The sequence below is a fragment of the Coffea arabica genome, chromosome 3e (genome assembly GCF_036785885.1).
Source record: "Coffea arabica cultivar ET-39 chromosome 3e, Coffea Arabica ET-39 HiFi, whole genome shotgun sequence".
In the NCBI taxonomy this organism is placed as follows: Eukaryota; Viridiplantae; Streptophyta; class Magnoliopsida; order Gentianales; family Rubiaceae; genus Coffea; species Coffea arabica.
In genome coordinates, this window is record NC_092315.1 from 18,573,904 (window position 1) to 18,645,251 (window position 71,348).

Here is a 71,348-nt window from a genome sequence, read left to right on the forward strand (position 1 = left end):
CCACCAAAATTTTTTTTTTTTTTCTTTCATCTTCAGTTCTGAATCTGTGCGAAAGAGTGAGAGAGAGCAAGTGGAAGTCGTGTGAGCTGCTGATCATCATCACCTTCGTCAACTCCAGCCATAAAAACCGCAACTCCACTCCACAACTCCATTGGGTTTCGGACCAAGAACAAACGAGAGAGAGAGACTTACCTCGTGAGTATCGAAGAGGAAAGAAAAGAGGAGAAACCGCGAGCTGCAAAAAATTTCCTGTTCTGTCCGCGAGCTGAGGGAAGAAACCAGGAGACCACCGCGTGAGAACAACCGATCCTACACCCTTCCCTCTCCTAGCTGTGGTCATTTTCAACCTCAACCAAGCTGCACTTTACCATTTCCAGCCGCAACTCATCAAACCAGGCGGCAGGTTAGGCGACGGGCAAAACGAAAGCTAGAGGGAGAAGAGCAGAGGAGCGGCTGGAAAAGGTTGGAGCTTGCCGGAATCTACTGCCATCACCGACGAACTGTCACCGAGAGGATAAGGTAAGCTATCCCTTTCCTTCAAATTTCATGCTCAGACTCTTAAAACTCAAAGCAGATTTGTTACCATAATTTTCCAGCTTTGCCGAGAAGCTGAAATGGAAATGCAATTTTAATTTCGTTCCCCTGAGGCAGGCTGAGCTTATAAATGTGATTAACTAGCTAAGAAGTAGGTGATTAAGCTTTGCATGAAGTTCATTAGTTCGGCTAAGCAAGGAAAAAATATGAAACAGAAAACTGCTACATGCAAGTTCATCCGAGGGTGGTGAACAGAATTTCTGGAATTGTGGATGATTATAGTTGCTGACCGAACTTGATTTGAACTAGTTATGATAGTAATTTCATTAAGTAGCCTTGCATGTTAGTTTTGGGTACTTAGCACAATGATTCAACCAAGGTAAATTCGGATTTAAGACCAACTAAGTGCTGGAAAATTTATGTGATTTGCCGGGGGAGTGAAACTGGAATTTGCAGTTGTTTTTTTGGAATTTTTCCCTGGAAAATAATGCTTGGAAATGCATGAAAAGTTAGAAAATGGCTGTCTTTTGCTTGCTTGGTGCTGAGTTTTGTGTGTTTGGGTTTAAAAGACATTTGAATCATGCCCAAGTACCTGCTGGAGAATGCATATTCATTTTGCTGCACCAGAAATTTACGGTTGTGTCTTGCTATTTTCTTCCATTGTGGTTCCAAGCTTTGCTGTTTTTGTTAGATAGTAATTCCAGCCTTAGTTTGCAAGCATGATAAGCTTAATAGGAATTTGAGTTTGGGTTTGTGGTTTGAGATGTTTGAGTGCATCTTGTCATGCAAAATGCTGAAGTTCAAGAACACTGCTTGTTGAAGTTTAAAAGTTTCCTGTATGCTTGAATAAAGTTGTCAAGTCTTTTTGTTTGTTTGGTCTGAATGAAGTTTATTGGAGTTGAAAACATCTAATCAAAGCTGTTTTTGAATCGAAAATCTAAGTTGAAAGCAAAGTGCAGCAGTTTTTATTTTCGGTTGTTGAAGCTTAATTAAATCAGTCACATAAGCTGCTTGTTTTCGTTCATTGCATGAAACTTAGCATGAAAATCCTCCAAGAGTCCCATGGTTCATAGGTGTTTAGCCATGTTGGATTGGAGTAATTTCAAGGCTGTTGTACGCATTTGCTTTGCTGAAATGCAGAACTTTGCACATGAAAATTTGCAGCAGAAAAAAAAAGTTGTCGCATTCTCTTTGCTGTTTCCTTACCTGCATTGGCTCACTAAAGTGTCGGCCATTCAGTTTGTTAGTTAACCTTGTTTGCAAAAAGAAGATTTGGAAGACTGGTTTGGGTTTACATGTTTGGGTTTTGGAACATTTGAACCATGACCAGACAATTGCTAAAAAGGAATGAACTAGAATTCTGCCAAGCCATCTTCTAACATTTTGAACAATTTCCCTGCTATGTTTTTGCTTTGCTTGGATGTTGAAATCATGTTGCATGTTGCTGGGATAAGGGTTTTGGATGTCTTGGTTGAAATGTTTTGATCAAACTTGTGCTGAAGTTGGAGTTTGCTTGCAAAAAGTGTAACCTGCGGTAATATTTCTTGATTGCAGAAACACTTCTTCATTGCAGAACCTGTTTCACGTTCTTGCATGTTTTGCATGAAAAAGCTTTTCAAAATTTGCACTTTGGCCCCCCAAGTCTCCCTTTGTTGCATTGTGGCCCAATTATGTGCTGATTTCTTGCAATTAGATCCTTGGATAATTGCAATTGTACCATTTCCCAACCTTTCCTTTGCCCCTAGACCTTTGAAGTTCCTAAAAATATTTAATTAAGCTTGAGTGCTTGGTTAATGTTCGCAATTGGGTCCTTGGCAGCTTTATTTTTTTTAATTTAATTTCATTGTTTGTTTGCTTCAATTAACCTCCATGCTTTGTTTAAATTGCACTTCATGCATGAATTTAAGAGCTTTATGACCGAATGAGCTCGTGTTTGCCTATTTTCTTTAATTTCCCTAAATAAATTGGTTGTTTGACCTTTTCTTGGCTTTTGGAACCGTTAGAGTGCTTAAATGTTTCAATTGAATTCGAATGGTTGACTAAGGTTTGTAATTGGGTCTTTAGTTGGTAATTGGGTCTTTGGTGGATCCCTTTATTGAGAACTTATGCATTATTTGATTCCATTTAAATTGTAATTAGGAGAGATTTGGTGACTTTAGTATACTTTACTATTTGAGGTACCTTGACCTTTTTATTGTTTTGAAGCCATTTTTCTTTCATTTGGACACCATTCAAAGGGGCGGTATAATTTCTTTTATCCCTTTTTGTGTCTCTCCTGTGTGAACCAACGTGCTACGTGAAAAATACATGTCTACTTTGTTTTTTTTTTAGCCTTTCCTTAATTTCTTTTATTTATGTCATTTACTTTTGTTTTTTTTTATCTAAGTTATTTTTTTAATGGGGTATGTGTACACCTCTTGGCTTGTAATAGATAGGGCTGTGGCGAGCAATTTGGTCCCTTTTCCCTTCCCCATTTGTTTTAGTTAGCCAATGTAATAGGCTCATTAGCTTGGTAGCTTGTGTTTGTTGCTATGTGTTAAATTGCTTTATTAGGTCCTTGCATTTAGTCGAGCATGCTAAGTGTTATGTGCTACGTGTTTATAAGTGATTTGCATGTCTATTTGCTTTCTATAGTTATAAATGAATATGATGGATGAATGCACGTCACCACACTAGTCCAACGCTAGTTGTGGCTCATTATTTCGTATTCCACTAGTCCAACGCTAGTAGGAATTCCTAGATATGGGTTAGTCCAACGCTAGACCCTTAGGGACTTCCCCTCGTTAGTACATGCTTGCATGTTCATTACATGTCATGCATTTTTTTTAGTTTTATCATTTTGCATGCCCCTCGAACCCCTTTGCCCTCCATTTTAGGATTTTTGCATTTCATGCTAGTTATAGGGTTCATTTGCTTGAGAGTCCCCTTAAATATGGGATATAGACGAGTGTGGCTTTTTCTAAGCCTTAGCACGCTTGTATTCCCTCTATAAAAGGGCAAATTGAGTCACGATTTAGGTCTCCCCGTACCCAATATGCATGAATTCCCTAGGCTCATGCATTTTCAAATCCACTTTACCATTTTATACCCTCATCACACTTTCATTTTTCCTCCCATTTTGCACACGTGCACCTTTATGTTTCTTCACTTGCACACGAACACTTTTATCATCACTTGCACACATGCACTTCATATTATCATTTCACATACCATACCTTGCCCGCTCACGTGCACATTTTCATTTACATGTTTATTGTTTTTTATTACTTTTTCAAACTCATGTCCTCACATTGCATACATGCATTTCATTCATTTGCATCCCACTCGCATTATTCGTGACCTCTCCAAAGGGTCATTATTGGGCTTCACAATTAATGTGATTGGCACCATTCAACCTTTGAAGAGAAATTTCCCCCAATATCCCTAGGTCTAGGGTTTGCATTCATATAGTACATCCAAATGTAATAAATTTTTTGGTTAAAACAAGAAAATATTTGATTAAATCACGCAACTAGCCTTGGCTAGGTCGAAGGGGTGCCTTGGATTTTTATCCTTGCCTTCCCCTTCGTCAAATGTGACTCCCGAACCTTTTTCGTTGGTTTACGTGGACTAGGAGTCGTTTAAAAGGGGTTTTTTAATATTTTTTCCTATTTTTCTTTAAAAATTCATTTTAGGTGACTTGTTACACCTTAACTCATTACCAAGTGGCGACTCCGATTTTTATTTCAAAAACCCTTTTTAAACTATAATTTTGGGTCAAATCGTCGCATTCTTAAACCCCCATTTAGACCCATTTTTCTTTTAAATAACAATTCATTTTCCAATCACAAATTGAATCAAAAAATACATTTTTTAAATCATTTATTTATTTTTTCTTATCAAAAATGGGGCGCGACACTTAGTAGTTTTAATTTTTGCAATTCATTGCTTGTTTGTTTCAATTGACTACCATGCTTCGTTTCAATTGCACTTAATTCATGATTTTAGGGGCTTTATGACCAAGTGAGCTTGTGATTGCTTATTTCCTTTAATTTTTCCCAAATAAATTGGTACCTTGACCCTCTTATTATTTTGGAGGGTACATTAGTAACTCTACTACGTTAGAGCTCCAACTCAAGGGAGGTACCACTTCTTTTATCCCTTTTTGTCTCTCCTTTGTGACCTTATGTGTTATGTGAATATGCCTGTCTACTTCGCTTTCCTTACCTCCTTGCATGCATTTACTTACTTTTTACTTTTATTTAAGTTTTATGGGGTATGTGTACACCTCTTGGCTTGTAATAGATAGGGCTCGGAGAGCATCTGGTCCATTTCCCCTTCCCCTTTATGCTTTTATGGGGTATGTGTACACCTCTTGGCTTGTAATAGATAGGGCTCGGAGAGCATCTGGTCCACTTCCCCTTCCCTTGGTGGCTTGCTTTTGTTGCTACATGTTTAATTGCTTTATTAGGCTCTTGCATCTAGTCGAGCATGCTAAGTGTTACGTGTTACGTGTTTACGAGTGTTTTGGCATGTCTACTTGCTTTCATAACCATGAATGAATGGAATGGATGAATGTACGTCACCACACTAGTCCAATGCTAGTCGTGGCTCATTATTTCATTAGGAATTCATAGAAAGGGCTAGCCCAACGCTAGACCCAATAGGATTTTTCCTTTGTTTTTCATTAATGCATTATTTGCCTGTTCACTACATATCATGCATCTTCCCTTAGTTTTATCATCTGGCATGCTCCTCGAACCTCTTTTCCCCTCATTTTAGGATTTTTTGCATCTCATACTAGTTATAGGGTTCATTTGCTTGAAAGTCCCCTTAAATATGGGATATAGACGAGTGTGGCTTTTCCTAAAGCCTTAGCACGCTTGTATCCTCTCTATAAAAGGGCAAATTGAGTCACGATTTAGGTCTCCCCGTACCCAATATGCATGAATTCCCTAGGCTCATGCATTCTCAATCCACTCTATCATCACACTTTCACTTTTGTCTCATTTGCACACATGCACCCTTTTATCACTTTCACTTGCACACGAACACTTTTATCTTCACTTGCACACGAACACTTTTATCCTCACTCGCACACGAGTACTTTCATCTTCATTTGCACACCGACACTTTCACACTTTTCTCTAAATTGCATACATGCATTTTGCCCACTAGCACTTGGAGTATATTTTATACATTCAAGGACATTTTCTTTGCACACTTCCCCTCACACTATTGTTTTTATTACTTTTTCACACAAACGCACATTTTTCATGGCATGCATTCATCCACTCATTTTTCACGTCATTTAGGTTTAGGTGTGACCTCTCCAAAAGGATCATTGTTGGGCTTCACAATTAATGTGATTGGCATCACTCAACCTTTGAAGAGAAATTTCCCCCATGTCCCCCTAGGTCTAGGTTTTTGCATTCATATAGACATATCCAATACGCGATACATACCTTGGGTAGAAAAATTAGGAAAAATTGGTTTAAGTCACGCAACTAGCCTTGGCTAGGTCGAAGGGGTGCCTTGGATTTTTATCCTTGCCTTCCCCTTCGTCAAATGTGACCCCCGATCCCTCTTTTGGTTACGTAGACCCAAAAGTTCTCTAAAAGGGTTTATTTACTTTTTTCAGTCAAAAACAAAAAATCATTTTTGGGTGACTTGGTACACCCTAACTCGATACCAAGTGGCGACTCCATTTTCATTAAAAAAACCCTTTTTGAACTTCACTTGGCCAAATCGTCGCATTCTTAAGTCCCATGGCCTTTTACTTTTCATTTTGCACACGTTCACACACACACTACACACTCACATCTCACACCACTACCAACACAACACATCACAACACACACTATCAAAAAGTGGGGCGCGACACGGGTAATACATTGCTTTTATTTATTGCTATTAAATGACCAATGTCATCTTTGTGTCAAGCTACGAGTGCACAACTTTTTCTCGAGGCCATTACAATAGCATGGGCCTAGTTCTTTTATTCTTCTTAGCCATTTGATGGTTTTGACAGTAGCTGTAAAAGGAATAGAAATTATTTGTGGATGTTGGAAATGATTGTCCACAAAGTCCTTTGGGTTGGAAAGGGCTGTTCTTTATGTTCTTTTACTCCTGGAGGAGATTTTGTCAACATAAATCCAGAAGTAATGGATTGTCAATTGACATGTAGTGTTGTTCTTTTAAACTAGACTTAGAAGAAGTACATGCACTATATACTAGTTCATATGGATAAATATAATTACTCAATTATGTATTTACATATTGTGACGCTCTGCAACTCTTGTAATTCGCTCTTCATGCGTTGCCACTCTAGCTTTGTTTCCAAGTATTTTAAACTTTGGAAAAAATTACAAAGATATTCTGATTGCTTCAGTTATTGTTCGATTAACCTCATCTTAACAGGGGGTCTTGATCAACCTATAAGACGACCTTATGTTGAGCTAAATTGACGATTTTGGGCACTCTGAAATGGAGGGGCTCCAGGATCCTTTGTGCAGCTTATCACGATCTATTCTCCAACCCTTCTACAACATAAGGAAAGCAAAATAGTGGTGAATTGGAGCCACTGAACTTGGAAAGTTTACAGAGGCCTAGAGTTGTTTCCTCCCGCATCTATTCTCCAAGATACGTCACCATTTGAATTGTTAAGTTGGGAGCATTCTAAACTAAAGCTATAATTCCAGCTTAAGTACTATATTGAACTAGTTATGCAAATGCAACTTGTGATAGAAATACTGCTTAAGCATAAGTGTAAATAGATTATTTTACAAGCTTGGCACTATTTTGATATAATTACTACTTTTATGATGTTTAATGTTGATTCTTATAAAATATAATCCTAGTGCTAAATGTAAGTAAAAGTTTTCCTAAATAGCTGGAGGTGAAACGCCGTGTAGTAAATTCATAGAAGTGAAAAATATACTAAGAACATGGCATCATCAACTTCAAATCCAACTGCAAGCACGACCCTACTTGTAGTTGTAGTTCTACCAATCATTCTTGGTGCTTTAATGCCATGCATTAATGCCTACCCAAATTCCCAAGAATTTGATAAGATATTAAAGCTCCCTAGTCAATCCAGAAGTCCACCAATCTCCAGTGCTCTGGCTATATTACTATCAATCAAGCTCATGGGAGGGCTCTTTTCTATTGGTTTTTTGAAGCTCAATCCGAAACAACAAAAAAGCCCCTTCTCCTCTGGCTTAATGGAGGCACCTTCATAGATTACTATGTCTACTTATTAATTGGTCTGATAATATCTTTACCGTACTTAACACTATCAATTAGTAATAAATCACTCTTCTTTAATAATTCTTGATAGATATACTGTGAAAAATCCTTTCTCGTCACCGTACTCTCCAATTGCAAACTTATCCTTGTTCAATGGCATTTTCACAATTAGGTGTTAACAAGTTGGTGAATGTAAATACTCAGTAAACCGTGGGACACCAGGCAAGTACATAGACCACTTTTAAATAATTTTTTTTGTGCATGCAAACTAATGGATTATTAGATGCTTTGCAATGATCTTATTGTTCAATTATTCATTCACTAGTTTGTTTCTAACCAAAAAGAATAATAATAATTTATTGTTTGGTTTCATGCAAGGCCTGGATGTTCATCAATTGGACATGGTGCAATTACAAAGCTAGGTCTTCTCAGAATCACCACAAATGGAGATGGTCTAGACTTCAACAAGTACTCCTGGAATAAAGGTTTTCTTTCTGCATTTTTTCTTTTATTCATGCCATCCTTTCTAAACAAACTATGTAACATACACTTTAGCCCCCATTATTACCGCTAAAACGTAAAAAATCTGAAGTCTTTTCAAAAGATTAAAAGGTGATCAAGGTAATCTCTCTTTTTCTTGATTATTTTTTATTCTTGAAAATAGTAATTATATTAATTGGTTAGGCATCTATTGTACAGATATCAATTGTGGATAGTTGACAAGTAAAGCAAATTGTTTACTTTTAGAGTAGAGGAATTAAAAGTAAAGCAGTTTGTTTACCTTTTGCCAAATGTAATCTGATCCATACTCTAATTCATATGACACTTTTTTTTATAATTTCAGTACTATGGTGTTAATGATCATGAAGAGATGAAAAGAAGATCAGGTTTTGGTCCTGAACACGATCTAGATGGCTTTTGTTTGAAGGCATAGTTACTTTTGCCCATGCTTTTGTATAGAAAACTATGTAGTCTTTATTTTGGATGGGTTAGCTATAATTATGGGTAGTTGACAAATTTGTACTTCAACTGATGTTGATGACTTAAATATTTTAGATAATGTTTGTTTTAATGAATTTAAAAATATGTCTATGGCTATATATGTTTTAACTATTGATTGTGTGTTGAATATCATTGACTTTTATATTAGTCAAAGCTATGAGGCTGTTATGGTTGTTTGTAATTATGCAGGAAATGGTTAGCTCATAGTAATATATGTGATTAGCCTGTTAAATAAAGTTCCTTGACAATAGAATGTTGTCACTATCCAAAAGTTCACTAAGCGACAACAGTTGTTAGTCATTAAATGAATAGGAAATCACTGATGACTCAAAGTCGTCACTGATAACTAAATTTTGTGATGATATCTATAGTAACTATGACAAAAAAAAAAAGGTCAAGGAGTGCCAACATTAGTCAACACAGAATGTAATCTTGTTAGTGATGATTTTGAAGTCTTCATTACAATATGATATTCTGTGATGACCTTCTAAAGTCGTCACATGGACACAATTTGTGACATAGAACTAGTGACAACTCTATGACAACAAGAAAAGTAGTCACTAATTTATTCTATGACAATTTATGATTTTTCAGTGACAAGATTCTTTTATCAATAAAGACTCATTTTCTTGTAGAACTTTAAGATTTTTCTCAAATGGGAAATCCTAAAACCAATGATTACTATGATTATAAAGGACTACTAGAGTATACTTGGAGCTATGCAATAAAATCAGATCAGAGTATGGAAAAGCCAAAAAAGTATGTTACTTTAAGTTCCATGATTGGATGCCGAAGTGTAACAAAGTAGTAAGTGAAGTGTTCGAGAGATAAAATAAGATTAACATCTACAACATTTACGCTCCTGCTTGTCTACTCAACAGTATCTCTTCTTTTGCTGATGCTATTAGCCGTGACTATGAGCTTTTCTCTTTCTCAAGTGATTGCATATTTTCTATCAATTAACTACATTTTCATAACCTCATACATATGATACATCTAAATGCACATAGTACTTCAAGTTTTTGGGATATATTATTGTCAGGGATTGAGTATGAGAAGGATAAGATTTGTCCTAGGGAGTTATGACCAATGTTATGAAACTCAGATCGTTAATTGAACCGGTGAGATTTTTGGGTCAAGGTTCAACTGGTTGGACCGGTTTAACCCTGACTCAGTAAATTTTTTAAAAAATAATTTATATAAATATATATGTACTTTTTTTTTAATAACTTATGATTTTATTGTATTAACCGAAAGAAACATAAGATAACCCACAACTCTCAACAACCCTCAACTCAAGAGTCTCCTACGAAAATTCGGGAAACCTAACTGCTCCATCTGGATCTTACCCCGGACCCGCGCAGGCAATTCGCGATGACTCCCATAAATCATCTCCAGCTCCGTGTCAGCTCCTAGGTTCGCCAAATAATCAGCCGGCTTGTTTGCCTCTCTATAACAATACGTGATTTCCGGGAAATGACGCTTATATCTAAGCAAGCCCTCCAACTCCCGTTGTAGTCTCCATGGGCATCCCCGTTTCCCTTGTATAATCTCCACCAAAATTGGCGAATCAGCCTCGATGTGGAGGCCATGCAAGCCACGGGTTACACATAATTGGACTCCAAATGCCATAGCTTTGAGCTCCGCATGTAAACTCGTCAAGGAGCCAAAGAAGCAAGAATATTCGACAATGACCAGCCCTTCTGAGTCCCTCACCACGCCTCTACCCCTACTAATTCCCGAGTTCCCCCTAGCACAACCATCTGAATTCAACTTATACCCTACCGTGGGAGCCACCCAACGCACTGGGAGTATCGACATCCTCCGTCTCAAAGCCAACAAAGAAGAGTGGAACCCCTCCCAAGAGCCCGACGAAAATGTTATCTCCGGAAAATGACCATGAAATAAGTCCCTTAATTGGTGAAAAACCTGCCGTACCACCTCAGTACCCACCATCCTCCTCCCTTCAAAGACCCCCTTGTTCCGTGCTTTCCACAGTTCCCAGCAGGAGAGCATAGGGAGCAGCCGATAGACGAATTTGAGGTACACATTTTGCCCGCGGCGCAACCACCACTGTAGCACCCTGTGCCGCAAATTGGACACCCTGCCCATTTCCCCTGGGTCCTCGAAACTACTCCAAACCTCCCTTGCTACATCCCTTGTGCAAAAAATGTGGTCAAACCCCTTCTTGTCTGGAACTGCGCAACAGTGACACCTAGATGGGCCGTGAATCCCAAATTTACGTAGAACATCCGTCGTGGGAAGGCTTGAGAGTTTGGATAGGCAATGGCGGGCACAATGGCTTTTGGCAAGAGTTTGTGCCAGAGAACTTACCCACTTACTGCTCTCATTGTTTTCGACAAGGTCACATGGAGAAGGGTTGTCACGTCTTGTACCCGGAGTTGAGAGGAGGGAAACAAGAGGACGGCAAGGTGGAGGCTAGGCAGCCTTTCAAGCAAGTGTTTAGGTCGAAAAAGGCCGAGTCCAAAGCACATGTGAGCACGGAGACAGCGTTGGTCGCCGACCTACAGTAGGTTCCTGTCATGGAACCAAGGGACAAGCAGCTCTCCACGCCATTGGTGAAGGAGTTGGCTACTCCCCAATCACAAGGTGCAATGGCACATACCCAAGAGGATGAGGCAGCAGCAGTGCGTGGGGGCATACCGCCTCCCCAGCGCCAGCCCGCGGTTGACCGACAACCTCATGGCGGCGTGCAGGTTTCGGGTGGGCAGAAAGAATCCCAGGCGCATAATGGAGATGTGCTGGGTACGGCTGCATGCACAGACATCTCGTCCGACTTACATGCTTTGCAAGGAGAGGGACGCTTGGTGATTGAGCTATCAACAATCCATGAGGGAGCAGCGACATCGTGCGTAACAGGTGTTCCTTCGGAAGGTCTGAGCACAGAGGGAGTGGAAGGGGAGGATGAGTTACGAGAGGTGCAGGGACTGGTGGGCAATTTGTCGCTGAGGGGTGAATCTCAGAGGCTGCGGGTAGGGGAGGATAGTTCTCATTTGGCGACTTTGAATCTGGAGCAGGGCCTGATGTCATCGACTCACCAGGAGGGGCCCACGGTGGTAACCCAGGCGAAGAAGAAAGGTACTAAGGTCCATGTCCCGTCTGATCGAACACTACGGTCTTGGGTAACATCATCAACGAATGCTTTTTCCGCTTTGTCTGATGATTAGATTTCTATTTTGGAACATTCGGGGTGTCTTACGGGCCCCTAATCTTAAAAGATTTTGTAAACTTGTTAAGTTGCATTTTGTTTCACTGGTAGCTATTTGCGAGCCTAAGACAGCTCCTATTAACATGGATATGGTTAGGGTGAAAATCTCATGCCAACAGTGGAGGAGGGAAATCCACAGTGAAATGGGGAGTCTACCGGTAAATTATTATTAAAACATTTGTCTTTAGGTTTCCAATAACTGTATTAAGTTCACTATTAATTGTCTTTACATGTTCACTCACAGAAATAATAACCAATTGACTAATGATACCTAATCATGTTTTCATTTCTATGACTCTGTGTCAGTGATTCTGTATTCAGGACATACAAAGATAGTTCCCTTCTATCCTACCCGTATATAGGAAACTCATAAAAGGCAACCTCAAAATTTGGATTTATAGGTACCTAGTCCTGCCTTTTATTTACTTGTGTTCTTAGGTTTTATGGTATCCATAATTTGCCAGTTATTACTCCAATGCAGCTACATCAAAGAAAGAACTAGGGTTTTCAGATAAGCCCATGTAACAACTATGTATAAAGCAATTAGCATTCATATAGGTATAGTCAAGGTTCAGAATAAGTTTCTCATATAGGTATAGAATATCTAACCAATTTGGCTAAACATGGTGCATTTTTTCTCTTGAAATCAATTTGATGAAATAATTACATTTTGCAAAGTTTACTAATATAGCAAGCTACTCATATAAGATGGTTGTCAACATTATAATTTTGTACATAATTAGAGCAATGGTATACAAATTTAGAAGCACCCACAGTCTGTGACGACCCCACCTCCCCCTAGCGCATATCCAAGGATTTGGCGGACCGCCTACCCAGCTCTCGCTAGGACTCACTACATTCACTACAATCAATTCTCAAAATAACCGTTCAAACCTCCATATGAGCACTAGAGTTCTACAATTCAACCTATAATTCAAGCTTAATTGCAAACCAAAAGTGAAACATAGGGTATATTACCAAAATATCAAAATAAAATCTATCTGCCAAAATACATGTATAAGAGAGTCATTACATTCAAGTTCAAACTTATCCACTCCAGGTCTCCACTCCTGCAAGTAAAACAAATCTAGGGGGGAAGGGATGAGTTAAAGCTCAGTGAGGTTTTATTTTCTAAAAAAAAAAAAATAAGTATCCAACAAGCAATCCAAATAGTTAAATCATGAGAACATCTCATTTAACGATTCAAGGCAGTCAAGGAGTAAATGTTCAAACATTTAAAGATTTGAAATCGTTCAAACCATTTCAAGAGTAATAAACATTCAAGCGCTCACTTGGAGCCATTCATTCAGTCATTCAGTCTCTGCCATTCAGTCATTCATTGCATTCCATCCACTGACCAATTCACTAGCCAGTTTTCCACCTGACTTCATAGCCATACTCGAATATACCAAAACAGTGACCCAGGGTTACCAACCTACTCGCTCGAGTCCACTTCTAGCTCGAATAGACTAGCGACGAAGGGCAAGGGCCCAACTCAGCCAATGGTTTACATTCATGCACAAGTAACATGTACAAGTAACATTCAGTCATTTGTTCATTGAAAATTTCACATTCAGTTAGATCAAGTGCGATAAAGTACACACTTGCCTATCAATCGTAAAACAATCTTTGAAAATACATTTTGAAATAATCTTTGAAAATACATTTAACAGTCAAATAAGCCAATAACAGCACAATAAAAGCATTTAATTCACAAACACAAGGAACACTCTTCACTTGACCTCACCAATTGGTCACCCTGGTTCTTCCTCTAGAACATTCTCGAGTCCTGTGATCATATAATCCATCAAAAGTCTAGCCAATTAAAGCCAAGATGATGAGAAAACATGAGATTCAAAATTTCACTTAGCAACCATAGAAACTATAAGTTTAACCCTAATATTAGAATACCAAAAGGGCCATGGTTTCTTGTTTAAATCAAGTTATTATCAAGTTCAAATTAAGTGAAATATTTCATGCATGCTAAGGTTAACACATCACTAAGTATTTCAAATCAAAATATGCAGGATTTAACCAAAGAAAGTTAGGTTTAAAATCTAGAAAAGTTTTCCAAAGCTTTCCAAGTTCCACTCAATCCATTTGATAAATTTCTTAGCTTTGGTGACATTCTTTGAAAAGGTATAACTTGAGTTTCGTAGGTCAAAAAATCACAAATCTTACACCATTAGAAAATAGACTCGAAGCACTAACAGGCTTTAGAAGATATCTTCATGAAATTCAGCTCATAGATTAGTCAAATTTCAGTTTAAAAATCACTGCTATCACAAGTGTAGAAACAGAACAGTCATGATTTTCAAGAAACTTTGCAGATTTACTGGTAATAGAAATTGAACAATATCCTAAATTTTATACTGTCGGAAGCTCTATGAGTCTGGTTTCAAATGCAACAAACGGAACTCAATTCAGACTTTTCTATATGAATATATATCCAATATCCCAAAACTGCACTGAGCTTCCTGCGAAAATTTTTCAGCAAGCAAATAGTTTGGAAAACTTTCTTAAACCTCTTTGTTTTGGCTCAGAATCAATATACATATGAAGATTAAGGTTTAAAAAAGTATCTTAAGCAAAAACCTTGCCAAAATCACCATAAAATTCTGGAAAGTAACGCTGAAAAATGTCTCTCTCCTAATCGGCCAACTCTAGCAGAAATTTCAGCAAATTTTACCAACAAAACTTCCAACTTCCAACCTTAATTCCATGGCAAATACACAATATATCTTATCCAATATGTCATGAGTTATATCTTATCCAATATATCATGAGTTATATAGTAGGTATTCTTAGCAAAGAATTTCATCGCAATTGCAAATATAAAAGTTTACCCGAGACTATCACTTCATGCATCAAAATCAGCTATCAATAACTTAGAAAACAAAAAAAATCTTCCATAAAGTCTTTCCTTTTTGCTCACAAAACTTCATATGCTAAGTATAAGAAAAGAAAGATAGATTGTCTAGCAAATTTACCTCTTGTTTTCCCCAAACTCAAGATGAAAAGCAACCAAGAACTACCAAGAGTTTCTTCCTCCAAGAACTCCTCCAATAGCTTTCTCCCAAGCTTGATTCAAGATTTGATGGAGTAGATTTAGGTTTCTCTCTTGTTTTCTCACTAAATAGGCAAGGAATCAAGGCTAGGAATGGAGTTGTTTTCCCTCCCTTTTCTCCCCAAATTTCATCCAGCCTAGGCACAAGAAAAAGAAATGTTCGTTTGGTGAAATGGAAGCTTAGTTATAAGAGAATTAGTCTTGGTCTTGGTCAACCCTAGTTAGATGATTGACAAGTGGCAAGAAACATGTGATATCTATCTAATTGCCTCCAAATATCTCTCTTTCTCCTAATTATCTATTAACACCTCTATTCCCACAATTTCATTTGCACAAAACTCCCTCTAATCCTCCAAAGTTTTCGCACGCATCTCACTAGTCGATCACACTAGTATCATGCACTATAAAATTTAACATACATCGAATGAAACATGCACCAAGTAAAATAAGAAAATAGGTCAAAATCATGATTCAACTAATAAAACAACCAAGAATTCAAGACAAGTAAATGAAAATCAAAGAAAATATGTAACTAACTATCGGGTCACAACACAACTTGCAAACATCTAAAAGTGAGCAAAAATGAACAAAACTTTTTTTTTCTTGGTCAAAGCTAGGGTTTGAAATCTCTTGTATTAAAAATCTCATTCTTTCCATAAATATGTCATGTCACAAAACGTTAGGCAATCAATTAAAAGAAGCAATAAGGTACAATAGTCCGTTATCATTCACTATATATACAAGCAAGCCAAATTGAAAGGTATGAAAATTTTGGGTCCTCACACAGTCTTTATGAATTAAAGGATTCTTGCTAGTGCAAAGATTCTTTCTTTTATCCTAGCTAGTTTAAAGCATGAAGAAGGAATTGAATTGTATCCAACTAAGGTTGTTATAATTGTACCTGTTCTTCATTGGTGCATGTTGCTGATTCATTCAGCTAGCTAAGATTGTTTCTATACAATGCTTGCAGGTTGGAGGGAGGATAGTGGAGCATGAAGGATTGACACTTATCACTGTAAGATGAGCAAGCCATCTAGTACCTCTCAACAAGCCAAGTAAAGCTTTGGCTCTCATCCATTCTTTCTAAAACAAGCACCCCTATGATGGAGCATGCAAAACATTAATCTTTACAAATACACCCCCTTTGAATATGATATCTTGCATTCTTTAGCTCAAAGAAATAGTAGTATGAATTAGTTCTTGAATCCTAAGTCTTGGTTGATCTACAAATGCAAATGTATTCCATTGCTGTCACTTTTATCTTCTCTATTGTTCCTCTAAATTGTTTCTGCATGTTGGTTGTTGGAGGAGAGTACATGAACAACTTCTGATTTTCAAGTTAACCATCTTGAATTTGACAGCTACTAAAAAATCCGGTAGGATTGAGGTGCGTAGAATGCTCTCTTTAAGACAATACACGCCCCTATGGTATTTTTTTAAATCGATGCAGAAGGTCTAGCGTGCCGCCACCAGGATACAACAGCCCAACTCTGTTGTTGTTACTTCCCTTTGATCTACACAACCAAGAGAAGTAGAAACTTCCCAATATCTTACTTTGCCCAAAAAAATCAGAATAAGGGAGAAACAAATAAGTGTAGGGAAAAATAATATTTAGAATAGTCTTTTTTGTGGAGAGAAGTGTATCAGAAATTCTCTAAAGGACTTCACTATTTATAAGCTACAAAAACCTTTACAAAATAGGTTGAATGTCCAAGTTCAATGTGTAATAGTTTTTTATTTCATACTAAATTGTAGTTAATTTGTAAAATTTGTAAATTGATTCATATTTAAATGGCTTACAAAGACTCAATAATTCTTTATTTGACCAAATAATACATTTGTAACTCTTACTCAAATAATTGTAAAATAAATTTATTGAAAATGCATTGCACTCCCAACATTATAATTTCCATAACTCTCAAATAAATTATTATGCTCCTTGTAAAGATTTAGTCAAGGAAAAATTAAGATTTTATTAAAATACACCAACATTCCCCCACTTATTGTAATAAAATCTGAAAGAGATAAAAAAATTTGGGCAAAGTGAGAACATCATGCATAATGAAAGTGGCATTGCCTTGAAACCTTCATTTAGTGTTTCCATAATCCCCATATTAGAGTCAAAGTGGACTAAAGCCTAGAAACTAAGACTACTTTAAGATATGTAAGATTATGTCACACACATGATATTCAAGATATTAATTAACAAGTTTCTTAAGCTAGCACATTACGGCCTTATGCTTTATCCGAGATTCATGAGCGCTTTAGAGAATTAGCTAAATTCTCATAGGAAGCGGTCTTGACTTCAACATTCATATAGGTGAGTTTATCAAGAATACCCCTATAATTTAGGCATCCCACCCATAAAGGGCTACAGAACTCATTACAAGATTTATATCAAATCTTAATCTTATCATTGTCATAGAATTACGAGCATGCTTTACACCATAGGGAGGGAATATATGCATGCTTTCCATCCAAACCAATCTATGATTCGTTTGTCCCTCACCTAATTTTTGGGATCTTCAGTCCCTAGGTAGTTGTATCCTCATAGATGGTTCCAATTTAATAATTTTTAGGCTCAAGTCCCATTCCCCTTGATATTTGAAAATTTTGTTCACTAGCTAGGGCTTTCAATAATGGATCCACGAGATATTCTTTTCATCTCATATGGTCTATATTTATAACACCATCACATAAATATGATCTCATTGACACTCAAGTCAAATTATTTCATCAAGTAGCACAATAATGTATGGTAAAACCAATATTTTGTGAGAATATTTCTCACATAATTGCCATACAAGCAATTATATTCACTTCAAGTGAAGGCCTAATATTTTCATTTTTTTTATTAGTAGCCAATAGTCTCACTAGAAATCATCAACATGACCCCTACTAGAAACTATTTTATTTTACAATAATATTCAATTTCATCTAGTAGGCTAGTAGTCCATAAACCTACTAGGAATCATTTTTGCAGTCTCCATGAAATTTTCATAGAATTTCTTTTCGCAAGAATATGAAATATTTACGACAAGTGCCTTCACATTATATTCACACTTTTGAGGGTGTATCCATCTGCACAAACTGAAGAAAAGAATTAAGAAATCCAAAAGCATGATACTCAATGTCATTTAACATTGCATTTCATTCCAACTTTAAAATTCATACGCACAAGTTGTGAAAATAACATGGCACCACATGAGGTTCTATACGTTCATTTTTTTTTTTGTTATTCACAATGAAAATCCATGTCATTGAGAATCTTTAATAGTATATCGGATTCTTTGCATTAATTTTTAACAAAGAAAAAACCCCCACTAGTTTAGTGTTTTAATGATATCCAACTAAACACATATCACATTCAAAGATCAAGTTCTTTGCATATTAGCATAGAAAACTACTATGAACCCCCACTATTTGTTACAACTTTGTAACATGCAATGGAGTATATATCTACTGCAATTAAAGTCAATGACCCAATTAATCATACCCAATGGAAGTTTACTTTTACTTTTTAAGAAGGCGCCTTTAAAATTTCTTCCAAAATGACGGTAGCAACTTGTCTAGTGCAGCAACGAGTTGTAATTGTTCAGTAATTCAAACTCCTTTAGATCTACTTCTCTGGTGCCATATTTTCCTATTAAGCCTTCCAAAACTTTTGGTAATAGGATAAAAAATTTCACAAAAATTGCAAACTTCATTAAAAAGATTATATAATAGATAATTCAAGTAATGGAATTCAACAACTTCCTTTTTTGATGATTTTTTCTTCACAAGCAATCTTTTATATATCTCATTGATTGAGATCTTCTCATTTTTTTTCCATCCATAGGTAGAAAAGTACTTTTTTTAGCCCATCTTTTGAAGTGTTCGCCATTGAACTTGAAAGGCTTGTTGAGATTTATAGAACTTTCAACCGGTGTAGGGACAGTACAATTAGTGTTGCTTTCCATTTGAGTGTCGTCTTAAAATTGTTGGAGGATAGTACACGAGCAACTTCTAATCTTCAAGTTAACCACCTTGAATTTGACAGCTACTAAAAAGTTTGGTACGATTGAGGCACATAGAACATTTTCTTTAAGACGATATGCACCCCTACGGAATTTCTTTTAACCGTTACAGAAGGTCTAGAGCGCCGCCTGCGGGATACAACAGCCCAACTCTATGGATGTTGCTTCCCTTTGATCTGCACAACCAACAGAAGCAAAAGCTTCCCAATATCTTACTTTGCCCAAAGAAAATCAGAATGAGAGAGAAAAAAATGAGTGTAGAGAAAAATAATATTTAGAATGGTCTTTTTTGTTGAGAGAAGTGTATCAGAAATTCTCTGAAGGACTTCACTATTTATATTATAGGCTACAAAAACCTTTAGAAAATAGGTTGAATGTCCAAGTTCAATGTATAACAGTATTTTATTTCACACTAAATTGTAGTTAATTTGTAAATTGGTTCATATTTGAATGGCTTATAAAGACTCAATAATTCTTCATTTGACCAAATAATAGATTTGTAACTCCTATTCAAATAATTGTATAATAACTTCATTCAAAATGTATTGTAACTCCCAATATTATAATTCCCATAACTCTCAAATAAATTATTATACTCCTTGTAAAGATTTGGTCAAGGAAAAATTAAGATTTTATTAAAATACACCAACATTGGTTACCACTGCTTTAATGTTAAAGGACAGAAAAACAAAAACAAAAACAAAGCAAACTTTGGGCTATAATTAATACGTCTTGAATTGGAAAGAAGGTGTAAATCCCATTGAATTGCAGTAGCGCATAAGAGATAGTGAAACTGTTGAAATCATTAATTGAGTTCACATTCAAAAGTTTCAAAAGAAAGAAACTTGCTCGCTTCCTTGCTTGGGAAATCGGAAATTAACTGATAGTCCACACAAGTGAACTTGAAAAATGGATATTCTCATTTTATTCTACTCAATTAAATCTTTATTTAGCTACACCAAATATCACTCCCACCTAGTAAGGAGTAGAAGATTTTCAGTGGACTTATGTTGGTTGATCAATAGAAAGATTTTCTATGTAATTTTGCATACCAAATACTTCAATTCAAGTTTGAATTATTTCTTGATTTACGAGGTACATATTTTGATTTGCTCATAAAATATAAGTTTATCAGTGTTAGGAGTAAATAAGCTTAACACCATATATATTGTTATTTAGCAAGTACAACATCTACCAAGTATCCCCACAATTTTCGCCAATGTTTTTAAACTCGGACCGGTCAGTGAACCGGAGAGATGGCCGGTTCGCGGTTTGACCGGTCCGATCGGCCGGTTCACAGGTTCACTGTTTTTTTTTTTTTTTTTAGTGTTAAGTACTAAGCATGTTTCATTCTACACTTGAACTTTACCAACATAACTTAATTTAAGTTATGATAATAATAAATTTTCTAAAAGTTATACATAAAACATGGAATGATAAATATAATTAAAATATCATAATTCACCACAAGTTTTCATAAATTCATTATAAACATAAATAGATACAATCCAAATGTTCACCAATTATCACAAATAAAAACACAAAAAATAAATAAATTAAATATTGAAATTCTTTTACAACCCTTAAAAAAATCCATAAAAGAGTTCAAGTTAAGACAAACCATTTGAATAGCAAACTTTTATCAGTGGCATGATAAGAAACCACACCACCTTCACAATTTCATCAACTTAAGCTGAAAAAGTAAAAATTTTATTATAAAAATATAAATCTAATTGCTCAAACTAAAAAAAACTAAAAATTTTTGAAAAACAAATATACAGTTAAACACATAAAAAATTAATTAACATGTTATATTAAATTCAATGATCCTATACCATTAATTATTTTAAATTCAATTATCAATAGCTTCGATTATGTGCCAACTACCATATTTTTGACCAGCCCAATGTTATTATTTGTAATTCCTACCCAATTCCTACACGGATGTGCATTACTTTTGCAAAAATTTCATCCTTAATTAATCAAATAAAAATAAAACAAAAATGAGGGAAACATATGAAAATTGAGGGGAAAAAGAAGAAAATGCAAAAAAATCAACTAAAGATAATAATATAGAAAAAAAGCCTTGAAAAGAAAAAAAATTAAACTTACTAAGATGTTGGAAAACAAGAAAAGTTGAAATTTTCAACTTTTTACAATCTGCTAAAGATAATAACATAATAATAATGGTGAAAACTTGAGAAAATCTTGTTGTGGATATTTGGGTTAAAAATGGTTAAGAAGAAAAAATTGAAAAAAAAAATAAGAGAAGAACTTGATGTTTTAATATATTTTTTAGTCAAGTAGAATTCTCAACAAACCTAACTACAGTCTAGCGGTAAGATTGTCATATCCAAACTTGGAGATCCAGGTTCGAATCATAGCTACACCATTCTTGATATTTTGTTGAAGAATTTAAAAAACCGCCGGTTCACGGTTCTTAACGGTTCGCACGGTTCGTCCGGATTTCAACGGTTCTCCATAAACTTCCGGCTTTAGCATTAGACCGGACCGGTGACATGGCCGGTTCGCGGTCCAACCGGTCGAACCGGCCGGTCCGGTCCGGTTCTGAAAACATTGATTTTCGCTACATTACACTAAGCAATTTTACCCGTTAACACTACAATGCACTAAGCTCTCATATACCTTTTTTTCAAAAAAAAGTTTGTTGTGTACCAATGAGGTCCTAAAAACCACATCTTTGTCCCTTTTCCTTTTCTTTGGATAAGTGAGATTTTAAAACTACTTAATCTACCTTTGTCTGTAAGAAATGTCTTAATTGGATTCAAAAGTTTTGGTACAAGACATGGAATTTATTTGTCAAGAAAGATTCCTTTTCCTGCTTCTTGTCTTAATTAGCTAGCTTTTTTTTTACAAAAACATTCGATGTTATGTAGCATCATGTACTTTAAAAAGAGTGATTGTTTTCTTCATTCTTATAACCTTTTTCACATTCTTCTAAGTAGTGTCACTATTAGAGTTAAATAAGACAATTCCTATCAAGTGAGTGTTTATATTTTGTTAAGTTTCAATCTTTCAACAAGCATCACATAATCAGAAAGAGAGATAAGAAAAGTCCAAACTTGCTTACATATGAGAGTTTGCATCTTAAAATGGGCCATTTTCACAATTTTTTTCCACTCTCATAATGTCAGATAGTTACGTAACTAAGGAGGTGGCATGGCAATATTAATGGGGAGTTTCTTTTTTGCTTTAACTATATGTTGGATAAATGCATTGGGGAATTGGGACAAGGCTTGAAATTCCCATTAACTCCATGATCTTCCTCTTGATTACTAGTAAATAGTAATCTTTGCTTTTGATTGGAGATTAATGGTAGTATTGATTCTTGAACTGAATCCAGATCAAACGAAACTGACCAACAAGAATACGTAAGCGTACTACACTACTGACTACGATACACAGTTCACAGTTTAGTGGTGGGTTCTCCCTCCCTTTCTCTCTCTCTCTAGAAGTGGAAGGAAGCAATCCTCCAAGGGCAAAGCTTCCTCTGCATTTTTGCTTTTTTCCTGTGAATCATCTGCTAGTAAATTAAAATGAAACGAGCACCACAGATGCTCCAACTTTTTCACAAGGGAGATAGGGTGGAAGTCCTCAAAAGAGATTACTCCTACAACAAAGATGGAGTTTTCGTTTGGTTTCCAGGAATAGTGCTCCAGCCATCCTCCACCAGGTGCACCAACCGACCGAAGAACCACATCTATGTGGAGTTCAAGACCCTTAGAACAATAGCCATTGCAGTCCAAGATGAGGATAAGGATGATGATGATGATCATAACCGGACCCCTCTGCTGAGAGAATTCGTGGACCTTGGTGATGTTAGGCCGGCGCCACCCAAGGAGTTGCATAGGTTCTTTAGAATTGGAGAATTCGTGGAGGCCCTTGTGGGGATAGAAATAGCAAGGGTTGGAGGAAAGTCAAGGTTTTGGACATTATGGAGAACTCTAAGTATGCGGTCACCATTCTTGCTAATACAACTAGTATTCATGATCATGATAATGATGATAGAGGGAAAAGTGCCATTGTGGAGGAAGTAGAGCAGTGGGGACTTAGGGTTGTTAGGGATTGGGATGACGGGTTTTGGGTACCATCCCTTGAGCTTCAGGTACTCCATTTCTACCCCACTCACTAACTTATCCCTTTCCATTTTTCTATCTTTCTTTCTTTTTTCCTTTTTTCCTCTAATAAGATAAACATTTGGTTCTTAATTGATAGAATGGAGAATAATGGCGTTGATTTTTGAGGAACAGTCAAAGTGAAATTCAATGTAAATTTCATGCCATTTCTATGCTATGTGGATAATTTAACTCATTCCATGTTTGTATTCTATTTACTTTTCTCCTTAAGGTTGTTACTGCTTGCAAATGTTTAGCCATATATGCATAAAGCCTGAAACAAGAATAAATAAAGATGCATAATTGCATTCCCAATTTATTATTTGTCTGCTTAGCTTTTGAATTGTTGATGTGCAGAAACCCTCACCCGATTCAGATACCCTTTCGCAAAGTGTCAAGTTGAGGATGAAGTACCACCAAAAGTCATCTTACCCAAAGTTTCACAAGTGGATGTCAGTGGAGGTCAAAAGTGATGAAGAAGGTTTCCAGGGATCATGGTATGAAGCAACTATGCTTGGATCTTTGGGAAATGCCAAGCTCCTGGTGGAATACCTAACACTCATGATAGAGGATGAGACTCAATTTTTCAAAGAAGAGGCTGGCATTTCATGCATCAGACCTTGTCCCCCAGAAATTCATCAGGTTGAGCATTTTGAACCTTTTTACACTAGTGGATGCTTGGAATAATGATGGTTGGTGGGTGGGTCATATATCCAAAGTTAAAGATGGCTTCAAGTACAAGGTTTTTTTCGAGAATACAAATGAGGAAATTGATTTTGAACATGTCCAATTGAGGCCTCATCAGGATTGGATCAAGGACAAATGGGTTGCAGCTCCTAATGTAAGATTCTTACCAATTTTCCTTATCTTGTTCTTATTTTCTCCAAGAAAATCTTTTCCATTTTTTAAGCTGCATCATGTGAAGATAATATTATACTGCTCTAGATAAGCATTGTTCATTTCATTGCCCTTCTCGTTTTTTGGTGGCAGGTGGTTGATTTACAGAGGAGTTCAGCTAAAATGGGGATAAAGCCTAGAGACTTGAAGCTCAAGATAAAATGTAGTAGAAATATAGAAGAGGAGAAGTTCAACAAGGGGATGATGGTGGAGGTCAAGAGTGATGAACAAGGATACCATGGTTCTTGGTATACTACAGCCATTGCCTACCCCATTGCAGATGACAGGTTTTTGGTTGAATATCAAACATTGAGAACAGATGATGAATCTGAACCCCTTTTAGATGTGGCTAAAAGTTCTTACATCAGGCCTTGTCCACCTCATATTCAAAAGCTTGACAGTTATAAATTGCTTGAAAAAGTTGATGCATGGTATAATGATGGATGGTGGGTTGGCCTTGTTAGCAAAGTTCTTAGAAACTTAAAGTATGTAGTTTATTTCTGGACCTCAAATGAGGAAATCAAATTTGGTCATTATGATTTGCGGCCTCATCAAGAATGGACTGGGGAAAAATGGATCACAGCTTTCAGGGTATGGATTTAAATGCTCTTACCTAGTAATTCTTTTGGAAGCATATATTAGTTCAGTAAATCATTTCTGAAATCTCTAATGTCCTGAATTGGACCCACGTGGAGTTGTAAAGATATTTATGAATTCTTTTAAATCTATGCTGACTATGAATATTCTTGAGATGCTGAAGAAGTCCAAGTTACTAAAATCCAAGCTTGGAAAGTTGAGGGGACAAATTGGTGGAGTGGAATTGGCTCCGCGTTTTTGCAATGGGATGAAGGTAGAGTTTAAAAGAGATGAAGTAGAGTACATGGGTTCTTGGTATCCTGCAGCTATTGTTAAACCCATAGGAAATGGAAAGTATTTAGTGGAATATCAAACTCTGAAGACTGATGATGAAATTGAACGTCTCAAAGAAGAAGCTGATGCTTTATGCATAAGGCCATGCCCCCCAATTGTCTAGCAAACAGAGCGATTCAAACCACTTGAAGATGTTGATGCTTGGTACAATGAAGGGTGGTGGGTTGGTCAGATCTATAAAGTGGTCGACGATTCAAAGTACAAAGTTTATTTTGAGACCACAAATGAAGTCATGGAGTTTCAGCATTCTGATTTGAGGCCTCATTGAGATTGGATTAATTAATAATGGATTTGACCTATGAGGGTACGAATCTTAGTGCTAAATCTCTATGCAGTATTATTTTTCTCAAATGCACATAAAATGGCTTAGGAAGTTGTCAATACAAATTTATTAGCCTATATTATCACCAAATGAAGCACGAGGCCATGAACTGTTTTGTCTTCTGCACTTAAGAGTAACAATCAGGATGAGATGTCAATAGTTTTGTAATTGCAACAACTTCATTGTTTGCATTAATCACTTATCCAAGGATTTTCTTGTGTGTTTACAAACCAATTTCTTTTGGTTATCTGCTTTTATAGGGAAGGCTTCGATGATCACCAAAGTAGCTATGCATGAGAGCGCGCACACACTTTTGGTTTGAGATTTTATGTTGATAGACATCTCCTCTCATCTTGCAATAGTTGAAGCACGCTTCTTCCCTTTTTGAAAGATGGGATGATAATATATGTCTCCGTTGACATTGGTGCATCCAATAGTAATTACAATGATGTATTGGTATATGGCTGTTTATATATATTTTTGTCTATATTAGTTGTGGGTTGGTTAGAAATGGCACCAACATTTCTAACAATTAAAAAGACTTGATCTTTAAAGTTAGAATAATTTTAATCTTTTTATAATTGTAATATCCCATATTTTGATGCATATTAATTTCTTATGGAGATTTAATATTAAGTATTCTAATGCCATTAACCAATTGGTACTCTCTAGTAATATAGTTAGTGGGAAAATTATTATTAAATATGTCATTTTACCTAATTTGTCTTCTTGCCATAACTGCATATGAATTGAATTGATTACTATACTAGTTAGTCACAGGAATCAACTCTACACATGCTTTTTATAACCTACCATAATAGTTAATCAAAGAATGTAACCACAAACTAATTTAAATTGATTATCTTGTTTCCTTCTATTCATGCTTGACAAATGTGGTCATTCCTTTTCCTTTAATTCATATAGTAAGATTTCAAATACATTTGGAATCATGAATATTTTCAAACCCATTTTCTTAAAAATCATTTTCTTACACCTAGCCATATTACTAATCACTAATCATAAGATTCAACGAATATAGCTAGTCCATTTTCTTTAATCCATATGGTGAGATTTAAAATACATTTAGTATCATGAATATTTTAAATTCTGTTTCAATAACATTACCAATTACCAACTAGAACATTACCCTTTCAATCAAGCATTTTTTTTCTCCATAAATGATACCATGAAAATTAAACTTAGGGTGTATATACTCTAAACACAAAAGTAAACCATTTTTTTTTCTCTGACAAATGAGCAAACCACATAAGTGAACTCTCGAGAGAGAGAGTGAGAAAGCACCTGGAGAGAGATTTGACAAGGACAAGAGGAAGGATGGCTGACTACGACATAAATCCGTCAACCAAGTAAGCAGTTCAATTTTACCATCTTAAGTTCTTTATAATCAAGTTTTATACATTCACAATTAACTTAGACCCTTAGTATGATTTTACAAATGAATCTCGTCAGGCAATAATAGGTTATGAACTTATATATTCTAAATTTTATTAAAAGCATCATAGGTCAACAATACACATCTGTTTCTTTTCTTTTGACATGCTATTATATTAATCATTGCTGGTTGAGAGTATGTCAAACAATATAAACTTAATCATTAATAAAAGATGCACTGATTCATTATAATTCTCTTGGACCTTTATAAGATACATTAGTTGGGTTCATATTGCATGATTAGCAGATTCCCGAGATATTTCATGCTAATGGTAATTCATGTGAATATATACATCTAGGGCAAATGATTTAATTGGTCCGCAACTAGTCTAAAAGACAATATAGGTAGGAAGGAACCTGATATTGATTAGTCTTGTACATGTGCAACTGGTTGAATGGAAAAAATCCACATTGCATCTTTACCTAACATATATGAATCCAATATTGAAGGGAAATAAAAGAATGCGTCAGGCGTTCACAATCTCTTATTGTATCTATTTCTTGGTCCAGGAAACAAGTAAAATTGCGATCATAGTTGTATTGAAAATTAGTAGATCATAATTGTTCTAAAAGAATTTGAGCTTTGTATGTTATATCAATGTGCAAAGAGGGGTTTCTCTTAATATAATTTATATGCTTATGTGAATATATATTTGCAAATATATATATATATATATATGAATTAACTTTTTATGCACTGATAGTGTAGTGATTTTTTACACTAGCAACCTTGGATGTGTGCCACATTGTATAATTTGAATTTCAAATTTGAAATCATATTCTATGGCATGATCTAAATCTACTTGTGTAAAAAAATCTTTACACTAACAGCATACTTGGTCCAACAAGGGCGGCAGGTTTTACTCAGTGAGCATAGTGATGCTCACCCCACGACTTTAACATTTTTATGCATAGAGCGAGTTCATTTATGAATTTATTGAAACTGATGGTGATTGAAATTAGTAGAGCTGGATTACAATTAGAAATGTCAAATAGTGATTGAATAGATATTGTCTTCGAATCATTCATGCAATAATGAGCATGTATGGCTCAATAGACAAGTTGATTTATCATTTTATTATCTTTTTTTTGATAACCCGGAACATGCCCCGACTCGAGCCCTTTGGACCCGAGCCTGCACACCAAATCGGAGGGAAGCCGATAGCCCCATACAGCTTTCCCGAGCGAGTCAGTATGTATAGCGCAGCGGGCACGAATCGAACCCCGGTCAGTGGGGAAACCAGCAATTCAAGGCCGACCCCTAAACCGCTGCGCCATATGCCCTGGGGGCTCATTTTATTATCTTTGCTGTGCTGTTTGAAATAAGTTCCGTACTAGAGTATTTACTATTTCCACTAATACTTTCAGAATTACCACAAATGGAGATTGCTGGACTTCAACAAGTACTCCTAGAATAAAGGTTTTCTTTCTATATTTTTTCTTTTATTCATGCCATCATTTCAAAACAAACTAGGTAACGTACACTTTAGCCCCCATCATTACCACTAAAAAGTAAAAAGTCTAAAGTCTTTTCAGATAGTTAAAAGGTGATCACGTTAATCTCTCTTCTTCTTGATTGTTTTTAATTCCTGAAAATAGTAATTATATTAATTGGTCAAGCATCTATTATACAGATGTCAATTTGCTTTTTTTTGGAATCTCTAATTGGAGCTGGATTCCATACACCAACACATCCTTTGATCTCACCAAAAAGCATGACAAGTTTATAGGTAAACTAACGTAGCTATGTTGTTTTATTACCTATATAATGAAATGTATTTTCTGCAAGTATACTCTATATATTAAGCCACAATTGCTATTTGTTATGTTTAGCTAGCGATGCCTACACTTTTCTTTTGATTTGGCTAGAGAGATTTCCATAGCTCAAGACTCGTGATTTCTATATATTAGAAGAGAGTTATGCACGTAATTTAAGGCCTATTCCTAATTATTATTCTCTCGTTTTCCTTCCTCAAGCTTTGTCTCTTTCTAAGGCCATATAATAGTCTCTCTAAGTTTCTCTTCCTAAGACGAGTTCTAAGTTTCTCTTCCTAAGACGAGTTCATTTTGAATATCGTGTAGGTCACTATGTGGCTTAATTGGCAGACCTTGTCTATGACCGAAATAAGGATGCAAGGAACTGAAGGGATTTTTATATTAATGCAAGTTTATTTCAGAATTTTACCCGTTGGACTGCAAGTATACAGGCCGCTTAGTAGTTTTGGGCAAATATCAGGTCGATCCCACAAGGAGCAATGTCTATAAGTACAAGGTCCTTATTTTCTCTATTATTTAGACTTATAATGAATTTGAACAGAGAAATAATATTGCTACTGTCTACAATTCTGAGTTAATAAATTGAAAGATACAAATGGAGATTTTTCACTAAAGACTTGAATCTAGGGATATAGATTCCACTTATGGCATAAACAACACAAATGAATAGATTTACCTCTTGTTATTATTCTCGTTAAACCAGGGATTCATTTCCAATATTACCAAATCTCATTCTCATGATAAAATGGCCTAGAGCAGTCCAGTTTTCCCTATTTTCATGGTGAAATACTACTTCTACTCTGTTTTCCTTTATGAAATGCTAGATAATCCACTTAAGTGTATCTCTATTTTCATGAACATACAACTCAAGCTCTACTCATGTTTTTCCATTGTTACTACCAATTCTCATTGACTAATAACAACTATAAACATGCTATTGGTGATCAAACAACAACAAGTAATTACAACTGCACAAATAGACAAGTTAATACAAGATACAACTAGTGTAAATCACATTCAATTCATATCATTTAGTCATAAGTTTCATCTACTCCCTAGACAAAGAATTTAACTACTCATGAATGATATAACAATCAAACTCACAAATTTATTAATGCAAAACATCATAAAGTACAAGTACAAGAAAGATAAATGAAAGCTTAGCCAAGTAATGGTGAATCCCTCAAATTTCTGCTATGTCTTGTACAAGATGATTACAAGTTAAGTCTCTAAGTGCTTCCTCAAGAACTTCTAGCTAGAGAGAAAAAGAAATGTTACAAGAAGAAAAACTAGCTACGTATGGTCCTCCCCTGGCTTCTCCTTGCTTTTCTGCATAAAAGGTGGTAGAAAGGCGCTTTCTTCTCCTTCATGATTCCAACCACTCAGATTTTGTAAAGAAAGTCAAAAGAAATGTTATTTTGACTTGTCAATAACTCATTTTGTCTTCCCTTTTGTTGCAGAAACACGTGCCACCAAATTCTCTCACCCAAGATAGCTGGAAAGTTGTGTGAAAAGTGAGAAAAAACAGCTGTGCCACTTGCAGAAGAAAGAGGCAGATCCGAGCCCCGGATCCGAGGGGTGAAAAAGGATTCGAGGCCTTTTTCTTATGGATCCGAGCTCAGATCCTATGACCTCGGATGCATTGCTCCAGAAATACAAACAAGGGCTCAGATCGCCATTTGTTCACACGGATCCGAGGATCCGTGCTGGTTAATTTCCAGTTTTTTATTTCTTTCCTTTTTCTTCAATTTTGTTCCTAGTATCCTTGTACTTTATCCTCCAGGTGATCCTTACATTTTTCGTCATCTCGTGCATGAATTCCATCTATCAATATCCTTCACAATTTCACAAAATTAATGCGTTACTCCACTCATTTATCAAGTTTTGAACACTTAAACAATATTTAAGCAATTATCACCAAAAGAGTTCAAATATGGCTTTAATCTTCTCAAAACATACCAAAAGTTCATGCCAAACTTGTACAAAATGTACGTTAAATATTCACTTATCAAATTCCCCCACACTTGAATCATTGCTTGTCCTCAAGCAATTTACACATAACTTACTACAATGATTCAAGAGATAAAACAATATACGTACTTTTGTCAAAATTTAATTCCTCAAAACTTTGAAACCAATCATTATGCCATTGCTTAGATTACACTAAATACTCATAATATCAAATTAAAGAAAGATAATTATGCCTTATTTTCAACATATTCAACTCAATCTCTCATTCTAATCTAATTTCATCAATAAGTAATTCACATAGTCAATTTATGGCCTTTCTCATCACATATCCATCAAAATTTTCATAACTAAGAGGGATTTATTTATACTTCATTTTACTTAAATAGTGACAATGCCGTTTTACGCAAAAATCGACACTTTTAGGTGAAGATTTTCGGTTACTCAACATTTCACTAATACAAATTGCTAAGCATACTCTTAATTCCAATACCTTTTTACGCGAATGTCGACATTTGTAAATGCCAACCCCCGGTTACTCAGTATGTGAATCATTGGAATAGAATAATAATATATATACATATATATTTTTTAACATAATATCTTCATACTTCCCTCTAAGCATAATTACAGGATGAATCTGGCATTGTTTTGACTATATCAATCACCTACTTATAAAATTAAGTAAAAATGAAAAATATCATCAAACATGCAAAATTCTAAACATAATTTTCCTTACTTAACTTAATATACTTTCTAAAATGTAAAAATCCTAATTGCATAATAACTAATTCCTAGCCAAATGAGGACTAAACCTTTCCAAAATACATATAACATTTTATCCAATGGAAGAATTAGGCACTTAAAATTGAACATTTTGGCCATTATTTTTAAAAAATATTGCAATGAAATATTGGAAAATATTTTGAAAAATTTTTGACAGAGTTTCCCCATATAAATGGACAAAACTCCCTGCCAGCAACCTCAATTTCAAGAAAATTAATCTCATGACAATATTTTCAAATATAATTCCAACATTTCTAAGCTATAAACAACTAAAATCATGCACTCCAAGACACAATCACCCCATAAGATAAAGTAATCCCTCCTCCACACTTAAATTGCACAATGTGCTCATTGTAGAGGATGATAAAAGAAACTATTACTCCCCTCAAAAGAAGTGGTGATACAATTTGAATCCTCTAATCCTCACGAACATCCAAATTCTGTTCAAAATAAAACAAGGGGTACGAGGAAACATAAGTAGCACAAGATGAGTCAAATAAAAAGAAAACTTCAAAGTTTAAACTCAACATAATAAAAGAAAAATGCCGAAACAAAAGATTGCAAAAGTCCAATTGGCAATAAATCTTCATGGCTGCTCAGAAGTAGGATCCACAGTCTCCTTGAGGACCATGAGATGTGCCAATATGTCCCTCGTCAGGATTAGGAGTCGGAGTAGGTGACCGGCGGATGTTGAAATATCTTCCATTGCCCGAAGACGACGATCATGCCTTCTAGTCGCTCCGTCATCAGTCTCTCCTGCTGATCGATGCGCTCCATGACCCTCGTCTCCATACAACAGATGGCATTGAGGATTTCTTGCCATTTTGATCTCGGAGGAGGGGGTGGTCGTGGAATAGGAGGAGGTAGATCCTGTTGTGCCTCCGTTTCTTGAACAACCGGTTCCTGCTGAGTGTGAGGTGGGGGCTGAGTTGAGGTCGACGCTTCTCCAACGTCTCGAACCAAGGAGGCTCCAAAGTCTGTAGGGATACCCAAGGACCTGAGTAACGAAACATTGACTTCATCGGCAGCTTTAGTGACAATAGCTCGTGCGGCTCCAAGAGGCACATTGAGCTTCTCAAATAGGATGGAAAGAAGGCGAGGGAATCCAAAACAGGTTTCGCCGGCTCTCATACGGGTTGTGGTCCGCATGTAGCTGATAATAATACTGGCAAGAGGGATACCAGTGAGCTGCTGACCCACACCATGTATCATCTTGTCCAAGAAATAAAGATCGCTATTTCAGAGCTCCCTTTTTCCACTCCGCTTTGGCACCACATTAAAGGCAAAAAGATAGAATATCAAGTGGTACCTAGGATCGAAAGAATCGGCATATACGGTGAGCTTTTTCGAACTTCCTCGCTCACGGTACTGACCCTTAAGACGTGCCATAGCTTCTCCCACTTGCCATGGATCACGGGTTTTGAATTCTTTGGTCAGCTTTACGTCCACTCCTTCATCTTTGAGTTTGATATGCCGTGCAATGGTCTCCTTAGGATGGACACCCTCTGGCCTCGGACCCAAGAGACAATCAAATTGGCGCTGTGGCTCTGCTTATTTTCCACATTAGCGTAAAACTCCCGCACCAAGTCTGAGTAGTAATGCCGTGGCAACTTCAGTATATTCTCCCATCCAAGTCTCTTGAATGCCGTGGACACCTTGTAATGATCATCCACCTCGGGTGCCAGATGCTTCTCAATTATGATCTCCTTGTCCAATCCGGCTTCATACCACTGTTGGTTTTCAAGCGAAGTGAATCGCGTGGTATCATAGTCTGGAGGTGACTCATCACGGCTAGTGGACGCTGTTTTACGCCTGGAACGAGGTGGCGACTCAGGTGAGGGAGATTCCTCAATTAGTGACTCCTCAGGTGACAGAATGCTTTCCTCGCTCGAAGACGGCGAAGGAGTGCGAATATGAGATCGTCTTGTGCAAGCCATGGTACCTATATCAAAAACAAGATCAAATGCACATTAGAAGAATTCTAAATCCCTTGAAACACTCGACCAACAATGTAAAGAAAAAAAATATGATTTGGAAAAATTTCGGCAGAGTTTCCCCTTAAAAAAGGGCTAAAACTCCCTGCCAAATTGTACCCAAATATAATCAATGGTCCTACTTAAACCATTTCCAACTGAAATGCACATGTATAATATCAAATTTTATTTAAAATCATATCACATGGCTTGAAAAATCCACTCACCACTCCATCTCTTGAAATTTCAAACAATAAGCAAGAAAAAGGTAAAAACTAGAAATACTATAGGTGTGCAAAGTTATTGGATACACAATCAATCTTGAAAAACCACCTAAAGTAACATTTCAATGCTTATGCTAATATTATGTTCAACGTCAACCATTTAGCATTGTTACCCAAGGAATTCATACCAATTTAGGCAAATAATTATATGTTATCCTCTAATTGGCATAAAAGTAATCTCCATTTCTTAAAAACAATTCAAAGTAATCTAAAGAAACAAGGAATTTTAGACCAAAAAGTACAATGTGCTTTAACCTCATAATGGAGAAGGAAAATTATGCAAAAAATATTACCAAAGCCACAATTCTCTCAATATTAAACAAGAAAATAGTTGTAACAACTTATTTTAACACAATGTACCACAATTATGACAAGAAATTTCAACAAATAAACAATTACCAAAATATGCCCAAAAACTAGAAAAATGTAAAATTGGGACTTATAAAATCTCAAAGAACATTGTAAATTGTTACCTCAACTGTGTAGAGTGATGGTGGAGGATGATAATGATACAAAGATGAGGAAGAAACAAGCCCAAATTCGACCACAAATTGCGAACTTTCAGGGCGGCCCGAATTTCAGTTTTGAAGATTAAAACCACCCAAATTGATGTTTTTAAGATAAGATTGTTGAGGGTTTATGATCACATGAGGGTTGGGGAGGATTTTATGGTGAAAGATTGGAAGATTAATGAAGAAAATGGAAGATTGAATGAGAGGGGTTAGGGTTTCGGTGAGAAGAGGAAAAAGAAACTGAAAAAATGCAGATCCGCAGCCTCGGTTCTGCTCTTATTGCGAACCGATCCGAGCCCTTAGATCCGACAGGGTTCAGATCCTCTACTTCAGATGTTCAGCCGAGCCCTCGGATCCAATTGGATTTTATTGGATCCGAGCCCGGATCGCCTTTTTTCATCTTTGATCCTCAACGGATCCGAGGTTGTCTGGGTTTTTCGGATCCGGGCTCGGATCAGCACATTTCTGCACTAATTACAGAAACTGCAAATTTTTTTTAAAACTTTTCCTCCCTTTTCAGACCAATTCCAAATTACACACAGGACAAACTTTTTTTCAAATCCAACCTCCCACGCAAGTGTAATATACCATAAACACAATATCCAATCTCTCAAAACACATCAAACACATTTACATTGCAAATCGAGGGGTGAGATTCTTTGATCATTTTTGCACTTTTACACCAAAATGGCACCTTTGGACATGAAATGCACATCAAATGAGTCCATGAGCATTTATAAACATGTTATCACCGAAACTCACTTGAATATACTGGAAATGCAACATATTATAAGTGAAAGGGAATTTTAAACAGTTAAAACAGAATTTGATAAGAAAACATCTCTTTTTACTATTGTTCTTCAAGTGCACCTCCAAAATGGATGTTGAAACTCCGGTACCTCCTACAAACAAGTGAAATACATATAATTAGTCAATTAAATCACACCAAAATTTAAGAAATACATAAAAACACACAACTACAATATTATTATTGGGTTGCCTCCCAACAAGTGCTTTATTTATAGTCCTTCAGCTCGACTCTCTTACAGCTTCTTTAACTCTCCATTGTGTTTCCTAAGGAGTAAATCACTCCTTTAGGAACCCTTTCTCCAGCTAAATAGGGTTTCAATCTTTGACCATTTACTTTGAATGGGACACCATTTTTTCCTTTTATTTTCACCGCTCCATAAGAAAACGTGCGAACCACTTCAAATGGCCCGGACCATCGAGACTTAAGTTTTCTAGAAAACAATTTAAGCCTTGAGTGAAATAATAACACCTTTTGCCCTTCTTCAAAATGCTTAGGAAGAATATGTTTATCATGCCAAAATTTCACTTTTTCTTTGTAAATTTTGGCATTCTCATACGAGGTTAACCGCGATTCCTCCAATTCACTTAACTCGAGCATTCTCTTTTCACTTGTAGATTTAAAATCAAAATTAATAGATTTAATGGCCCAATAAGTTTTATGTTCTATTTCTACAGGTAAATGGCACGCTTTCCCATAAACAAATTTATATGGAGACATCCCCAACGGTGTTTTAAATGCCGTTCTGTAAGCCCACAAAATATTTTTGAGCTTGTTTGACCAATCCTTTCTCGAACGATTGACACTTTTCTCTAGGATAATTTTAATCTCCCGGTTGGCCAACTCTGCTTGGTCATTGGCTTGAGAATGATAAGGAAGTGACTTTTTATGCCTACATCCATATTTAAGTAATAAAGTGTCAATAGTTTTATTACAAAAATGCTTACTTTCATCGCTTATAATTGCCTTTGGGACTCCAAACCTATAAAATATGTTCCGTTTAAGGAATTTAAGCACAACCATAGCATCATTAGTTTGTGAAGGAATGGCCTCCACCCATTTAAATACATAATTGACTGCTAAAAGAATGTACCTATTATTAAATGAGCTAGGAAATGGTCCCATAAAATCAATACCCCAAACATCAAATAGCTCAACTTTCAAATATGTAGTTAGAGGCATTTCATTCTTTCTTGAGATATTACCGGTTTTTTGGCATTGATCACAGCTTTTAACCCAATTTCTAGCATCTCGGTACATAGTGGGCCAATAAAATCCTGATTGTCATATCTTTGCTACGGTTTTAGTTGTACTAAAATGACCTCCCGTTTCAAGGTTATGATAATGCATTAAAATACTATGTACCTCTTCTTCCGAAACACATCTTCTAGTTATTCCATCTGCACAATGTTTATAAAAGAATAGTTCCTTCCAAAAATAATGTTTAGCATCGTTTAAGAGTTTTTTCTTTTGATGGGAATTCAAATCACTTGGTATCACTCCACTAACTATAAAATTAACTAAATCAGCATACCATGGTGACTTTTGAATTGCCATTAAAAACTCATTTGGGAATTCTTCTTTAATGGATAAATGATCTTCTTGAGGCATGTTTTCCAGTCTAGAAAGATGATCAATGACTAAGTTCTCGGATCCTTTTTTTATCTTTGATCTCCAAATCAAATTCCTGCAATAATAAAATCCATCGAATTAGTCTAGGTTTTGCATCTTTCTTATTTAAAAGATATTTGAGTGCTGTATGGTCGGTATAAATGATAACTTTAGATCCTATTAAGTACGATCTAAACTTATCCAATGCAAATATCACTGCTAGCAACTCCTTCTCTGTTGTTGCATAATTGACTTGGGTTTCATTTAGCATTTTACTTGCATAATAAATGACATGAAGTCGCTTATCATGTTTTTGCCCAAGAACAGCTCCAACTGCAAAATCACTCGCATCACACATCAATTCGAATGGCAAGCTCCAATCCGGTGATGCTATTATGGGTGCGGAGACAAGTTCCTTCTTCAACTTATTAAAAGCAAATAAGCACTCATCATTAAAGTGAAAAGGAACATCTTTTGCAAGTAACTCACATAAAGATTTAGCAATTTTAGAGAAATTCTTAATAAATCGCGGATAAAATCCCACGTGTTCAAGAAAGTTTCGAATGCCTTTCACATTGGTAGATGGAGACATTCTTTCAATAACTTCTATCTTGACTTGATCTACCTCAATACCTTGTGAAGAAATTTTGTGGCCTAAAATAATACCCTCACAAACCATGAAGTCACATTTTTTTCAATTGAGTACAAGGGTTTGGTTCTTCACATCTCTGCAAAATTAGATCTAAATTGTTAAGACAATGATTATAAGTATATCCAAGCACAGAAAAATTATCCATGAAGATTTTCATGATTTTCTCATTAAAATCAGAGAAATTGCCATCATGCAACGTTGGAAGGTGGCTAGTGCATTGCACAGTCCAAAAGGCATTCATGGAAATGTAAAATTGTCGTAAGGACAAGTGAATGTGGTTTTCTCTTGATCTTCCAGTGCAATGACTATTTGATTATATCCTGAAAAATCATCCAAAAAATAATAAAATTCTTATCCGGCCAATCTTTCTACCATTTGATTAAGAAAAGGAAGAGGGAAATGATCCTTTCTAGTAGCTGCATTCAGTTTTCTATAATTAATATAGAATTGCCACCCAACCACAACTTTAGAGGGAATCATTTTATCATTTTTACCACGTACTATGGTTATCCCCCCTTTCTTTGGCACTTCTTGAATAGGAGAAATCCAAACACTATCAGAAATTGTCAAAATTATACCTGCATCCAGCCATTTAAGGATTTCTACTCTTACCACTTCTTTCATGTTTGGATTTAACCTTATTTGAGTTTCAACCACCGGTTTAGAGTTTTCTTCCAACAAAATCCTGTGCATACAGATAGTTGGACTAATTTCCTTGATATCAGAAATCGTCCATCCTATAGTCTTTAAATGCTTCCTCAAAACACATAAGAGCTTTCCTAGTTGTTCATCGTCTAGTGCAGCATTGACAATCACCGACAATGTCTTCTTTTTTCCAAAAAATACATATTTGAGGTGTTTACGAAGTGACTTAAGCTCAAGTCGTGGAGTTTGCTCACACGAAGGTGGAGGTAGCCCTTTGCTCATCCCTAACTCCTCATACGTATTGCTCCTTTTGTGAGGAACTTGTGCCTGCAAAAATTCAGTCATTTCTTCAACTTGTTCCTCTTGTAGGCCTACACCATTAAAACAAAGTTCAAGAGAATCATCATCAAGATTAACTTGACTCATCTCTAATGCCAATTCATCACATATGTCAACAGAATAAACATGGTCGGTAAAAGAGGGATACTTCTCCACTTTACTCAAATCAAACTCCACTTCCTCTTCACCAATTTGGAACTTGAACTTATCACGTTTAACATCTATTATTGTACCTGCAGTGGCCAGAAATGGTCTACCAAGTATAATAGGTACATTAACATCTTCCTCCATATCTAAGACAACAAAATCAACAGGAATAATGAATTTCTGCACTTTAATAAGCACATTCTCCAATATGCCCATTGGATGTCTAATAGACCTGTCAGCCAATTGCAAGGAAATGTTAGTACGCTTTAACTCTTTCAACCCCAATTGGCCAGCCACAGTTAAAGGGATTAATGAAATACTCACACCAAGGTCACATAGTGTTTTAGAAAATTCTACATTACTAATAGTGCAAGGAACTGTGAAACTCCCTGGATCTTTCAACTTTGGTGGCAATTTGTTTTATATGATGACATTACATTCTTCTGTTAATGCAATTGTTTCACTATCTACTAACTTTCTCTTCTTAGTCATTATCTCCTTGAGAAACTTTGCATATGAATGAATCTGCAAAATAGCATCAACAAAAGAAATGTTAATATGTAATTGTTTGAAAATGTTGACAAACTTCTCAAACTCTTTGTCATTTCTCGAAAGCTTCAATCTTCGTGGAAATAGTGACGGTGGAGGAATTGGTGTTATATCTCCAATTTGTGACTCATTTTCTTCCACATTTTCTTTCCCTTTAATTTTCTTACTATCCTCTCTTAACTGACTCAACTGCTTGTTTTCTTTTCTTTCACATTCTCTCTCACTTTTAAACTACAGGTGACTCACCTACTTCCTTACCACTACGGAGGGTTATAGCCTTCACATGCTTCCTTGGGTTCACCTCAGTTTTGCTAGGTAAATCCCCTTGGTTGCGATTGTTAACTGCATTTGCTATTTGCCCTAATTGGACCTCAACATTCCTGTACATATTGGTGAGTTGGTCCATCCTTCCCTCAATTCTTTCAAACCATTGAGTAGTGGCATTGGCTAACTTTTCAATTTTATCATTTGATACATTTGCCAACTTCTCAATTGCCAATTCCTAAGCTGGTTTGGACTCCGAAAGTGGTTGTTTCAGTTGAAAATCCGGTGGATTAATTGGTCTTTATTGGTTCCCTTGATCCTTCCATCCAAAATTCGAGTGATTACGCCATCCTGGATTGTAGGTATTAGAGTATGGATTATTTTAGGGTGGACGGTTGTAATTGTTGAGATATTGAACCTGTTCGCTGCTAGAACACATAGAATCATCATGATCTCCGCCGCAAGTAGTACAACATGCAACAACTATTCCTTGATTAGAGTTAGAACCAACATGCCTATTAAGCATCTTAACCACATTATCCATCTTTGCACTTAACATATTCAAGGTATCTATTTCAAGCATACCTGCGGTTCTCTTTGTATTACCACGTTCGTTGGCCTATTGGTAATTATTAGCAGTTATTTCTTCAATCAGTTATTGAGCTTCCTCAGCTGTCTTTCCCATCAATACTCCTCCCGCTGCCGCATCTACATGCGTCTTTGTTGGATAGGTGAGACCATTGTAAAATGTTTGGACTACTAGCCAATCTGGTAAACCATGATAAGGACATCTTCGTTGCAATTCCCGATAGCGCTCTCAAGTTTCGTATAATGTCTCTCCTTCCTGTTGAGAGAAACTGATTATATCCATTCTAAGTTTAGCAGCTTTTTCAGGTGGAAAGAATTTATTAAGAAAAGCCTTAGCTAATTCTGCCCAAATAGTAAAAGTGTTTGGAGGATGAGATTGTAACCAAACCTTGGTCTTGTCTCTTAGTGAAAATGGAAACAATCGAAATTTAATTGCATTATCACTAACACCATTAAATTTAATTGTATCACAAATTTTAAGAAATGTTGACAAATGAGAATTTGGATCTTCGGTAGCATTATCTCCATATTGAGATTGTTGTACCATTTGAATCAGTGATGATTTAATTTCAAAATTATTAGCATTTACCGTTGGCCATATTGAGATTGTTGTACCATTTGAATCAGTGATGATTTAATTTCAAAATTATTAGCATTTACCGTTGGCCTTGCGATGCTAGTTTGAGATCCTTGTGTATCCGGTAAAGCAAAATTCCGTAGAATTCGCCTATTTGGTTCATTTTCTGCCGTTTCTTCCTCAAATGGTAACTCTATCAAGATTTCTTCTATCGGCTGCCAAATCTCTTGTTCCTCTTGATGTGGTATATGCCTCTTTTGTCGTCCTCTCAATTTCTGAATTGAAAGGTGCAACTTCTCGATATATTCGGTGCATACACTATAAATAGAAATAAGAGAAATTATGCAGATTTAATTGTCAAAAACTAAATTAATGCAAAGTCAACTATAAACAATTTAAAAAAAAACAATGAAAATGTCTAAATTAATAGAGATGATTAGGCCCTAATATTGCTGCTCCCCGGCAACGACGCCAAAAACTTAAAAGAATTTTTATATTAATGCAAGTTTATTTCAGAATTTTACCCGTTGGACTGCAAGTATACAGGCCGCTTAGTAGTTTTGGGCAAATATCAGGTCGATCCCACAAGGAGTAATGTCTATAAGTACAAGGTCCTTATTTTCTCTATTATTTAGACTTATAATGAATTTGAACAGAGAAATAATATTGCTACTGTCTACAATTCTGAGTTAATAAATTGAAAGATACAAATGGAGATTTTTCACTAAAGACTTGAATCTAGAGATATAGATTCCACTTATGATATAAACAACACAAATGAATAGATTTACCTCTTGTTATTATTCTCGTTAAACCAGGGATTCATTTCCAATATTACCAAATTTCATTCTCATGATAAAATGGCCTAGAGCAGTCCAGTTTTCCCTATTTTCATGGTGAAATACTACTTCTACTCTGTTTTCCTTCATGAAATGCTAGATAATCCACTTAAGTGTATCTCTATTTTCATGAACATACAACTCAAGCTCTACTCATATTTTTCCATTGTTACTACCAATTCTCATTGACTAATAACAACTATAAACATGCTATTGGTGATCAAACAACAACAAGTAATTACAACTACACAAATAGACAAGTTAATACAAGATACAACTAGTGTAAATCACATTCAATTCATATCATTTAGTCATAAGTTTCATCTACTCCCTAGACAAAGAATTTAACTACTCATGAATGATATAACAATCAAACTCACAAATTTATTAATGCAAAACATCATAAAGTACAAGTACAAGAAAGATAAAGGAAAGCTTAGCCAAATAATGGTGAAACCCTCAAATTTCTGCTATGCCTTGTACAAGATGATTACAAGTTAAGTCTCTAAGTGCTTCCTCAAGAACTTCTAGCTAGAGAGAAAAAGAAATATTACAAGAAGAAAAACTAGCTACGTATGGTCCTCTCCTGGCTTCTCCTTGCTTTTCTGCATAAAAGGTGGTAGAAAGGCGCTTTCTTCTCCTTCATGATTCCAACCACTCAGATTTTGTAACGAAAGTCAAAAGAAATGTTATTTTGACTTGTCAATAACTCATTTTGTCTTCCCTTTTGTTGCAGAAACACGTGCCACCGAATTCTCTCACCCAAGATAGCTGGAAAGTTGTGTGAAAAATAAGAAAAAATGACTGTGCCACTTGCAGAAGAAAGAGGCAGATCCGAGCCCCGGATCCGAGGAGTGAATCTGAGGCCTTTTTCTTATGGATCCGAGCTCGGATTCGGATCCTATGACCTCGGATGCACTGCTCCAGAAATACAGACGAAGGCTCGGATCTGTGCTAGTTAATTTTTAGTTTTTTACTTCTTTCCTTTTTCTCCAATTTTGCTCCTAGTATCCTTGTACTTTATCCTCCAGGTGATCCTTACATTTTTCGTCATCTCGTGCATGAATTCCATCTATCAATATCCTTCACAATTTCACAAAATTAATACGTTACTCCACTCATTTATCAAGTTTTGAACACTTAAACAATATTTAAGCAATTATCACCAAAAGAGTTCAAATATGGCTTTAATCTTCTCAAAACATACCAAAAGTTCATGCCAAACTTGTACAAAATGTACGTTAAATATTCACTTATCATGAACTATTCACATATTAATATTAAAGGTTTTATTGTAAGTTAGCTCTTGTACCACTATTGATATACTATAGCTACTTACAAACAAGCTAAGAAAACATTAGGGACTTCTTTTATTGACACTAAAATCGGAAATGGAATGTCAGGAATCAACAAATAATAGCTCAAGTAAAATACTCATTCTAACTACAAATAGAATGACAATAGCTCGCTGCTTTGTTCTCTCACTGTCATATACAAAAAAAAAAGGAAGAAAATTTTGTCCTCAACTAATATATCAAGGAACAGACTTTTTAAGCAATAAGATTGATGCTACATATTACCAAGGAACACTACAATGTCCTACAAGAAAATGGCTTTCAGTGACAAGATTTGCAGGGACAGTAATAATTTTGTTACTATATATGCTCTTCTAGTGGCCACATTTAAAGTCATCACAGATGAGATGAAGTAGGATCATAGTTAGTGATAACATTGACTTGTCACTTCTTCTTTCTTGTCATAAAATGCTTCACGTGAGCTAGCGGGAAATTTTCCTATGACGATTTGGGAAACTATTGTCACTATACACTAGGTAGTACCGACGACAAGTTTTCTTGTCACTTGTCATCTACCCAAGGTGCTTGGTGACAACTTTGGGTTGTCACAAAAAAACACTCTTCAATAAATATACTTTTTAGAAAATAAGTTTGATCTGTAAAAGTTTGCTAAAGCATGTTTTAGATGCCCGCTTTTCTACTTTTTGTTTTGAATTTCTCTTACCAAAATTTCTTCAAGATGATTTTGTTTGTTAATGTTCACTACTAATTCTATTAGCATAATTTTATTAATTCTTCCTTGTATTGCATAACTTACAATAATCATAAAATGACACCCTAATAATATACTATTTTTGACCCATAAAGTTCTACTAATATTGCTATGACATCCTAATAATATATTTAATGTCTCATTAAGTTCGACTAATTCTTTTTTTCAAGTTATACTTCCTCATTAAGTTCTATTAATTCTTTTTTTTGAAGTTCTACTGATTCTACCATGGCACTCTACAATGATAATATAAGCCCTCTTAATTCTTGTTATTACTATAAAAGATAGCATATACCTATATAACTCTACATATATTGCTTTTTATTTTTTAAATCTTTTCTTAATTTATGTGCCAATAGCATATAATTCTATAAGATTTCAATTTAGGCCCCACTATTAAATTCTTTGTAAATTTTTAATTTGACTTGAATATGACATAAAATAAAATTAAAAAGTAAGTAATATAAAGTAAATTGATACAATTAAATTTTGTATGTATGGACGTACACACGTATATGTATACGTTTGTTCATGTTTGTGTGTCAGAAACAAAAATAAAAATACAGACGAGACATGTAAGGTATTTACATGCATAGACAAAGACTAATTATAAATCGAAGTAAAATTAAATTTTGTATAACATATAGTTCACTTGATTGACTAATCTACATTAATATTCTCATAATTAAAGATTTACTTTCTTCAATTTTGATATTTATCATATTCAAAAACAAGTTCGTATGTGTGAGGACCCGAAAATTATTTTATATTTCTCTTATTTTTGAATACGTTAATTTATATTTTATTTTAATTTACTTGCCATAATTTCTTAGATACTTGAATGGTTGAATCAAGATTTTTATCTTTTCCCTTTTATTATTTGGTACATGTTAAGTTTCGTAGTGCATTATGGTAGTGTAACCAACTAGTGAGGTATGTGTACTAAATATGGTGGACAAGAAGGGGTGTTGTACAAGAAGAATTATGTGGCTAAAAGTGCTAAGAATTAATTAGAGGAACATAAGATAGATTGGTTATTAGAGACATCAAGAGAGACAAAGAGATAAGCTTGGAATTAGGTCGCGTCACTTTTCAACGATCCAAGAACCCATTTGACCAAGAATTTCTTTAGTCTTTATCTTTCCAATTTAATCAAAAAGCCTTTCATTTTTCTTGCCAAAGGGTCGAGAGAGAGAGAAAGGAAAAGAGATAAAACCAACTCCAACTTCTACTTGATTCTTGCTTGATTTATTGAGATATTCGACTCGAAACCCTAATCTAATCCATAGATCGTCGCAACAAGTAGGGAAGTGAGCTCTTGGTGAAGTTTTGGAGGAAGAAAAGCTCTTGTTTTGCATTTTCTCTTAGGGTTTTGAGGTATATTACTAAGAAACCTCTCTTTTCCCTCTTATCTTGCAATTTAACCAATATATGAAGTGATTATGGAAGGTTTCATGAAAAATTTCATGGTTTTGCTAAGTAGCTTGCAATTTTCAGCTTTGATGTGAGATATTCCAACTCTGGTTTGAAATTGCCGGCTTTAGGGTTAAATTTCCAACTTTGATATAGTTAAGGTTGAGCTATGGATATGTCAAATTTTGATAGCTTTTGTTGTCTAGAACATGTACCTTATAACATGTCATCCTGATTGATTATGATTCGCCATGAAACTAGGGTTGGAAATTAGAGAGTTGACTTGAAGAAGTTGGGGATATATTGCTGGAATTTTCCTTCTTGTTGGTCAAGTGAGAGGGAGTGAGAGTTGAGGTGTAAATTTAGAATGATTGGGACCTACTTTGGTTGAAGTTACTTGAGAACACCTTGATTGGTACACATAAGTTGAATTGTTGCTAAAGTAAAGTGATTTAAAAGGAGGAAAGTGATATTGTTCAAACATGTGTTATAGTTGAGTGAGTCTGGCTTTAAACCCGAGAGTTTTGTCACTTTTTTTTCGAAAAGTTGTGTCTATACTTACCATATGTTACTCCATTTTGTGTTTGTGGGTGTGAGGTACAATTACGTGGTTTTCCTTTGATTTTTGCAAGGCTAAGGTACGATTTTTGAAACCCTAGGTTGGAAGTTTGATCGCATCTTGTTATATGATAATTGATTGCAACTTTCGAGAGTAGTTAGGAGGCAGAACCTGAACTTGACACTGCTAGACCTTAATTGGTCGATGAGTGCTCCTTGTGTTTGTGAATTAAATGCCTTTATTGCGTGGTTATTGGCATGTTTGACTATTAAACGTATTTCAATTATCACTTTACTATTGATATGCGAGTGTGTACTTTACCGCACTCGACCTAAGTGAATATGAATTTTTAAATGGTTAAATGATTGAATATTGCTTGTGTATGAATGTAAGCCATGTGTACTTTATCGCATTGGCTGAATTGGGCCCTTGCCCTTTGTTGCCAATCGACTTGAGCTAGAAGCAGGCTCAATTGGGTAGGTTGGTGACCTTAGACCAGGGTTTTCGGTATACTCGAGTATTACCACGAAGTCAGATGGAGTAATGGCCAATGAATGAAATGAAATGACCAAAATAAGGGATTGTTCAAATGTTGGAGGTTTAAGGAAGAGATAGGCGGAGGAGAAGTAATGATGAACGAAATAGCTGTAAATGAGCTCATATCCTTTAAATGATTGAATGCTTGCTTCTTGAATGATGCACAAATGCCTTGAGACTGTTTATTGCTGTGTAAAGTATGTGAAATTGTTAAATTTAATATTTCCATTGTGACGCCCCCACTTCTCCCTAAGGCGAACCAAAGGGTATCTGCGGAACGCCTGCCCAACTCTCGCCAGGACTCAAGCAATTTCTATTCAAGCTTATAGCGGTACTAGAAGTCAACAACCAGAACATATACATACAAATAGTGCGGAAGCGTTCAAGCTTAACGGTCGATAACAATCACCCAATCTTTACATCGGGTTTCCATAATACAGCCCAAAAATATACAATATCCAAAAGTCTAGATAAAAGAGTTGGAACCCTATTACATGAGTACACAAAAGAGAAATTCCTCCGAATCTCATTCCAAGCCCAAACTTGTTAAGGAAAACAAATCTATAGGGTGAGCAAAACGCTCGTGAGGCCAAGAACACACATGCAAGCACATTGTTCAAGTAACAATCTCAAATTAATCAATTTAAAACAATAACCATTCGATAAAGAGCACTTTACTGAAAAGTAAACAGAAACAATTCAAGGATATGGGAGCTCTCAGGAGCTATTTTCCACTTGCACGATCACGAACCTCCACGCGTTGACGCTCCGTCAACCGGTTAGGTTTAATCCGTAGAAACATCACTTACACTTCCCCTTCTCAACCTTACATACCACATCGGGCCCGCAATACATTTATGAGGCGATACTTCAGCGAGTATGCCAAACAAGACCTCTCAATAGGTCGAGCTTATGAAATCTCATGGTTCACTGAGGAGCTCGACCAAACCCATGCTGGCTCGAGTCCAAGGCTAGCCATTAAGAGAGTTTGGGCGTCCCCCACTTTTACACTTTTGTATCGAGGAGGTTCACTCCAACGACTTATGCAATCACAGCATAAATAATCACTTAAACACTTCACATATATTCACTTAACAAGTTACTTAAACAACTAAGCACTTCACTTCACGAACTCAAGTTCACTTCATTTAAATGAGGACGAGTGCGATAAAGTACACACTCGACTCAAAGGTTTCAAAATCTCAATTTATATAACACTTATCACTTTGCAGATATATCACATAATACACACACTTGACACTCACCAATATAAGAAATGAGGAAGAAATGTCCCTCGGAGCTTTAGGCGTTCACTGTGGGATACTCTTGAAGGTCCTCTTGTGTGCCTAAGCAATTAACAATAGACTATCATTTACAAACCCCTACTATTAAAGAAGATCGTACCATGGTACAATCTTAGAAAGTCTCGTGAAACGAGCTTTATTTATCCTAAATCAAGACTCTCAAGTGGGGTTTCAAAGTACAAGAGAGATTTAGTTTCCATCTTGAAAATCAAGTATAAAACATTCAAGTAATATCGAATGAATAAGGAGTACTCGAAAAACTCCATTTCCTTGATATTCGGAAATTTTCAGTTTTGATACGATACATTAGAAAAATCGTATCTCACACTTTACAAGTCAAAAATTGGGAAACTTGGTACCGTTGGAAACCTCTTCCAAGGTACTAAAAGTTTTTAGAATACACTTTCCCATGATTCCAGACGGAAAGTATTCAAAAACTGGCTCAAAGTTGCTGTTTTGAACATGAAGATAGCTTTCGGGGTTGGTTTTTGGCCAACATTGGAAATTCGGAAAAAATTCACTCAATTTGAACTAGCCTGTGAAATTTGGAACTCTATTAGAGTTGTAATCCAGGTTTTAAACAAAACAAGCGGAATGAGAATTGAAGTTTCGAGCACCAAGATATGGTAGCTCAAAGTTACCCAAATTTTCTTGTTAAACAAGGGTTTTCCAAAATCAAGTGACGAACTTTGGAAGTTTAGTTGAGAAATGAAACGGCCACAGAATAACGCCAAAATTAGCAGTATAATACACCATATAAGGGTTGTCCCTCTACCAAATTTCATGGAGAAATAAACACAGAAAGTGGGTTAACAAAACCGTTGAAATCACAAGAAATTCTAAGGCTAAGCTGCCTTTGAACTTCCGTTTTGCCGTTTCCAACATGGTTCATTCCAGTAGGAAATGTCCAAAATATGTTCAAGGTACATTCGATAGATGATTTACAATAAGAAGCTTTGGATAACAAGTCCCAAACCGTAGTTAGTTTCAAATCTGTCCAAAACGCTGTTTTTGTTCACATAGTCAGTTTTGAATTTCGATCATAAATCACTCAATTCAACTCGGAATTGAGCGTGGTTAGTGGCGTTAGAAAATAGACTCATAAGGATATATTTTCTCAGAAGAAACCATTTTCAAAATCTGTCCATAAACTGCTCATTCGTGAGCATCAATTTGCAACTCGTGTGCTGCCTTCCAGGAAACAATGAAACAGGATAGTGGATTTCAAATGAATGGTTTGGCTCACTCAAATGGAACCAGAATGTGAATTTTATACTTTTAGAAATCTGGGAATGTCTAGTTTCTAGTGCCATAAATTTCACTCAATTCCAATATCGGAGTAAAAAGATATAGCCAAAACAAATACACTGCCTGGGTGAATACGGGATAAATTTCCAGATTGCTAAGCTGTCGTAAATCCAACATTTGGGTGACCAAATCAAGTTATTTTTCAATGAAACTTTTTACACAACCAATATAACATGTAAAAAACATAATCAAACCATTAGAACCTCAAAAGTTTGCACAAAAATGGTCGGACAAGGCAGGGGTACAATGGTCACTTTTGCTCCAAGCACCTCCTTTGATTTTCTACCAACAATTCAACATTAATCCACTAATATAAGCACTAAACCACCATTAATTTCATCATCAATCATCAAATTAGTCTTTCCATCAAAGTGGGAGTTCATAGAACCCACTCACCAATTTTGCAACAATTTAAAGCTACCCATGAGAATCCAAGAGCTCATGAGTGTAATCTAACTTCCATAAATCAAGAATTAAGAGGTTGATCGTTCATTACCTCTTTGGATGACTCAAACAGAAATTTTCGGCCCAAATATGCTCAAGAAAACCATGGAGTTGAGGCTCTTTTTTCTAGCTTGAGTTGCTCTCCAAGTGTTTAGCAAAGTGTAGTTAAAATTTGGGATAATTTGGTGGAGATTTGAAGTAGTTTGGTGCAAGATGGAGTGAAAAGATGAAGAAGCTTTTTGGTCTTCTTCTTTCCCTTGCTGTTCGGTTGTGTTGAGGTGAGAAATGGAGAGTGTTTGCTGATGGTGAGGCTTCCGTGAGAAGCTTAGCAATTGTGGGTTTCAAGTTTACAAAAGTCAACTCTCCAATAGTGCGCGTACGCGCGCGTTTTGTGCTCGATTCCTCTTAAATTTTTTACACTAGTGCACTAAACCTATAATGCACTTACATTCATATCATCATTATTCACTCTTAGTAGTCCCAAAGTAAACGTCTAAGGTCCTTCAATTAATCGCGCGCGTAAAAACGCGTATTTCCAATTTAAGCGCGATAACGCGAAATCTCTAAGAAATTCTTATAACGATAATATTACTAACTAATATTTGAGCACTTAAACATAAAATACCTAATTTAGGACTAATGTACATGTCTTCAATTTTTTCAAACTTATTGTATCCTCGATTCAATTATTTACTCCAATCACGTATTCACTATTTTCACTTAACGAGTCTTCAGAAATTAAATTTTGAAACGAGTCACTTTAAAAATATAACTAAGCCATAGATCCCTTTAATTAGGTCTAAAAATGTTAGAAAATAATATTTGGGACAATTGGCCAAATAAATAATTAAATGGGCTAGAATTTGGAGTTTAAAATAGGTAAATTTTTGTGAGTCTTTACATGAGTCGAGTATTAATTGCTCAATGAACCTTTCTTAATCTACCATTGATCGTTCTTAACTCTCTAATATTAATACACTTCCGATTCAAGTATAGCCTCGAAAGACATGCACTCGTTGTTCCGAACTAAACGAATTTTTTTTTTGAAAAGTAAATTTGCCAACAAAACGCTTTAAAAATATAAAAGAGGCGTAATCCATATAAATGGATTTTAAATGGTCGAAATAAATAATTCGGAGAAAATGAATAAATAAATATTTAAGTAAACTTGTAATATTCGATAAATAAGAAAATTTTCGGGTCCTCACATCCTCCCCTCCTTAAAAGGAATTTCATCCCCGAAATTCACACCTAAGATAATATCATTCTCTTAAGGGTTAAGCCTGTCAGGCCAATCACTAACTTGTGTTTTCCAACTTATACTTCACAATTTCTGTTCATTTAACTAGTAATCAAAACTTAATTTAAGTATTTTTTTTTCAATAGGCATTTTAACTTCCGAGTCATAGGGCAACTTAATCGGCCTCATGTCTACCTCACATAGGTAATGTCCTCACTTCTTTAATGCCATTATTACAGCCACTAACTCCAAATCATGAGTGGGTTACTTTCTCTCGTGATATCTTAACTTTCCAGAGGTATACAAAATCACCTCATGATGTATCAGTGGTATACATTCTAAACCATCATTTCAAACATTTATATAAATCACAAAACTGCCTTGGTGCATCGATTAATCATTTTCCACTTTCAAAATCTTCCTCATATCTAGAATCCTAATTAACTTGTCAAGTCTTGCACTCTTATAAAATCCTTGATAAACCAAAGGTAGTATTCAACTAACTCTAAGAATTCCAAATTTTGGTAGGATTCTTTGGTCGTTTCCTCTTAAACAGCTTCCACTTTAGCTGAGTCAATAACAATTCCTTCCTTAGAGGTTGTGTACCTAGAAAGGTTACTTCTTCCATTCAAACTCACGTCTATTGAACTTAACGAAAGTTGATGCTCTCTAGAGATTTGTAAACTATTATCAGGTATCTTTCGTGATCTTCTCAAACCTTAGAGTATACCGATATATCATCAACAAATGCCCCACCGATTCATCCAAATACGATTTAACTTCGATGCATTAGACCCATAAATGCTACCAGTGCTTCAGTCAACTCGAAGGGTGTACTGAAAATTCAAAGTGTCCATGTCTTAAATTGAAAGCGGTGTTAACCCCATCAGTTTCTAGGATCCTCAACTGATAATAGCTCTACTTTAAATTCCTTATTCACAGCTCCTGGCCATTGATCAAAATTTCCGTTTATGTGAAGCTACGGAGTATTTGTGTTTAGTAGTCACATCGTTCAAGTTTCGATAATCTATATATATATATATATATATATATATATACCCTCAAGCTTCCATTCCAAATGTGATATCCGATCCCTCAATCATTATGCTCATCAAATCTACCAAAGATTTTCTTTCACTAACCCAAGTCTCACAGTATTAATATATCAAATTGGTAACCAAACATTGGATCCCAACTTCAATCCTAAACTCTCGATTTGGTCACGATCCCTGGTCGTCTCCAAGACCTCAGGGTGGTCTATATTTCAAGCACAATCTCAACTACGTCTAACACCGTTCGTGTCTTATTATGAATCTAAAAGTGTGGGGCAAGATTTGAACATACATGGAAGTCGTAAAACCAATCAAAAGCGGAGTAAAGTTTCATATGTCATAAGGATCATAATAGGTACATCAAGTTGGAATAGATTTATCAAATCATTTCAGAAGTGAAAGAAAAACAACAAGATTATAGCAAAACGTGCCGAGTTACTAAGATACAAAATAACAAAAGACTTTCCCTTATACAAAAGATTAAATCTCCAAAAGTGCCAGTCTAGTCGAGGGTAAAGTTACAACCTCTATCCCTCGAGTGAAGTCAAACCATCTCGACTTGTGAAACCCCCACTATTTGGGTCCTCTTTACAACCATTAGTATTAATTACTCTCATCTGGCATTCGATTGCTTTGAGCAAACCTAATTGGTTGCTGAGTATTTCTTCCTTTTGTTAGGGTTACCAGGGCAATTCGAAAACTTATGCTCGGCACTACCGCACTTAAAACATTTTCCTTGCTTTCTCCAGCACCCGGATTCAGTGTGGTTAATCTTGCCACAGTATCCACAAGTTACATGAGAAGTGACGGCCTGACTAGCTTGAGAATTTCTTTTGTGTTTCTTCTCTAGTTCTACGTTCTGGCGTAGCAACTCAGTTTTCTCTGCATATTCTTGTTTCCACCGTCCTTCCCAGTACTCAACTAATTTTCTTTGAAATTCTACCTCATTTCGAAGAATGTTCATCTCTTTACGCATTTCTCCCAAATTTGTCATCTTACCGGTTAGTTCAAGTCAAATGCTAGCCTGCCAGGCAAATCAAAGAATCGAAATGAGTAACCATTCATAAGGGAGGCTCGAGCCATATTACTCTTGCATTCTTTTGCTTATAGATTGCTCCGGATTATAAATCTTAACTATTCTCTGCTTAACACGGGCAAGCTCTTAAGTCTCCACAAGATTACTATCGTTACTTACAAACACAACCAGATACGGAGACCTTATTCCTGGCTATAAAATTTCATGTCTTAGTTCACTCTCCAATACTTATCTACAAAGTTGTCCGAGAAGAAATCATAACCTCTTGCTCTCACTAGTGCCTTATTGTATCCTTTTAAATCAATCTTACTATTTCGAAATTAGGTTCTCCATGAAGCCTAGATAGGCGAACTTCAAGAATCATTTCATTTTCACACCTCACTTAATTCTTAGGTTGACTTATTGATCTAGAGCTTGGGTGCTCAACCAATCATGCTAGGACATCAATCGTATGGTCAATAGCAGTAACTACGTGATTGTTTTCCTTCATTTCTAGGGTTTCGGTTCAGTCCAACAGTCGTTCCCTAATCATCCCCTTGAGCTTGGGGTTGCTTAATCCCTCGTCCTCAGTCCCTTTTCACTTGTTCAGCCACTCATAAGTTTAACATGTTTAAAGGCATGACATAAAGTGAGTGCAGATAACTGGAGTTTGAAAAGTGATACCTTTATCACGTCAAACAAATACAAGAATAAAAGGGAAGACACCAAAATAATCACAAATGTGTACATCCCAATCATGGATTTGAAATCATGAAGCAGTAAAGTCAAGCATGTCATGAGTAACGTTTATTTGCCTCAAAAGATGGAAAACATAGTAAGACAAAATACAAAATGCAATGGCCTTTAAGCGAGTGCCACCCTGTCTATCTTTGACAAAACTATTAAAATAGTTTAAATCACTAACTTAGTGATTGGCGGAGCCAAAAATCTTCACTACTTCCGTAGGATCATTTTCATTTCCAACACTAGAAGTTTTAGATTGCATGTCCCTTATCGAATATCTTGTCATTCTCCACTTGTTCAACCAAGGTAACACACCCAGCCACCGACTTATCCATCCTATCTTTAATTTAGAGCACTATCCTAACAAGTCGAGTCTTAGCTTTTAAATCTTCTCACAAGGAACCTTTGTCTTTCTCGCTCCTTAAGTATCTCAATCTTCATTTCAGGAATTCTAGTAGTTTAGGCATTCGCAATTACCCTCAATTCTCGATTATCCCCTCGAATCACCCTAACTTCCTCGAATAGCCACTTTTAATGATCGACCACTATTAACACCCCATTATTTGGGTGCGAGCAAGTCCTTTGAAAATCACATAAAGTCCTAATTCTGTGAATTGGATTATCTCTCCAATGCTCCCTTAGGTCTTTCTCGATAATGGACCACCGGAAGGCACCCCGAGACAATTTAATATCACCATTACCTTCCATACTTACACTTAAAAGTAAAAGCTCATGTGGGTCCAGATATATTCAATAAACTAGATTTGATCATTTTGTACTAACCCACATGTATCACACAAGATCAAGACTTCTTGTAATCCACTAATTCAAACCTAGGTTCTAGTTTTCATTCCCACAAGCAGTCGCTTAACTCTCCACCCAGTTCCACAGTCCGACATCCAAAACTTCAAGCCTAGGATACACTACAGAGATCTGAACCCTAGGCTCTGATACCAACTGTGACGCCCCCACTTCTCCCTAAGGCGAACCAAAGGGTATCCGCGGGACGCCTGTCCAACTCTCGCCAGGACTCAAGCAATTTCTATTCAAACTTATAGCGGTACTAGAAGTCAACAACCAGAACATATACATACAAATAGTGCGGAAGCGTTCAAACTTAACGGTCGATAACAATCACCCAATCTTTACATCGGATTTCCATAATACAGCCCAAAAATATACAATATCCAAAAGTCTAGATAAAAGATTTGGAACCCTATTACATGAGTACACAAAAGAGAAATTCTTCCGAATCTCATTCCAAGCCCAAACCTGTTAAGGAAAACAAATCTATAGGGTGAGCAAAACACTCGTGAGGCCAAGAACACACATGCAAGCACATTGTTCAAGTAACAATCCCAAATTAATCAATTTAAAACAATAACCATTCGATAAAGAGCACTTTACTGAAAAGTAAACAGAAACAATTCAAGGATATGGCAGCTCTCAGGAGCTATTTTCCACTTGCACGATCACGAACCTCCACGCGTTGACGCTCCGTCAACCGGGTAGGTTTAATCCGTAGAAACATCACTTACACTTCCCCTTCTCAACCTTACATACCACATCGGGCCCGCAATACATTTATGAGGCGATATTTCAGCGAGTATGCCAAACAAGACCTCTCAATAGGTCGAGCTTATGAAATCTCACGGTTCACTGAGGAGCTCGACCAAGCCCTTGCTGGCTCGAGTCCAAGGCTAGCCATTAAGAGAGTTGGGCGTCCCCCACTTTTACACTTTTGTATCGAGGAGGTTCACTCCAACGACTTATGCAATCACAACATAAATAATCACTTAAACACTTCACATATATTCACTTAACAAGTTACTTAAACAAGTAAGCACTTCACTTCACGAACTCAAGTTCACTTTGTTTAAATGAGGACGAGTGCGATAAAGTACACACTCGACTCAAAGGTTTCAAAATCTCAATTTATATAACACTTATCACTTTGCAGATATATCACATAATACACACACTTGACACTCACCAATATAAGAAATGAGGAAGAAATGTCCCTCGGAGCTTTAGGCGTTCACTGTGGGATACTCTTGAAGGTCCTCTTGTGTGCCTAAGCAATTAACAATAGACTATCATTTACAAACCCCTACTATTAAAGAAGATCGTACCATAGTACAATCTTAGAAAGTCTTGTGAAACGAGCTTTATTTATCCTAAATCAAGACTCTCAAGTGGGGTTTCAAAGTACAAGAGAGATTTAGTTTCCATCTTGGAAATCAAGTATAAAACAATCAAGTAATATCGAAGGAATAAGGAGTACTCGAAAAACTCCATTTCCTTGATATTCGGAAAATTTTAGTTTTGATACGATACATTAGAAAAATCGTATCTCACACTTTACAAGTCAAAAATTGGGAAACTTGGTACCGTTCAAAACCTCTTCCAAGGTACTAAAAGTTCATAGAATACACTTTCCCATGATTCCAGACGGAAAGTATTCAAAAACTGGCTCAAAGTTGCTGTTTTGAACATGAAGATAGCTTTCGGGGTTGGTTTTTGGCCAACTTTGGAAATTCAGAAAAAATTCACTCAATTTGAACTAACCTTTGAAATTTGGAACTCTATTAGAGTTGTAATCCAGGTTTTAAACAAAACAAGTGGAATGAGAATTGAAGTTTCGAGCACCAAGATATGGTAGCTCAAAGTTACCCAAATTTCCTTGTTAAACAAGGGTTTTCCAAAATCAAGTCACGAACTTTGGAAGTTTAGTTTAGAAATGAAACGGCCTCGGAATAACACCAAAATTAGCAGTATAATACTACCATATAAGGGTTATTCATCTACCAAATTTCATGGAGAAATAAGCACAGAAAGTGGGTTAACAAAATCGTTGAAATCACAAGAAATTCTAAGGCTAAGCTGCCTTTGAACTTCCGTTTTGCCGTTTCCAAACATTTGGTCAAGGAACATCTCCAACATGGTTCATTCCAGTAGGAAATGTCCAAAATATGTTCAAGGTACATTCGATAGATGATTTACAATAAGAAGCTTTGGATAACAAGTCCCAAACCGTAGTTAGTTTCAAATCTGTCCAAAACGCTGTTTTTGTTCACAAAGTCAGTTTTGAATTTCGATCATAAATCACTCAATTCAACTCGGAATTGAGCGTGGTAGTGGCGTTAGAAAATAGACTCATAAGGCTATATTTTCTCAGAAGAAACCATTTTCAAAATCTGTCCATAAACAGCTCATTCGTGAGCATCAATTTGCAACTCGTGTGCTGCCTTCCAGGAAGCAACGAAACAGGACAGTGGATTTCCAATGAATGGTTTGGCTCACTCAAATGGAACCAGAACGTGAATTTTATACCGTTAGAAAGCTGGGAATGTCTTGTTTCCAGTACTACAAACGGAACTCGATTCCAACATCAGAGTAAAAAGATATACCCAAAACAAATACACTGCCTGGGTGAATACGGGATAAGTTTCCAGATTGCTAAGCTGTCGTAAATCCAACATTTAGGTGACCAAATCAAGTTATTTTTCAATGAAACTTTTTACACAACCAATATAATATATAAACAACATAATCAAGCCATTAGAACCTCAAAATTTTGCACAAAAGTGGTCAGACAAGGCAGGGGTAAAATGGTCACTTTTGCTCCAAGCACCTCCTTTGATTTTCTACCAACAATTCAACATTAATCCACTAATATAAGCACTAAATCACCATTAATTTCATCATCAATCATCAAATCAGTCTTTCCATCAAAGTGGGAGTTCATAGAGCCCACTCACCAATTTTACAACAATTTAAAGCTACCCATGAGAATCCAAGAGCTCATGAGTGTAATCTAACTTCCATAAATCAAGAATTAAGAGGTTGATCGTTCATTACCTCTTTGGATGACTCAAACAGAAATTTTCAGCCCAAATAAGCTCATGAAAACCATGGGGTTGAGGCTCTTTTTTCTAGCTTGAGTTGCTCTCCAAGTGTTTAGCAAAGTGTAGTTAAAATTTGTGGTAATTTGGTGGAGATTTGAAGTAGTTTGGTGCAAGATGGAGTGAAAAGATGAAGAAGCTTTTTGGTCTTCTTCTTTCCCTTGCTGTTCGGTTGTGTTGAGGTGAGAAATGGAGAGTGTTTGCTGATGGTGAGGCTTCCGTGAGAAGCTTAGCAATTGTGGGTTTCAAGTTTACAAAAGTCAGCTCTCCAATAGTGCGTGTACGCGCGCGTTTTGTGCTCGATTCCTCTTAAATTTTTTACACTAGTGCACTAAACCTATAATGCACTTACATTCATATCATCATTATTCACTCTTAGTAGTCCCAAAGTAAACGTCTAAGGTCCTTCAATTAATCGCGCGCGTAAAAACACGTATTTCCAATTTAAGCGCGATAACGCGAAATCTCTAAGAAATTCTTATAACAATAATATTACTAACTAATATTTGAGCACTTAAACATAAAATACCTAATTTAGGACTAATGTACATGTCTCCAATTTTTCCAAACTTATTGTATTCTCGATTCAATTATTTACTCCAATCGCGTATTCACTATTTTCACTTAACGAGTCTTCAGAAATTAAATTTTGAAACGAGTCACTTTAAAAGTATGACTAAGCCGTAGATCCCTTTAATTAGGTCTAAAAAGGTTAGAAAATAATATTTGGGGCAATTGGCCAAATAAATAATTAAATGATCTAGAATTTGGAGTTTAAAATAGGTAAATTTTTGTGAGTCTTTACATGAGTCGAGTATTAATTGCTCAATGAACCTTTCTTAATCTACCATTGATCATTCTTAACTCTCTAATATTAATACACTTCCGATTCAATTATAGCCTCGAAAGACGTGCACTCGTTGTTCCGAACTAAACGAATTTTTTTTTTGAAAAGTAAATTTTCCAACAAAACGCTTTAAAAATATAAAAGAGGCGTAATCCATATAAATGGATTTTACATGGTCGAAATAAATAATTCGGAGAAAATGAATAAATAAATATTTAAGTAAACTTGTAATATTCGATAAATAAGAAAATTTTCGGGTCCTCACATCCATGATTTGACTGGTGAACTGTTGCATTGAGCTTGTTTATTATTTTATCCAATGTGCTATACTGCCTATGCCAAATCGTGGTGTTTCATGTTTTGTTTGGATGCTTGTTTGGGAGCCTCACTGGATGTAATCTCATCCCATTAGTTTGTTTTCCTTAAAGGAGTTGAGGTCCAGTGTGGATAAGTTTGAACTAGCATATAATGATCCTCTTGTACATGTACTTTTGGCAGATAGATTGTATATTGATTCTGGTAGTGCATCTTACGCCTCATTTTGGGTTTGTAATTAAACTTGAATTATGGTTGAATTGTAAAACTCTGCTATTAATTTGGAAGCCTGAATGGTTATTTTTTAAGAATTTATTATAGTGAGTCTTGACGAGAGTTAAGCAGGTAGTCCGCTAAACCTTAGAATATGTCCTAGGGGGAGGTGGGGTCGTCACATGTGGTATCAGAGTTTAGATTTGAATTGGTCCGGACGGATTAAGTGAGTGTCATGTAGTTGTGACGGTTTAAGTGCGAGTGTTTAAGTGTGAAATCCTAAAGTGTTAGATGGTGAATCTTATTTCATTTGCCTATGTTTTTTATTATCTTGATGCTTGATTATAATGTAGGAATGGACGAAAACAGTGGAAACGTGAATTTTGAGCGGTTTCGTCGAGTACTTAGCTACCAAGAACATCCAGGAGGACCTATTTATCATTGGGGCCTAGGCCGTAGGGTGAGACACTGCAACTGCTGGCTAACTTATTCGTACCCTAATCGGGCGGTCCTAGCGATAGCCGATGAGAGGCAAAAGTTGGCTAATATCAATAATAGGGCCCAAATTGAGATTGAGCACCTGAGGGCAATGGTAAGGATGCAAGGCGCTAGAATTCACGAGTTTGAGGCCTCTATTCACGAGAAACAAGAACGAACTAATGAGCTAGTGCAAGAGGTTAATGGAAGTCTCGTTCGGATGGTAAGAGAAGTGAAAGACTGAACAAAGAATATTTTAATCGAGTGTGGGATGTTTGTTGATGAGATGGTACAAAGGAACGTAGCTCTGGAAAGTCACGGGAACTCTGACCTTGAACCCGAGGAAAGGCAACCTATGCCTAAGAGAGAAATAGAATCAGCTGGTTTGGTAACGAGCTAAGCGAGAAACTTAGGACCTAGAGACTATAGGATGTGAGTTAGGGTGGTTGGGACAACACGTCTCTTTCTTGTTTTACCACTGCACATATTTTTATTAGTGACATGTTAAAGTTAATATGTATAGTACTTGCCTTTGTAGGTTGATATGTACAGTACAGTAATTTTGTGACTTGGGTTCAGTATATATATGATATGAACGTGTTGTGCTAAATATATACTAATCGTTAGCTTGTCTTTACTTATATACAGCTGATTTATTTTTGTTTATGTATATATAGCCTATTTTTTAACAAAAAGAGTATGGAAGGAAGAAATCGTGGACGTGGGGTTAGACAATCATAGAAACCAAGGGATGAAAAAGAAGTAGCGGCGAGCAAGATTGTAGACTGAGGGTCAAAGTAGGGGACCAAGTAGCGACAGTTATATAACAAATGATCGATATCTTAGCACGATTGGTAGAACAATAAGGTCAAATCCCTATAACTAGTCAAGAGACCCTGAGATAAGAGAGGACAAGACCCTAGAGCGCTTTTAAAAATTTTCTCCTCCTAGGTTCTTTAGAGGGCCCGATTCAGAGATAGCTAAAAATTGATTGGAGCAGATGATTAACATTTTTGCAACCTTGAATTATATGAAACAAAGGCAGTTGACTTTTGCTGTCTTTCAATTTGAAAGATCGACTCGGGCATGGTGGAACGTGATTAGAACTAAGTGGGAAAGAGAACAGACGGTATGGACTTGGATAAACTTTGCAAAGGAGTTAAATGAGAAATACCTCCCACCTCTAGTCCAAGAGAAGAGAGAGGACGATTTTATCAGGCTACGTCAGGGAGCCCTAAGTGTATCCAAGTATAAAACTCAATTCACTAAATTGTCCAAATTTGCTCTTGAACTGGTGGTTACGGATTAGAGGAGAGTGAGACAGTTTGTGCACGGGTTGAATGTGGAAATCCAAGAAACTATAGCGGCAGGTCAAGTTAATACATTTACAGAAGCTCTTGAGAAAGCCCAAAGGATCGAGAATGTGAAGGTACATGTAAGAGCTTTTCAAGTACAAAAAAGGAGTGCGCCTAGTAGTAATGCTAAGGAATCTAGAGAAAATGGATTGCCTCCCAAAGTTACGAGAGACGCTAGAAAAGTGAATCTTCCAACTTACCCACCATGGATACTAGGAAAATTAGAAGGACTTTCTACAAGAGGAGTTCAGGTAGGAAAAGGGCAAAAAGAGAGAATACCTCGAGAAGGCCAAATAGTAGCTCCTTGCTTGGCTTGTGGATACTGTGGGAAGACAAATCACACTGAGAATGATTGCTGGGTAAAGAGGCAAAAGTGCTTGATTTGTGAGAGTGCTGACCATCAAATTAACAACTACCCGAGAAAGCAGCAAAAAGAGTTGAACGTACAACAAGTAGATTGGACTACTCCTAGGCAGATCCATGAAAGAAGAAATCGACGCAGGGTACTAGTTAGGGTATATGCTATAGATCAACAATCAGTTCCAGAATCCTATGAAGGTTAGAATTTTGAGGACGAAATTTTCTTAAGGGAAAGAGAGTGTGAGGACCCGAAATTATTTTATATTTCTCTTATTTTTTAATAGCTTAATTTATATTTTATTTTAATTTACATGCCTTAATTAATTTCTTAGATACTTGAATGGTTGAGTCAAGAATTTTATTTTTTTCCTTTTATAATTTGGTACATGTCAAATTTCGTAGTACATTATGATAGTGTGACCAACTTATGAGATGCGTGTACTAAATTTGGTGGACAAAAGGGGTGTTGTGTAAAAAGGATTATGTGAATAGAAATGTTAAGAGTTAATTAGAGGAACATAAGATACATTGGTTATTAGAACCATCAAGAGAGATAAAGAGATAAGTTTGGAATTAGGTCGTGCCACTTGTCAATGATCCAAGAACCCATTTGACCAAGACTTTCTTTAGTCTTTATCTTTCCAATTTAATCAAAAAGCCTTTCATTTTTTTTGCTAAAAGGCCGAGAGAGAGAGAAAGGAAAACAGAGAAAACCAACTCCAACTTCTACTTGATTCTTGCTTGATTTAATGAGAACTCCGACGTGAAACCCTAATCTAATCCGTAGATCGTAGCTGTTGGTGAAGTTTTGGAGGAAGAAAAGCTCTTGTTTTGCATTTCCTCTTTGGGTTTTGAAGTATATTACTAAGAAACCTCTCTTTTCCCTCTTATCTTGCAATTCAACCAATATATGAAGTGATTATGTAAGATTTCATGAAAAATTTCGTGGTTTTCCTAAGTAACTTGCAATTTTCAGCTTTGATATGATATTTTCCAGCTTTCGTTTGAAATTTCTAACTTTAGGGTTAAATTTCTAGCCTTGATGTAGTTAAGGTTGAGCTATGGATATCTCAAATTTTAATAGTTTTTGTGGTCTAGAACATGTACCACATATACCTTATAACATGTCACCCTGATTGATTGCGATTGCCATGAAGCTAGAGTTGGAAATTAGAGAGTTGACTTGAAGAACTTGGAGATATATTGCTGAAATTTTCTTTCTTATTGGTCAAGTGAGCGGGAGTGAGATTTGAGGTGTAAATTTAGGATGATTTGGACCTACTTTGCTTGAAGTTATTTGAGAGCACCTTGATTGGTATACATAAGTTGAATTGTTGCTAAAGTAAGCGATTTAAATGGAGGAGAGTGATATTGTTCAAACATGTGTTATGGTCGAGTGAGTCCGGCTTTAAACCCAAGAGTTTTGTCACTTTTTTTCAAAAAGCTGTTTCTATACTTACCATATGTTATTCCATTTTGTGTCTGTGGACGTGAGGTATAATTTCGTGGTTTTCCTTTGATTTTCACAAGGCTAAGGTATGATTTTTGAAACCCTAGGTTGGAAGTTTGATCGCATCTTATTATATGATAATTGATTATAGCTTTTGAGAGCAACCAAGAGGTAGAGCCTGAACTTGACACTGCTAGACCTTAATTGGTCGGTGAGTGTTCCTTGTGTTCTGTGAATTAAATGCCTTTATTGTGTGGTTATTGGTTTGTTTGACTGTTAAATGTATTTCAATGATCACTTTACTGTTTATAGGCGACTGTGTACTTTACCGCACTCGACCTAAGTAAATGTGAATTTTTAAATGGTCAAATAATTGAATATTACTTGTGCATGAATGTAGCCATGTGTACTTTATCGCATTGGTTGAATTGTGCCCTTGCCCTTTGTTGTCAGCCGACTCGAGCCAGAAGCGGATTCGGTCAGGTAGGTTGGTAACCCTGGGCCAATGTTTTTGGTACACTCGAGTATTATCACGAAGTCAAGTGGAGTAATGGCCAATGAATGAAATGAAATGACCAAAGAAGGGATTTTTCAAATGTCGGAGGTTATAACGAAGAGATGGGCAAAGGAGAAGTAATGATGAATGAAATGATTCTAAAAGAGTTTGTATCCTTTAAATGATTGAATGCTTGTTTCTTGAATGATGAACTAATGCCTTGAGATTGTTTGTTGTTGTGCAAAGTATATGAAATTGTTAAATGTAATATTTCGGTGATTTGACTGGTGAATTGTTGCATTGAACCTGTTTATTATTTTATCCAATGTGCTATACTGCTTATGCCAAACCGTGATGTTTCATGTTTTGCTTGGATGTTTGTTTGGGAACCTCACTGGGCATAAGCTCATCCCATTAGTTAGTTTTCCTTACAAGAGTTGAGGTCTGGAGCAGATAAGTTTGAACTGGCATGTAATGATTCTCTTGCACATGTACTTTTGGTAGACAGAATGTATATTGATTCTGGTAGTGTATCTTACACCTTTGGATTTGTAATTAAACTTGAATTTTGGTTGAATTGTAAAACTCTAATGTTAATTGGGAAGCCGAAATGATTTTTTTTTTTTTTGAGAATTTATTGTAGTAAGTGTAACGTCCCCACCTCTCCCTAAGGTGAACCCTAGGGTATCAGCGGAACGCCTGCCCAACTCTCGTCAAGACTCATGCACTTATTCAATCTTAATAGCGCTCCACAAGTCAATCATAAACTTAGAATTAAAGAAATACTGCAAATATATGAGCCAAATCTTCTAAGGCTACCATTTACAATTATAATCAAAATTCCCAAGTATGACAAAAATTACACTTCAAATGTCTCCAATAACATACAAAAGGTTCACTAGCTTGCACCAAAAGTTGCTAGTTTAGAGTCCCCAACTTCTACTTACAAAACCTGTTAAGGAAAACAAACTTAAAGGGATGAGTTAACGCTCAGTGAGACCAAGAAAATCAAGCAAGTAAGCAAGTGGCAAATTAAGTCAAATATCACACTTAAAAACGACTTAACATGAAATTTCATTTAAGTGCACAAAAAGGGAGTAAAACATAAGTAGAAGGATACAGGAGCTCTCAAGAGCTGTTTCCACGTCTCGACCGATTCAAACCATTTGGGGTTGACTTTCCGTCAACTCAAGTAGCAACATGACCGTAACGCTCTACTTACTTCCTCCATCCAACAAAACACCCGCTCGGATCCAGGAGGACCGAAACCAAATATTCATGAGATGACAATACTATTCGAGTATGCCAAACAAGATTTCAAAAGATCAAACTATAAAATTTTCCAAGATTCACCAGGTTTCTCGACCAAGCCCTTGCCGACTCGAGTTACGAGATTATCCAATGGGTTGGGGCATCCCTACAAGCATGATTAATCGATGAAACAACGCTCCAATAGACTTAGAATCGTTCATAGCACTGAGTCAGCATGAGAGGCACCTCCCACCCAAATAGGGTGTGGTACATGCTGCCGCTCAGTGCTCACGAGTTAAACCATGATCGTTCATAACACTGAGTCGGTATGAGAGGCACCTCCCACCGAATAAGGTATGGTACATGCTACCGCTTAGTGCTTACGAGTTAAAACATGTTCAAGTACAAGTGCAAGTCACAAACATTCATGTAACAAGTATCAATTAGTCAAGAGGGAGAGGACAAGGGCGGTAAAGTACACCCTCGCCTCGGCAAATTCACGAATCAAATAGCACTTGTACAATTATCTTTTCAATCATAATAACATGAAACATGCACTTGACACTCACCAAAAGTCAAGGGCAAAGCAAGAGCAAAAGCAAGAGGTCAGATGAGCTCCTCGATGTCCACATGACCACCTGAGACATGCACAATCACTGTTACCTAGGTACTCAACCAAGGCTAATAAGAAAAGTATCCTCTTGCTACCCACGCTCGAAAGCCACATGTTCAAGTCAAGTTGATTTTCTCTCTTAATCATTGAAATAATACATAAGGAGAACTTAAAAGTCCCTTTCGAGTCAAGTCGTGGCAAGAAATCTCAATTCCAAAAGAAAGTATTATACTAAATTTTTGGTACGAAATTCGAGGAAAGGAAAGATAGTTTTCATATCTCAAAACTTCTAATTTTATGCCCAAGTTTTAGAATATAAAGGAGCATCCACGTTTACTAAACTTATGGAGTCAAAATCCATCAAAACGTTACTCATTTTCATAGTAAAGGTTGAAGTTAAAAGTTCCAAGTTTCCAATAGAAAGCTAGTGTAACTCCTCAAGAGTCCCTCTAGTTAAAACGCTCCATTTTATGGTTCAATTTCATGGAAACCAAAGGCATAAGAATAGAGGTTGAAATCCATTTCCCAAGTATGAAATAAGGTGCAAATAATCAAGAAAGTTAGACTTGAAACCTAGAAAATGTTTCCAAATCACTTTGGAGTTTTGTCACTTTACAAAGAAAAATTCAGTTTTGGCAACCTTCTTTGAAAAATCATAACTTGAGTTTCATAATACTGTTAGAAAATAGACTCAATGAACTAAAATATCTAGAAGATATGTTTTTCATATTCAAATCTGAAATCAGTCAAATCTTAGTTCCAAGTCACTGTTTCAGCAAGAACAGAGCAAAACAGTCTTGCATTTCAGTGAACTTTGAAAATTTGGCAAACTTCATAGGAATCGAACTAGCCCTTGAAATTTATACCACTTAAAGAAATCCAAATCTAGTTTCAAATGCAATAAACGGAACTCAATTTGGACCTTTATACACTAAGATACAACAGTTTCATGAAAGCTGATTTTTGAAACCTGGTTCACGAAATTCCACCTTTTGAACACTTGACAGTTTGTAAATCAGGTCATAACTAAGGCTACACAAATCAAAAATTAGTTGGTTTATGGTGTTGAAAACTAGATTCAAAATACTAAAATTCACTAGAAGAAACTATCTTCAAATTCATTTTGTAAGATGGGTAAAAATGAGATACAAACTGCAGCTATACTTGTTTTTCGGATTAAAACAGTGAGGAAAAACATTCAATTTTGCTGGTTCACTACGGTTCATATAAAACGAACTATGTAAGGATCGAAGACAACCTAAGAGGGGGTGAATTAGGTTATCTAAAAACTAGCCAAGATATGAGTCACTTTTTCTAGAACTTGCTTTTTTTTTCTAAAGGATCTCACAAAGAAACAATTAATGGACTAGCACAAGTGATTGTGAGTAGAAGAAATAAGCAATATATATTGCAAGACAATAAGTAAAGGGACAGAATGGCAGACCAAGTTTCAAACTTGACTTAAGTTTGAATATCACTTTATATACCAAGTTTCTTCAAGTTGATCAACTTACAACCAATCTCTTGTGTACAAAGGAAGGATCACTTTCTCCTTGCCTCAAGTCTCACTCGATCAAGTAAGGAAGTTTTACAATCACTTGGATAACCCTCACAAAACTACACTATTGAAGAAACTGAATCACACTTGAAAAGCTAAATGAAAATTACACAACTAAGAGTACAAATCTTCTTTTTGGAGTATTCTTACACTTGAATCACTCAAGATTTGACGTAGACTTAATGTGTAAAAATTATTTTGAAGTAGTTGACTATTCTCAATTTATAGGAGACCAAAAAATTCTTCAATTAATGCTGTCAACGGATAGAAGGCAGCTGAAGAGTCAACTAGCCGTTGGTGGTGTCGGACGTCCTGTACTCTAATTTTCTGCGTCCGAACGAAGATAGTGAGTTCAAGACATTTTTTTGAGATTCTTAGGACGTTCGGTCCTTCCACAATATACGTCCGAAGGTAAAATGTAAACTTTCAAATCCTTCTTCATTTCTTTCGGACGTTCGGTGCTCTCAATGTATTGCGTCCGAAGTACCGCAACGTTTGTCGGACGTCTAGTACTGAGGTATTGTGTGTCCGATCGATGTCAGTGATCAATGAAGACTTGGCTTATTATTTTCGGACGTCTGAGTGTGAGTTCTTCATGCGTCCGAAGTTACTCAATGGTTGTCGGTCGTCCGATATGGTCCTTTTGTGCGTCCGACAGCTATTTCAGCAATTTGTCAATCTTTGATCCTGTTTTGACTTCAAGTCTTTGACCTTATTTTTGTTCCAATTCCTGAAACAATCTCTTCAAAGAATATTAGTAACATCCAATTGTTTTGTAATCATCAAAAGTTATGGACTGAGATATAAAATCTCCTCCTTTTTTATGATGACAAAATATTTGATAGAGCAAAAAGAAATTTAGAATTTTGATTGCAACTCCCCCTTGCATAATGCGAGAGTATTCGCAACTCCCCCTCAAACCGATTCCCCCTTACTTATAGATTCCATGTCAAGAGTATTCGCAACTCCCCCTCATTTATAAGTTTCATATCCATTTTCTCCCCCTTTTTGTCATCATAAAATAGCCATATGATCAATAGTTGTATCAAACAGATTTATCAACATTCAATAGGAATTATCAATCAGATGAAATATATCCAACAATATCAGCAACAGTATCAGCATCCATCCAGAATCAGCAAAATCCAAACAGGCAGTAATCAGCAAAAGTCAACCAGAATCATTCACAGCAAAGGATAAAGACATCCATTCATAGAAGAAACATCATAAAAAAAAATATCAGTTAACAGAATAGCACCAGTTTTACAAACCAATAGAGGAATATGATCCTTAATACATAGCATACTAAAGATTTTTCAGTACAAAAGATGAACTATTGTCCTAATGATGAAGTGCAGTGTCCTAGCAGTGCCTAGATGGTGATTTTAGACGATCCAGGCCTTCTCCTGGTTAGACGAAACTGCTCAGGATCCACTTGGTCTTCTTCCTTAGTCTCTTTATCATCTTCTTCAGTTGCCTCCTCAGTTACTAGAGCTTTGCCTTTATCTTTGGGTTGAGAACTGGAAGCATGTGCTTCTGGAGTGGTTTCAGTACCAGGAGTATGCTCTGTGGACTGAGGTCTTGGCTCTTTTTGATGAGTATTTTCATTGAATTCTGAGATTGGAGGCACAAGGAAATTCCTTTTTTTAATAAAAATAGACTGCTGGGCAGGGGACATGGTCATCATGAGACCATCTTCAATGAGCAGAACATGCTGTTTGAGGTCCTCAAGCAAGGAGATGGCCTCAGAATTGGAAGAGAGAGACTTGCTGGCTGATTTTCTAGGGTGGATGGTGAATGGAGAGACATACATGGACTGATCACGAGGAGTCCTAGGAGAGACATGTATTTCGTGAAGGTTCTTTCTCCTAGTCTCTGCAACTGTCTCCTTATAACACCAATGGCCTTCAAAAAATTTTAGATTCTTTCTTTCAAAATATGCTTGTGAGAAAACTGTTGAGGCACTGTCATTGGGTGATTTCCAGTAAAAGGGATTTTAAAATGGGCAAAGCTAGGAGTCAGAAATTTTCCATAAGAGAGTTTCCTACGACTATCAGTGCTAATCTTGAGCAGAAATTTGCACATCACAAACCCAAAGTCAATTCTATTTTTTCAACAAAACAGTAAAATAGATAAAGCTCCATTTTGTTCGCATCAGTTCTGTGGCCATCAGTAGGCACCAACAGATTTGAAATGATGATAAAAGTGATCAAGTTCTGAGGGTTAAGATCTTCTAATCTTGCCTCAGTAGAAGTTGTCAAATGTGATCGAAAATAGGTCATGAGTTTAGCAACGTAAAAATGATGATAAGCGGAAGGATATTCCTCATATGAAAAGAAATTTGCAACTTTTCCTTTAAAATCATCTTCAATACTTGTTTTCAGAATAGAGTTCACAATGTCAAGAGTTAATGTGATGTCTACAGAGTTGACCCTAGAGATGAGTTCTGTGTGTGAATTACCCTTTCTAAGATTTACAAAGAATTGATGAAGCATATCAGGGTAAAAAGTATTGGGGATGGACAGAAGATGAATCCATTTTTGGAACTCAAAAAGTTTAATGATAGGTTCGAGGTCAACCTTACGAAATTCAAAAGGAGAAATGGTCCTTTGAGTGATGAATCCCTTTTGTGAGACCAACTCAAATCTGTCTCTGGCCTCATCATCAATGAATTTTGGCAGAGGAGTAGGTTCCTTGGCAGGCTGAGTCTCTGGTTCCTTTGCAGAACGTTTCCTTTTTGTAGTTTGCTTGGCAGACAACTCAGTATTCTGAACCTCAGGCCTTGTCCGTGGAGATTTTTTGGTAGATGGTTCAGGGGTGTGCTGATCCTCAGCATTTTTCTCTGCATTAGATTGAGCAGTGCTTCTCTTTTGGGCAGATCTTTTTCTTCTCCCAAGTGATTTCGTGACAGTTACTTCAGTATGGGTGGGCTCTTCCATTTCTTCTGCATTCCTACTTACTGGATTTTCTTCAGAGTGATGCTCTTCCATCTGCTCATCAGATGGCTCAACAGTTGGAGCATCTCGTTTCCTTTGAGCAGTTTGCTTCACCTTTCCACCTCGATTTGCAGTTTTCTTTTTGGATCCTTTGGTGGAGGGTTCCACAATTTCAATATCCTCATCCCTAAGTCTACAAGAGATTCCGACCCCCGCAGAACCATCTCTATTTCTAACCATGATGTAATGTAGTTGGATGTTGATGTAGGGAGTAGTGCAGAGTGTATGAGATAGATGAAGAATGCAATATGAACTAATATTGATGCACGAACCAACCACAAGGAGTAAGTTTTGAGAGCTTAGGGCTTCGGATGCGAATTGAAAATTATGAGGCAGTTGGAAGTTGGAAGAGATTATTATGTCAAGATAACGGGCAATAGGAGTATAATGGTGTCGATTGAATCAATTTCTTGGAATTTGATTAGAGGAGAAAGTAATTTGAATTTTGAATTTTGAGAGAAAACTGAAGGGTTGCGTCTGAGACTAAGAAAGTAAATGAACTTAATGAGGTAGGTGACTTCCTTATATGAAGCAATTTTTGAGTGTCGGACGGCCGAACGAAGTGACGCATCCGACGCAACCGTCCCCCGAATTTTTCTGAAAAAGGGATGAAGAACACTGTCGGACGTCCGTTCTAATCCATCGGACGTCCGATAAAGAGTGACCAAAGAGAAACTTAGAGAATTTTTTTCTGAAACGCCCAGTTTTGTTCTCAGATACACAAATTGATCCAGTGGAAGGGCTTTGGTGAGGATATCAGCAATTTGATCTTTCGAACAAACATATTGAACACAAATTTCACCCTTGTGGACAAGATCGCGAATGAAGTGATGCTTAATGTCTATGTGTTTGGTCCTAGAATGTTGAATGGGATTTTTTGTCAAATTGATGGCACTAGTGTTGTCACAAAACATAGGCACGCAATTATACTCTAAACCAAAATCATTCAATGTGTTTTTCATCCACAACAATTGAGCACAGCAAGCACCAGCAGCAACATATTCTGCTTCGGTTGTAGACCATGAAATAGCATTCTGTTTCTTGCTGAACCAGTATACTAAGCAATTTTCAAGGAAGTTACATATACCAGTTGTACTTTTTCTATCTACTCTACAGCCACCAAAATCAGCATCAGAGAATCCACGCAAGGGAAGTTCATGACACTTAGGATACCAAAGGCCAAAATTCAAAGTTCCTTTTAAATATCTAAAGATTCTTTTTACCGCATTTAAATGTGATTCCTTTGGACAAGACTGAAAATGAGCACACAAGCACACAGCAAACATGATATCAGGCCTACTAGCTGTTAAGTAAAGCAAGCTACCAATCATACCTCTATACTTCTTTTCATCAACTTTTGTACATTCTTCATCTTTGTCAAGCTTGGTAGATGTGCACATGAGTGTTCCAACTTGCTTTGAATCCTCCATTTCAAATCGTTTTAGCAGTTCCTTGGTGTATTTGGTTTGATTAATGAATGTTCCATCTCGGGTTTGTGTCACTTGGAGTCCAAGGAAGAAATTTAATTCTCCCATCATGCTCATTTCAAACTCTTTTTGCATGATTTTGGAAAAGTCCTTGCACAAGCTCTCATTAGTAGCACCAAATATAATATCATCCACATATATTTGTACAATTAGAAAATCACGTGAACTTTGTTTAGTGAAAAGAGTAGTATCCACTATATCTTTTTTAAAGTCATTTTCAATCAAAAAACCACTCAAACGTTCATACCATGCTCTTGGAGCTTGTTTTAATCCATATAAAGTTTTTGAAAGTTTAAAAACATGATTTGGATAAATTTCATTTTCAAAACCAGGAGGTTGATCAACATAAACTTCTTGATCTATAAAATCATTTAAGAAAGCACTTTTAACATCCATTTAAAATAATTTAAAATTCTTGAAACATGCAAAAGTTAAAAACATTCTAATAGATTCTAATCTAGCTACGGGTGCAAATGATTCATCAAAATCTATTCCTTCTTCTTGAGTATATCTCTTAACTACCAATCTGGCCTTATTTCTAGCTATCTCACCTTTGTCATTCATTTTGTTTCTAAATACCCACTTAGTGCCAATAATAGGATGATCTTGTGGTCTAGCAACTAATGTCCAAATCTTGTTTCTTTTAAATTGATTTAACTCCTCTTCCATGGCAAAAATCCAGATCTCATCTTTCAATGCATCAACAACATTTTTGGGCTCAAAATGTGAGATCAATGCAAAATTATCTATTAGTTGTCTAGAAGAGGAACGTTTTCTGACCTTTTCGGATGGATCACCAATGATAAGTTCCTTAGGATGATTTTGGATAAATTTCCGGACTCTTGGAAGATCATTAGGAATGGTAGTGTCTCTGTCATTGTCTTCCCTAGTAGGACTGTCTTGATTTTCATCTTCCTTTGAATCATTTTCTGATGAAACTGTGCCTTGGTTACTGATTGTTAGTTTCTTTAGTTCTTCTTGAACACCTGCATCATCATCTTCACCACAACTCATGAAAATGTCACCATTAGATTCATCGAAAGTGATATGTATTGCTTCCTCTATAACCAGAGTTCTACGATTATAAACTCTAAAGCCTCTCTTATTTTCAAAATATCCCAAGAAGATCCCCTCATCAGATTTTTTATCAAACTTACCAAGATGCTCCTTGATGTTTAGAATGAAGCATTTGCAACCAAAAACTTTAAAATA

General features: G+C 36.2%; 2 protein-coding genes and 1 non-coding gene across 3 annotated transcripts; 2 read left to right on the top strand and 1 right to left on the bottom strand.

Annotated features, from left to right (window-relative positions):
- Nucleotides 1–10,053: 10,053 nt before the first annotated feature.
- On the bottom strand, nt 10,054–10,875 carry LOC140038431 (uncharacterized). Its single transcript, XM_072083787.1, has one exon. It carries the CDS (start codon nt 10,873–10,875, stop codon nt 10,054–10,056), a length of 822 nt encoding a protein of 273 aa, XP_071939888.1.
- Nucleotides 10,876–22,632: 11,757 nt separating this feature from the next.
- Nucleotides 22,633–25,141, top strand: LOC113737434 (protein AGENET DOMAIN (AGD)-CONTAINING P1). Its single transcript, XM_027264667.1, has 6 exons — nt 22,633–23,018; nt 23,105–23,201; nt 23,569–23,812; nt 23,883–24,052; nt 24,202–24,699; nt 24,860–25,141. The coding sequence occupies exons 1-6, from the start codon at nt 22,633–22,635 to the stop codon at nt 25,139–25,141; spliced, it is 1,677 nt and encodes a 558-aa protein (XP_027120468.1).
- Nucleotides 25,142–39,899: 14,758 nt separating this feature from the next.
- LOC113738318 (small nucleolar RNA R71) lies at nt 39,900–40,006 on the top strand. The gene has a single exon (XR_003460104.1). It is a non-coding gene; the product is annotated as a small nucleolar RNA R71 (small nucleolar RNA).
- The last annotated feature ends 31,342 nt before the right edge of the window (nt 40,007–71,348 follow it).

Bases quoted from the DNA above. Each gene is read 5' to 3' on its own strand.
- LOC140038431 (XM_072083787.1), bottom strand. From the start codon at position 10,875: ATGGGCAGGGTGTCCAATTTGCGGCACAGGGTGCTACAGTGGTGGTTG.
- LOC113737434 (XM_027264667.1), top strand. From the start codon at position 22,633: ATGAAACGAGCACCACAGATGCTCCAACTTTTTCACAAGGGAGATAGG. The intron at 23,202-23,568 runs GTACTCCATTTC...GTTGATGTGCAG, and splicing joins TACCATCCCTTGAGCTTCAG to AAACCCTCACCCGATTCAGA. The intron at 23,813-23,882 runs GCATTTCATGCA...TTTTTACACTAG, and splicing joins ATTTTTCAAAGAAGAGGCTG to TGGATGCTTGGAATAATGAT.